At 44.8% G+C, this 72,089-nt stretch overlaps 1 protein-coding gene across 4 annotated transcripts; it reads right to left on the minus strand.

Annotated features, from left to right (window-relative positions):
• Positions 1 to 1,211: 1,211 nt before the first annotated feature.
• a1cf (apobec1 complementation factor) lies at positions 1,212 to 52,350 on the minus strand. Of its 4 annotated transcripts, XM_078223604.1 has the most exons (13): positions 52,222 to 52,350; positions 45,944 to 46,080; positions 43,734 to 43,879; positions 41,266 to 41,400; positions 36,488 to 36,618; positions 29,436 to 29,674; positions 24,477 to 24,641; positions 19,919 to 20,016; positions 19,556 to 19,826; positions 15,300 to 15,517; positions 15,056 to 15,192; positions 6,156 to 6,280; positions 1,212 to 2,750 (listed from the first exon to the last, which is right to left on the minus strand). In XM_078223604.1, exons 3-13 carry the CDS (start codon positions 43,830 to 43,832, stop codon positions 2,599 to 2,601), a joined length of 1,770 nt encoding a protein of 589 aa, XP_078079730.1. In that variant the 5' UTR covers positions 43,833 to 43,879; positions 45,944 to 46,080; positions 52,222 to 52,350; the 3' UTR covers positions 1,212 to 2,598. The 4 variants fall into 4 exon arrangements, with proteins under 4 accessions (XP_078079730.1, XP_078079733.1, XP_078079731.1 ...); XM_078223607.1 differs by lacking the exon at positions 45,944 to 46,080 and having other exon boundaries at positions 15,300 to 15,421; XM_078223605.1 differs by lacking the exon at positions 45,944 to 46,080 and having other exon boundaries at positions 15,300 to 15,493.
• Positions 52,351 to 72,089: the final 19,739 nt, after the last annotated feature.

Genomic DNA, 72,089 nt, shown 5'->3' on the forward strand with positions numbered 1-72,089 from the left:
AAGCCCAAAAGCACCTTGCAGCCAATGAAGTATTGTTTGAAGTGCACTCACTGTTGCTCTGTGGAAAATGAGGCAGCCAATTTGCGTACAGTATGGTCCAATGATTGACAATGCGATAATGAGCAGATAATCTGGTTTTAGTTAAGGGATAAATATTGGTGAATACATTTGGGACTGCCCCCTTCGCCCCTCTTGTTCAAAATAGTGCCATGGAGTTATTTATGTCCACTTGGTAGGGCAGATGAGATATCTGATCAGAAAGACGACCTTCAAAAGATTGCAAAGCTCTCTTAGCACTGTATTCTCATGTTAGGATACCTTATGCACTCAAGTCTCTGGATTAATACTTGAAGTGGAGAAGCCGGCGTTGGACTGAGGTAAGCACAGTAAGAAGTCGCACAACACCAGGTTAAAGTCCAACAGGTTTATTTGGTAGCAAATGCCATAAGCTTTCGGAGCACTGCTCCTTCGTCAGATGGAGTGGATATCTGCTCTCAAACAGTGCACAGACACAGAAATCACAACGGATGAATGAACACCGCTCGACAATCACCAGGCAAGACTGTTCTCTTCCTGTGGGGGAGCACTTCAGCAGTCACGGGCATTCAGCCTTGGATCTTCAGGTAAGCGTTCTCCAAGGCGGCCTTCACGACACACGACAGCGCAGAGTCGCTGAGCAGAAACTGATAGCCAAGTTCCGCACACATGAGGACGGCCTAAACCGGGATGTTGGATTTATGTCACATTATCAGTAACCCGCACAGCTTGCCTCCTGGGCTTGTAGAATCTCACTAGCTGTTCTGTCTGGAGACAATACACATCTCTTTAACCTGTGTTGAATGCTCCCTCCACCCACATTGTCTGTACCTTTAAGACCTGGCTGGCTTTAGAGATTCGCATTCTAATTAGTATATTGTAACTTGATTTCTGTGTCTGTGCACTGTTTGAGAGCAGATATCCACTCCATCTGACGAAGGAGCAGCGCTCCGAAAGCTTATGGCATTTGCGACCAAATAAACCTGTTGGACTTTAACCTGGTGTTGCGAGACTTCTTACTGTGCTAATACTTGAACCCATGCAATTCTGACTCTGAGATGAGTGTGCTATTAACCGAACTGTAGCTGATACTGTAGGAGCTGTTTGCGTGATTGAAATCACCCTTGTACCTAATACGCAAATGTGAAACATTTATCGGAAACATAGTTGATAATGAAGTAAACATCTTTAATTATTCGTGTTACGCTTCGTGAATACATTCCTGAAAAATTACAGTGTCATTATTAATGAGGGAATGGAGATGAATGTCTTGTATCACTGTGGGCAAAGAGAAATTAAAATGCAGTGAAACGCACTATGGCTCACAATATTCCTTGGTTTATAACTTATGGTTACAGACAAAACTTAATCGTATTCCCATGATTCTGTGGTGCCGATTTATTCATATCTTTTATTCGTCAGTCATTTTTCCCCTGATAACAGTTTCTTGAATGAATGATTGATAATTTTCTTTAAAGAACATTTCAATATCTGAGAGAAAATGTTATATTCTGTACAAACATTGATATTTTGAGAATGGTAGAAAAATAGGTTCTAAGCGCTCACAGGCGCATGTTTTAATACTGTTATCACTGTTTACTGCTTTGGCACCTTCGTGAATACCTTACAAAATTCCAATACAACGTCAATGCTTTTTTTTTCACACAATACAATAAAGCATAGTTTTGTTCCAGTTTAAACTAAAAAAAAAAGTCAGCCAAAGCAATAGAGAAAAGGATTCAACTATCAGGAAAATGATGGATGCTAAATACTGAAAAAAAAACTCAACTTTAATTGTTAATCTACTTATAGATAATAGTATATAGCAGCTGTACGTTCGAAGCTATTCAAAATAACTTTTAATTCTTCCTGCTAACATTGCCTGCAAGGTATAACTCGGACGCCTTACACTTGGACGTAGCAATGTTTTCAAGGATATCTACCAGTGTAGTTGCAATTTTAGGCATGGTAGTTAACCTAAACCTTGGTTGAGATTTAGAGTTGGCACGTGGCAGCCCGAGTAATGTGTTTAAATTTAATAAACATGAACTTCTTCAGTAAAAACAGGTGGCACAGATGGGTACTTTCTAACCATGTATACCTAAAGTAAGACGCACGCACCTTACACGAACACTTTAATAGTCTTCTAATAACGAAGTATCCTGTATGGCTAAAGTATGAAGTACAATGTAAACATGAAGGCCAAATTATACCTGAGAAATATAAAAATATTAAAGGGATATATAGCTTTCTTACTTTGTTTTAAAAGTTCTCTTAACTTAAGATACATCCTTAATGTATGTATTTATATATATATATATAGCTATGTATTTATATATATATATATATATAGTTAGATATATTTGTATACAAGCTGATCAGGCTTGCAATTTAATTACATTCTAGCTATTATTTAAATCTTGAATGTGGTTATTGGAATCATGTTAAGAATCATTACATTCTGCTCATCTACGACTACATTTCGCAGTTAATTTGAAATCAGTATTCCCATTGACGCTGGTAAAGTGATTTGGCAGCCTGTTCATCCTTGTCCGTGTCCGCTCAGAATGCTCCATAGGTGTCTCCGCGTGTAGGCACCGCGAATGCTGGGTAACCTTCATATGTGGCATACGTAGCCAAGTCCTGGCCCAGGGCGACGGCTTGTTTCAATTGTGTGGCTGCCACAGTGGTGGCTGCACCTGCCAATGCGTATCCTGCAGCATAACATGGGAATGGGAGATCAGTGGCTGAAGCCAAGTAGGAGACAGGCATAGACAGAGGTCTGCCTGAAAGAAGATGCAAAGCAATCATTACCCTGACTACTGGTTACAAGCTGGAGATAGTAAATGAAAATTTTAGGTGTTGAAGATTATTTTTTAGCTAGTGTTTGTTTTGGCCAAGTGACCTGCTTTCCTCTTAATAGTTGGTCCCACTATGAGTCATTACCAAATAACGCCTGACTTTACAATATTTCTGTTGGGTTTGTTGATTTTCAGTTTTGTGGTGAGGAACGCAAAATAGGAGATCTTACCAAGTCTGTGTTGGCAGTAGGGAAGTTTGCCCTTCTCCACCATGTGCCAGTCAAAAAGGCAACGGGCCCAGGACTTCTTGACATAGAATCCCTACAGCGCAGAATGAGGCCATTCGGCCCATTGAGCCTGTACTGACGACAATCCCACCCAGACCCTATCCCAGTAATCCCGCATATTTATCCTACTCGTACCCTGACACAAAGGGGCAATTTTGCACAGTCAATCAACCTAACCCGCACGTGAATCCAAGACAAACTACCAGCATGACACACCAGGAAATGAACCTCAAACATCATTTGTATTTGGGTGCTCTTATCGAGATGGCTCAGTGCGAAATGCTTTCAGTGAGAGATCCAATGACAAAATCCTGACTGCTTACCAGAAATGTGCTCGAGACAGATTGACATCAGTCACCCAGGGTAAGTGCTTGTCACACCTTTTACAAATCTGCTTTCATAGGGTGGCACAGTGTGTGGAACTACCGCCTCACAGCGCCAGAGACCCGGGTTCGGTTCCTGGTTCAGGTCACTGTGTGGAGTTTGCACATTCTCCCTCTGTCTGCATGGGTTTCCTCCGGGTGCTCCGGTTTCCTCCCACAGTCCAAAGATGTACGGGGTCAGGTGGATTGGCCATGCTAAATTGCCCGTTAGTGTTAGGGGGACTAGCAGGGTAAATATGTGAGGTTACGGGAATAGGGTCTGGGTGGGATTATTGTTGGTGCAGACTCGATGGGCCGAATGGCCTCCTTCTGCGCTGTGAGGATTCTGATTTTGTGATATTTCGCTCATGTCAGCTCCCTTTGTTTCAACATCAAATTCAATTGTTAGGCATGTGTGCTTTTGACTGCAATTGCTGGTCGCATTTCTCAGCCCTGGAGATGATTTCTGATGTGGAGATGCCGGCATTGGACTGGGGTAAACACAGTAAGAAGTTTAACAACACCAGGTTAAAGTCCAACAGGTTTATTTGGTAGCAAAAGCCACACAAGCTTTCGGAGCTGCAAGCCCCTTCTTCAGGTGAGTGGGAATTCTGTTCACAAACAGAGCATATAAAGACACAAACTCAATTTACATGAATAATGGTTGGAATGCGAATACTTACAACTAATCAAGTCTTTAAGAAACAAAACAATGTGAGTGGAGAGAGCATCAAGACAGGCTAAAAAGATGTGTATTGTCTCCAGACAAGACAGCCAGTGAAACTCTGTGGGGGTTACAAATAGTGTGCCATGAACCCAATATCCCGGTTGAGGCCGTCCTCGAGGCCTTTCACACGAGGACGGCCTCAACCGGGATATTGGGTCCATGTCACACTATTTGTAACCCCCACAGAGTTTCAGTGGCTGTCTTGTCTGGAGACAATACACATCTTTTTAGCCTGTCTTGATGCTCTCTCCACTCACATTGTTTTGTTTCTTAAAGACTTGATTAGTTGTAAGTATTCGCATTCCAACCATTATTCATGTAAATTGAGTCTGTGTCTTTATATGCTCTGTTTGTGAACAGAATTCCCACTCACCTGAAGAAGGGGCTTGCAGCTCCGAAAGCTTGTGTGGCTTTTGCTACCAAATAAACCTGTTGGACTTTAACCTGGTGTTGTTAAACTTCTTACGATGATTTCTGAGCCATTCCTTTCAGATTTGTTTGGGGTGCTGTCCATGGGAGTATCTTAAACACAAGCCTAATTCTAACTGTATCACGCCTGACAGCGTGTCATCTTCTCAAAATGGACAGCCAATAAGTATTCCCATTTCAGAGCAAGCTACAAGTCACCTTTACTAGGATGGTCACCAGGCTTATTTTTCCAATTGAGTCAAACTTATAATGAAAAGAGTGAAGACTTTGTAAATATGAATACAAAAACAAAATACAGTGGATGCCTGAAACTTGACATTTGGGCAGAAAATGCTGCAAACAGATCAGGCAGGAGACATGAAGGGATAAATCGAGATAATGATGACCTTGAGAGAGTGATGACCTTTCATTGATAGCGTGGTCAGCACTGCTGCCTCACAGCACCAGGCACCCAGGTTCATTTCCAACCTTGGGTGACTGTCTGTGTGGAGTTTGCACATTCTCCCCGCATCTGTGTGGCTTTCCTCTGGGTGCTCCGGTTTCCTCCCACAGTCCAAGGATGTTGCGGGTTAGGTAGATTGGCCATGCTAAATTGCCCGATAAGTATCAGGGGGATTAGCAGGGTAAATACATGGGTTTACGGGATAGGGTCTGCGTTAGATTGTTGTCGGTGCAGGCTCGGTGGGCCGAATGGCCTCCTTCTGCACTGTAGGGATTCTATGACTCGAAACATTGTCTGGAATTCTCTAGCCATTCACGCCCCGCTGTTGCTGCAAGCGAGACCAGAGAATCTATTTGGGGTGAACGCCCAGAGAATCCCGGTCCTTAACTCTGCTTCTTTCTCCACAGATGCCGCCTGACCAGCTGAGTAATTTCCAGCAGTTTCTGTTTGAAAATATGAATCTTACAATTTAACCTTCTCTTCTTTATGTTATGTTTGAAAGCGGGGGCAGGGAAGGGGGGCGGGGGGCATTAATCAAGGCCCGGAGTTCCCCCGAACACTGAGGGGAGGCCAGAGAATCACACCGCATCAGCTATCATCAGCATGAGGCAGCAGGAGACTATCCTTGTACCAACTGTAGCACGGCTCCTGGGAGAGTTAAACAACCTCAGGAAGAAGCAATATTCACGATTAGATTGGATAGGTGCAAGAAGAAAAAAGGGGTTGAGTGGACCTGGGAAGAGGCCAATTCAATACGTTTGGAACTATTTGCTTCTGGGGAGGGTTAAAACCAGAGACTGGTTAAACCGAATGACTCCTTTCTATTTGTAAGTTTGATGTATCTCTACTTCCACCTTTTGCCACATCCACTCTCTTTGCAATGCACTCGTAAATTCAAGTACCCAACCCAGACTGCCATGCAGAATTGGTTTTCTCCTTCAGAGTTTGATGTAGTCCCAATGTTTAACCTCGAAGCTTAATGTGCACTGTATTAAAGGGGTATCTCAGCCTCTCTGTTATGTGGGGTCCCCCAAGTCATGGTAGATGGTGTCAGTCAACACCTTCACATACCTGTGAAAGCTGCAGGTGGCTCAGTACTCTCTGTCTGAAGACCTAGGATTTGAAGTACATGTTCCGCTGCGTAACTTTTTGCTTCCTCCACGGCTGTGCAGAGTTTGGGTGGTGTGAATGGTTGGCTGCGGGAGAAGAGATGTTCTGTTCATTTCTCAGTATGGCCGTCCATTACAATCCTTTACAGCAGACGAATGCATCATTTAAAACAAAGAATAAAGAACAGTACAGCACAGGAACAGGCCCTTCGGCCCACCAAGCCCGCGCCGCTCACGTCGTCCTATCTAGACCAACCGTCTGTATCCCTCTATTCCCCACCTGTTCATGCGTCTATCCAGATAAGTCTTAAATGTCGCTAATGTGTCTGCCTCAACCACTTCAGTCGGCAGTGCATTCCAGGCCCCCACCACCCTCTATGTAACAAACATCCCCCGCACATCTCTAATGAACCTTTCCCCCCTTATCTTGAACTTGTTCCTCCTTGTGATTGTCATTTCTGCCCTGGGAAAAAGCTTCCAACTGCTCACCTTATCTACACCCCTCATAATTTTATAAACTTCTATCAGGTCGCCCCTCATCCTCCGTCTTTCCAGGGAGAACAATCCCAGTTTATTCAATCTCTCCTCATAGCTAATACCCTCCATACCGGCAACATCCTGGTCAACCTTTTCTATACTCTAGTAGTGTGGTGACCAGAATTGGACACAGTATTCCAAATGTGGCCTAACCAGCGTTTTATATAACTGTAACATAATTTGCCAACTTTTATACTCGATGCCTCGTCCGATGAAGGCAAGCATGCCATATGCTTTCTTCACCACCTTTTCCACCTGTGCTGCCACTTTTAAGGATCTAGAACATAGAACATTACAGCGCAGTACAGGCCCTTCACCCCTCGATGTTGCGCCGACCAGTGAAACCAATCTAAAGCCCATCTAACCTACACTATTCCAATATCATCCATATGTTTATCCAAAAAACTCTATGGACCTGTACTCTCAGATCTCTCTGTGCGTCTATGCTCCTGATTGTTCTGCCATTTATTTTATAGAACTGGATCTACCAAAATGCATCACCACGCATTTGTCCGGTTTACATTCCATTTCTACCATTTCTCCGCCCAATTTTCCAGCCTATCAATATCCTGCTGTATTCGCTGACAATCTTCATCACCATCTGCAACTCCAGCAATCTTAGTATCATCCGCAAACTTGCTAATCAGACCAGCTACGTTTTCCTCCAAGTCATTTATATATATTACAAACAACAGAGGTCCCAGCACTGATCCCTGCGGAACACCACTAGTTACAGACCTCCATTCAGAAAAAACCCTTCCACCGCTACCCTCTGTCTTCTATGGCAAGCCAGTTCTGAATCCATCTAGCGAGTTCACCCTTGAGACCGTGTAATTTAACCTTATGCAGCAGCCTGACAATGAGGGACCTTGTCAAATGTTATACTAAAGTCCATGTAGACAACATCCATGGCCCTTCCCTCATCAATCATTTTTGTCATCTCCTCAAAAAACTCAATCAAATTTGTGGGACATGGCTTCCCTCATACAAAACCATGCTGTCTGTCGCTAATAAGACCATTCCGTTCCAAATGTGTATAGATCCTATTCCTAGGAATCTTCTCCAATAATTTCGCTATCACTAATGTCAAGCTCACTGGACTATAATTACCTGCGTTATCTTGCTACCCTTAAATAACAGGACAACATTGGCTATCCTCCAATCCTCTGGAACCTCACCTGTGGCCAATGAGGAAACAAAGATTTCTGTTAGAGGCCCAGCAATTTCCTCTCTTGTCTCCCTCAGTAATCTGGGATGGATGCCATCTGGCCCTGGGGATTTGTCTACTTTAATGCTTTTTAATACACCTAACGCTTCCTCCCTTGAAATGATGACTTGCTCTTGAGGGTTTACATACCCATCCAAGACACCATTAATCAACGTGTCCCTCACCTTTGTGAATACCGATGCAAAGTACTCATTAAGGATCTCACCCACTTCCTTTGGTTCTACACATAATTTCCCTCCTTTCTCCTTATAATTGGATAAGTACACGGGGTTACGTTTTACTAATCTACAGTAATTGAATACATAGGTAGAATGTACAGCACGGAAATTGGGACATTAATCTCTGCCCTCAATGTGATGCTCCCTGGAGAAGACCATCCCCTGTTCTTGCCTCTGTCTTTCCTACCTATTTGCTCAACTGCTGGGTGGAGCAGTGGAAAATAGGAAACTATAACGAGGTCTTGTCGTTAAGTTTGGCAGGACCTCCACACTACTGGGTCTCACTAGGTCTTTGTGGCAAACCCTCTACCACCTGACAATGGCTTTTCCAAAAACATCAAGGCCTTTATTTCTCTAATTCTCTCACAGGGCCAGCAGCAGAATGAAGCTTGGACTATGAAAACCCCCACTGGGATTTCTCTCCTTCCATACTCCTTGCATGGCTCCCGCGTGGCCACCAGGATTACTAGATTTGTTTCATAAAGCTCAGGTGACTGAAATATATCTCATAACAGTTAAACACCTTTCTCAATTTTTATTGATCAAGTTCCTTTATAAATGCATCAGTTGAAATAGAGCTAATTACCTTTTTCAAACATATTCACCACCACCTTGGGAAAAGTACACGCATTCTATTTTCTAAACAACTGAGTAATTTAAAAACAAGCATTGAAAAGAGTCCTCTCTCTCCAAGGTAGAATATCCACTGTAAAAGAGGCAATAGGCATAAATGTGATGGATTAGGGATGCGTTCCCAATGTTTTAATGCTTTAATGTCACACTCCCACCTCTGACCTCCTCCTGCCTGTCAAGGCCTGGATAGAGTGGACGTGGAAAAGATGTTTCCGTTAGTAGAAGAGACTAGGATCTGAGGGCACAGCCTCAGAGTAAAGGGAATATCCTTTAGAACCCAGATGAGGCGGAATTTCTTCAGCCAGAGGGTGGTGAATCTATGGAATTCATTGCCACAGAAGGCTGTGGAGGCCGGGTCATTGGGTGTCGTTAAGGGAGAGAAAGATAGGTTCTTGATTGGTAAGGGGATCAAAGGTGGGAGAATGGTGTTGAGAAACATATCAGCCATGATTGAATGGCGGAACAGACTTGATGGGCTGAATGATCTAATTCTGCTCCTATATTTTATGGTCTTATGGTCGAATATTGAGGCCTTAATCTTTATAGCTATCTTTATAAATCGAGGGAAATGCGTCAGATGCAGTTCAGAGAAGTTTCAACTCTGACTGATTCCTGGGACGAGGGCGTTATCTTACAAGGGAAGGTTGGGCAGGCTGGGCCTGTGTCCATTAGAGTTTAAAAGATTGAGAGGTGATCTCATTTAAATATATGAAATCGTGAGGGGACTTGACAGGGCCGATGCTCAAAGGATATTTCCCCCTTGTGAGAGAGACTAGAACTAGGGGAAATAGTTTTAAAAAAGGGGGCTCCCATTTAAAACGGAGATGAGAAGAATTTATCTCTCTCAGAGAGTTGCGAATCTTTGGAACTCTCTTCCCCGGAGAGTGGTGGAAGCAGGGTCGATGAATATTTTTAAAGCAGACATACATCAATCCTTGATTAAAAAGGGGGTCAAAGCTTATCGGGGTTCGGTAAAATGTGGAATTCAGACCACAATCAGATCAACCACTATCCTATTGAACAATAGAACAGGCTCGAAGGGTCTCCTCCTACTCCGAGTCCATATGTTCGTCCATTGAAGTTTAGAAAATAGTAAATAACATGGATCAGGTGAACGTAGATTATTGCTTTGGGGTCCATTAAAAATGCAGGAGCAAGGGATAATTAAAAAAAACAATATGTAAATTCTGAATATTAAAACAAAAATTTCAGAAAGTGTTATCATCTGCCAAAGTGCTAGAGGCAAAAACAATAGAATAAAACAAACTTGGCACAGGATGGTGTTAAAGGACTAGCCATATAAATACTGTGGCTACCAGAGTAGGTCAAAGGCTAGGAATTCTCAAGCAAGTAACTTACCTCCTGCCTTCCCAAAGCCTGTCCACTATCTACAAAGCACAAGTCAGGAGTGCAATGGAATACTCGCCACTTGCCTGACGAGTACAGTCTCAACAATACTCAAGAAGCTCGACACCATCCAGGAGAAAGCAACCTGCTTGATTGCTATCTCTTCCACAACATTCATTCCCTTCACCATCTGTGAACAATGCGTAGCCATGTGTACCCTGCAGGGACTCAACAAGGTTCCTTAGGCAGCATTTCCAAACCCACAACCTTTACCATCTAGAAATCCAAGAGCAGCAGATAGCTAGTAACACCACCACCAAGAGGTTTCCCTCCAAATCACTCACCATCCTGACTCGGAAATATATCTCCATTTCGTCACTGTCACTGGGTCAAAATCATGGAATTCTCTCCCTAACAGCATCGCTTGTAGCTGTTCAAGAAGGCAGCTCACCACCAACTTCTGAAGGACAATGAGCAATGGGCAATAAATGCTGGCCTAGCCCACATCCCATAAATGATTTTTTAAAAAATTATATGGTTCATACTGGAACATACTGGATGATTGGAGATGTGGGAGTGGACATGGAGGTGACATTGGGGGTCATGAAGTGACATGGAGACCATAGAAGGGTCTATGTGGCATGGGGACCATGAAGGTTATTTGGAGAGTGGGTGGGGGGGTGGTCCATGTAACCAGCCTACCTCTGCACTTGGCTGTCTCTAAAGCTATATCCGAATTGTTTCAAGGCCGGTGGGACCAACTCAATCCCACCCCTACCTCCCCCAGAGGAAAAGAAGCGCGCGCCCAGTCTACATATATAGAGACAGATATGTTGAGCCAGGACCTTTCTTGACTGGAGCTTCCCAAATAGTGAAAATCGGTCGCTTGTCTTTGTTTTTTGAAAGATGTGGCTTACAACCAAAATCTATTTATAAACCATTGTCTCTGCTACTGGGCTGTTGTTCTAACTCTGAGCTTGATCTTGGAATGAGTAATGGAGGATAGACGTTTACCTGGTTGCCTGACTGAATATTGCAGTGAATAATTTCCAAATATTCAAAAGCCATTGGCTTTCAGAATCACTACTTGGTCATCAACATGTTGACAGTAAAAGGTTTTTTTTGTTTGTCCGTATCTTCTCAAAATGCTCTTCTGCTTGACATGGGAGGGCATTAATTGCCAAGGCTTTCAATGTGTTCTTTGGGTTTTATAATCCAGGTTCCACTGGGTTCACTATCAATCTATTCCTGAATTAATACTTGGGCTCCTTAATACCCCCTGCTTTTCCTGTTCTGTAGCGCTTCTTCTCAAGTGTATGATAGATTTGTTAGGGACTTGCCTTCCCCTCCCTTAACATAGTTCAGGACAGGAGTCTGACTTTCCTGCCATATCCATTCTGAGGTAGCAGGAAGAGCTAGACTATTTCCACGGGAACCTGTTTAACACTGTACTCAGGACACCCTTTCAGTAGGTTGAATAGTAGGTGATCATCTTTCATCTGCCTCTTTCTGAAGGTCTCTAATGCACGTCCATCCTTCTCCCTCATCTGTCTTGCAGGGATGACTCAAGTTTGTCTACCTTGTCAAGTTGCACTTGGCACAAGTTCTGTGGCATTCACAATGCTATTGGAATTTACTAAGTTTACCTCGAGAGAGAATGTTCTCTGCTAAAGTGGGTGTTGGAAAGAGAACACTCATATGCTGATCACCTGCATTGTCATTACACGGCACAAAAAATAAATCATTAGCTAGGTTTTTTTAACATCAGTTCAAATTTCAAACAGGGTCTGGGAATCTTTCAGTTATCAGAATTATATCTCTTCTCCTACCGTGTTCTTTACCTGCTGTTTTGTCTCATTTATGAATATTTGTAAAATCTCAACGCTAAGAACTGAGAACAAGTGATTGTTGTTTATTGAAGACTTCCATTTGAGACCATTTCCTTCCCGTAATTCATTCTTTCATCTCTTATAGTTGTCACAATCTATGTGGAGTTCAAGCTTTAGCCTTAACCTATATCTGCTCTCTCTTGGCCTTGTATCATTTCCACCTTTACTGAATCAAGGTGTGGTAGGAAGGACCATCAATAAGTAATCCCCTGTTTGTGGCAATAATCAATATGCTCTTCCGTATGGCATTATCCACAACCTTATAGAAACATAGAAACTGGAAGCAGGATTGGACCGTTCAGCCCTTTGAGCCTGCATTTTGATCGTGGTTGATCATCAAATTCAATATCCTGATACCCCCTTTTCCTCCATATCCCTTGATTCCTTTTGCCCCAAGAGCTATATCTAATTCCTTGTTGAAATCAGACAGCTTTTTGGCCTCAGCTACTTTCTGTGGTAGTGAATTCCACCCATTCCCCACCCTCTGGGTGAAGACATTTCTCCTCACCTCAGTTCTAAAGGTTTACCCCTTATCCTCAAACTATGAGCCCTAGTTCTGGACTCGCCCACCATCAGAAACATTCTTTTTGAATCTACCCTGTCTAACACTGTTAGAATTTTATAAGTTTCTATGAGATACCCCCCTCATTCTTCTAAACTCCAATGAATGTAATCCTAACTGACTTAGTCTCTCCTCATATGACAGACCTGCCACCCCAGGAATCAGCCTGGTAAACCTTCGCTGTACTCCCTCTATAGCAAGGACCTTCTTCCTCACATAAGGACACCAAAACTACACACAATACTCCAGGAGTGCCCTCACCAACACCCTGTACAACTGCAGTAAAACATCTTTATTCCTATACTCAAATCTTCTTACTATGAAGGCCAACAAACCATTTGCCTTCTTTACTGCCTGTTGTACCTGTGCGCTTACTTTCAGTGACTGATGCACGAGGACACCAAGGTCTCGTTGAGTATCCACCTCTCTCAATTTACACCCATTCAAGTAATAATCTGTCTTCCTATTATTGCTACCAAATAACCATAATTGCCCCATTACGTACAAGGGTGCAATTGTACTAACATATGAACATAAGAACATAAGAAATGGGAGCAGGAGTAGGCCATCTAGCCCCTCGAGCCTGCCCCGCCATTCAATAAGATCATGGCTGATCTGAAGTGGATCAGTTCCACTTACCCGCCTGATCCCCATAACCCCTAATTCCCTTACCGATCAGGAATCCATCTATCCGTGATTTAAACATATTCAACGAGGTAGCCTCCACCACTTCAGTGGGCAGAGAATTCCAGAGATTCACCACCCTCTGAGAGAAGAAGTTCCTCCTCAACTCTGTCCTAAACGGACCCCCCTTTATTTTGAGGTTGTGCCCTCTAGTTCTAGTTTCCTTTCTAAGTGGAAAGAATCTCTCCACCTCTACCCTATCCAGCCCCTTCATTATCTTATAGGTCTCTATAAGATCCCCCCTCAGCCTTCTAAATTCCAACGAGTACAAACCCAATCTGCTCAGTCTCTCCTCATAATCAACACCCCTCATCTCTGGTATCAACCTGGTGAACCTTCTCTGCACTGGTTCGAAGCTTTCTATTGAGAGTAAAACTCAAGTAACACATTCAAGTTATACTGCTGATTGTACCTTGCACTGAACTTTCTGTGCACGCGCATCCAAATGTCTATTCGCCTTGGGCAATGACAACAAAAAAAGGAGCATCTGCTAATCTGTTAATTTGAGATCAGTTCATTAAATCAAGTACTCTCTTAAAAGTGCCTGTTGAATGTGAACTGAATAGAAATGATGCAGGAAAGTTGAAAAAAGCTCATTAAGCAATGCTTGAAGATTGCTTCAAAAAGAATGAAAATACTGAGTTGTCTTTCTTCTGCATCATCTTCCATCTGAACTGTCTCTTTGAAGGTGGCTAAGATTTACTTTGCACTCAGCTTTTATATTAAGATAACACTAGTGAGACTAATAAGAACATTGAGAGTTGAGACACCAGAAGGATTTAATTGTGTTTGCTTTGCTAAGTGTTTTGTACAAGGCTTAATTAGCTTTTGAATTTTTGAAACTGATCTTTCTTGAATACCAGGGCAAAAGAATTCTTGTTATCATTCCATCAAACACAGTTGTTCTGTCATGTCCAGGTGTATAAAAAGGAGAAATAAATTATTCATTGTGCAGATAGACCTCAAATCCAATGATATCAAAAAGAGTATTTCAGCTCAGATTGAAGTCACAAAAATGAGACATGCTGTCAAAGATTTTCACCTTGCACTCATCAGGACAGATTTGCAAGAATCCCAAAGAACGCATAAATTTGAAAGGTCCTCAGAAGGTGCAGTGGACCTTCCTGACAACTTTGTAAATGTGGAGTAGCACCACACTGGAGTTCAACTGCGTCTAGTGAGGAGCTCTGTGAAACTTTGTTCTTGAGCGCTACCAGCAGTGGTGTCAGCCATAGCTCAATCTTAGCTTTCTCGCACCCTTGAGTCAGAAGGGTATGAATTTAAGGCCTGCTCCAGGGAATTGAGCACATGATCGAGGCTGATATCCCAGTGCAGGCACTGATGGATGCTGTATCATCGGAGGTGCTGAGGATGAACAGGGGAATTTTCCTGGTGTCGTGACCAATATTTCTCATCTCCCATCACTAAAAGCAGGTTATCTAGTTATTATCACCTTGTTTTTTGTACTGCCTTACTGTGCACAAATTGGCTGTTTCGTTTCACGCATCACGATAAAGACTATGGGCGGGATTTTCTGGCCGCACTCAGCCCAAAACCCGAAAAGCCCGCTCGAGCTCAACGGACCTTTGCATGGTCCTCCCCTTGCCCGCTACAATACCCGTGGCGCGCGGGACGGGAAAATTCCCCCGTACATTTCAGTTTACCTCTATACTTTTGCTGTTGATGTCAGTAGTCTCAACACATGATCTTTTACAGAAACATGAGCTATATAAATACAATGCAAAATTACATTTTATAACCTACATGTTTGTATACTGATTGGCAAGAGCAGGAATGGTGATCTTGTATACGAAGAGTTGTCTTTGATCAGGTCCGATCGCAGAGTGCAGCTGGTAAACTGGCTGTCCCCAGCTATTTTTTTGGCATATATCCTCTAAGATCTGGATTAAAACATAATCACATTTTGTGTCCCTGTGAGCATCATTGAACAGCTTTTAACTTCCACAAAGCCTGGAAATCTTTTGGAGGGTCACATGAAAGCTCCTACCTGAGACGAGTGCTTCATTCCTTGTGGTTTTAGGGTCACTGGGTTGGTTGGGGTGAGCTCCATCCCAGGCAAGAGGTCGTAAAGTTTCTCCTCTTGCCTCTTGTCTGCTTTCACGTGGTAACCTGCATAACCACGCCCAATACCCGTGTAAGCCAAATAACCTCGTCCTCCTAGCCCTCTAACTCCTGCAGCCCCTACAGGTACATTCATGTAAATTTCTAGGAATGCAAGAAGGCATCAAACTGAATCACCAGAAATCACCTTGATTCTCGTTTGTAAATGAAAAGGCTGAACCTCAGTCACCAAGCTGGTTGAAAGATGGCATCCGTGCACTGAATAATCATCAAATTCCTACAGTGCAGAAGGGGTCCATTCGGCTCATCGAGTCTGCACCGACTCTCTGACAGAGCATCTCTCCCAGGCCAGCTCCCCCGCCCTATCCCCATAACCCAACACATTTAATGCCCCTAACCTACATATCTTGGGACACTAAGGGGCAATTTAGCATGGCCAATCCACCCAACCCGCACATTGGGAGGAAACTGGAGCACCCGGAGGAAACCCACGCAGAATTGGGGAGAATGTGCAAACTCCACACAGACAGTAGCTTAAGCTGGGAATTGAACCCGGGGTTCCTAGTGCTGTGAGACAGCAGTGCACCGTGGCACAGGCAACTTCGGCACTTCACATGATGATATGCACACATTGGTGAAATATTTCCCTAAATTGCAGTCCAGGGAGAGAGCTACCATGACCCATTATGATTTTTTTGCATCAGTTTCTTTAAATGTTGCAAATTAGAAACAGGGGGTGTGTGTGAGGGTCAAAGATCCTGGGGCAAGTTTTCATACCCCAGAAGGAGCTTTTAATCAGCCTATCAACTCCATGTGAAAATGATGCCAATTCATTTCCAATGAGCTCATCTTTCAAGTTGCTACTTATGTCTGAGGTTAAGCTTTATTTAAAACATGCACAGATTAAAACTGATTCTGATTTGTCATTTCCATATCGAATGCAAGATACCTGATAGCAAAACACTGCGATTCAAAATACGAGGCACTTTGATTGGATTTGCGATTCTTCTATGGAAATTTAGATTTTAATTTTGAATTCGTGAATAAAGAAATCAAAGTAATTATGATTATTGATTGGAAACCATCCCCATTCCAAGTATGGCATGCTTTGAATGTATAACCACAAGACTATTCCTTTATGACGACAGTCATTCGTCAAAATTAAGCTGGTCCCTTAATAAGACACCACACATATTCCAACAGGATTTACTAAGATGCTAAGCAAGCAAAAAGTTCTTTAGCTCAAGGTACTCCCAATGTTGATTATCCATTTGGCAAATATCCCACTCTCTGGGCGGGATTTTCCAGCCACGCTCGCCCCAAAGCCGGAAAATCCCCCCCCCGAGGTCAATGGACCTTTGCATGTTCCGTGTCTGCCTGCTACAATTCCCGTGGTGGGTCGGACAGCAAAATTCTGCCCTCTGAATTTTAGGTGACACATAGATATTTCAAACCATTTCATTAGTCAGGATCATGTTCAAATGCTTTCAATTTTAAAATAAAATATATAAATTCACACGCCAAAGGTTAAAAACCTGCAAAAATTTAAAATCTTGCAGTTTTACTGCAACAACTGAACTGTTTCCAGACACTGTTTTTTCCATCATTGATTTTGTGCAGACTCAAATCTGTAACACATTTGGTTTGTCTTGAATAGAAATGGGACTAGAAAAATAGATGACTGCCCCTAGCAGTAATAGTTTAGGAACTGCAGCCACTTGAGCATAAAATTGGGAAACGATTGTATTTCAAATGTTTCTTTTCTCTCAGTGGTATGGCTGAACACTGCACTGATACACCAATGACCTGTGTTACTGGGAGAACATGGTTTTATGGTCGCCCACACACCAGACAGGATTTTGCTTTCTGAGTCCCGATTATGCTGTTGGAATGAATCGCAGGTCAAGAACCATCAAATGCCGGAGGTGGGACCCCAAGGGAGATTTTGGAGGAGCTAGACAATTAAGTGGCCTCCTTTGTGAGGTCTGTCCAATAAAAAGGGCGGCATGGTGGCACAGTGATTAGCACTGCTGCCTCACAGCGCCAGGGACCCGGGTTCAATTCCGGCCTTGCCTGACTGTCTGTGTGGAGTCTGCACTTTCTCCCCGTGTCAGCATGGGTTTCCTCCAGGTGCTCCAGTTTCCTCCCACACTCCAAAGATGTCTTGGATTCATGTGCAGGTTAGATTGATTGGCAATGTTAAATTGCCCCTAGTGTCGGGGGATTAGGAGGGTAAATATGTGGGGTTGTGGGGATAGGGCCTGGGTGGGATTGTTGTCGGTGCAGGCTTGATGGGCTGAATGGCTTCCTTCTGCACTACAGATTCTAAAGGACGGCAACTAGAACCCCGAGGCGGGAAGGCCAATCGGAGATCCTCCAACACTGGAGGTTTGGCAGCTCCACAGTCAGAGATGGGCAGTGCCGATGTAGATTGGGGAATGAGATGTCTGGGACGGGGAGATGGTAGAATCATAGAATTCCTACAGTGCAGAAGGAGGCCACTGACAACAATCCCACCCAGGCCCTATTCCTGTATCCCCACACATTTACCCTGCTATCCCCCGACACTGAGGGGTAATTTAGCATGGCCAATCCACTTAACCCACACATCTTTGGAGTATGGGAGGAAACGGAGCACCTGGAGGAAACCCATGCAGATACAGGACAGAAGGTACAAACTCCACACAGACAGTCACCCAAGGCCAGAATCGAACCCGTGTCTTTAGTGCTGTGAGGCAGCAGTGCTAACCACTGTGCCACCTTGCTGCTCTTTGGTGAATGAGATGGTGGGGGAGAGGGAGGCAGGGGTTAGATTGAAGAATGAGATGGTGGGAGATCTCAAGATGAAGAAATTCCAAAGTTTACAGATGAAAAGTGACCTCAGCTGCCAGACTGTCACTGTGGAGAGGGAACCTGGCCAGTCTACAGTCACAGTGTGGCCCTCCAGGCCTGAGGGGTGGTTGTGAAACATAGAAGATAGGAGCAGGAGGAGGCCATTTGGCCCTTCGAGCCTGCTCCGCCATTCATTACAATCATGGCTGATCATCCAACTCAATAGCCTAATCCTGCTTTCTCCCCATAACCTTTGATCCCATTCGCCCCAAGTGCTATATTCAGCTGCCTCTTGAATACATTCAATGTTTCGGCATCAACTACTTCCTGTGGTAATGAATTCCACAGTTTCGCCACTCTTTGGGTGAAGAAATGTCTCTTCATCTCCGTCCTAAATGGTCTACCCTGAATCCTCAGACTGTGACCCCTGGTTTTGGACTCCCCCCACCATCGGGAATATCCTCCCTGCATCTACCCTGTCTCGTCCTATTAGAATTTTATAAGTCTCTCTGAGATCCCCCCTCATTCATCTGAACGCCAGCAAAAACAATCCTAACCTAGTCAATGAAGTTAAATTTAATGAGAGATCTCATGGTTCTCTTGATGGGGAGCTCAGCTTGCACTGGCTATGGTCTCAAGGCACCTTACTTTCATCAAAAATACCAGCAGATTTGTATTCTTCATATTCCATCATTTTCCAGTCCCATTTCCACATCATATATACACACTGACCATTTTGATGTCAATGCTTTCCTGGGGCGTGATCTTACCGGTCCTTCACCCATGCTCCCGCTGCAGCAAGGTCAGAGACCCTTCACCCACACTCCCGCTGCAGCAAGGTCAGAGAATTTGGCAGCCAGCCAAATCTCCATTCACGGTGGCAGGATGGGAAAACTCACCGGCGTGAATGGTGGTGTGAGTCTGGCCCCGGTCTTTCAACTGCCAAAATAATTTAACATTGTCGGGGAGCGGTTTTAAGATCTTAATCTAATTCAGTGATGTTACCATTCGACGTACTAAATTAGATTGAACATCTACTGCAATCTGATTGATCCACTGTTTTTTTTGAGCCAGAGATCTCCAAACAACAGATCTGTAAATGTTTGTATGACCTTTATGCTTTATTTTTAATCAATAGGAGGCAGCAACAGTATTTCGGAATTATAAGACTAATGCTACATCCTAATCATAATTCTTGAATTCTGTCACCAATCCCATTTTCTTTTCCGATTTGAAGAAAGGAATTCCTAAGCTGTTAGTGACTTATTGAGGCACCAGCTTTGAATATTTACAATCGACACTTGTGATTTCTGCTGTTATTGTGGGATAGATGCAGAAAGATGGAATTACCTCTCACGGAAGGAGCCCGTATCATCCCCCTGGCACTCAGATGCCCCTTATTTGGGAAACGCAGATTTGGAATAGCAGTGTAGGCTTGGGGCGCATAGAAAACCGGGGCCCCAAGGTAGGCAGCTGCAGGATCATATACCTGTCCTAAGGTGTAGGTATATTCTCCTTGCAGCAACGCCCCTCGGCCGCCTGTGCCTCGGGTGTAACGCACGTAGCTGTCCTTATCCACAGGCTTGGCCAATGTGACCTCAATTGGAGAACCATCCAACACCTTCAGGATTGCACAGAAAGTATGTGTTATCATCATTATCTTCCAATGCATAACTCACAGTTTGCCTTGGGTATTAGAAATTCCAATAATACCTTTCCATTCATCCTGTTCATGGCATTAATCGCATCCTCGCGGGTAACAAAGTGAACAAATGCATAATCTCGGATTTTCTTGACTCTTTCAACTGTGCCTGAAAGTAACACATTTGAGCCAAGTTCATGTACATGGAAACAGCCATCTTATCCAACAATGTCTGAAGTCCTAGTAGAGATAGAACTCCCCAATCGTTTGTACTATTTCAGTCAATTCTGCCAGACTGCACTGATATCTAGGTGGAATCTCCATACAGGATAGGAATCACAAACCCATGACACTGTGCAACATCTAGTAGCTCCCTACCATGCAATGTTCGAATGTACAATCACGCCAATTCAAAACATCACATTTTTTAAATGTCATAATGATGGAAATATAAACTTCTTTCATGGAATGAATTTGCCCTGTCCACTATGAGTATGAACTCCTGTAAAGGATGTAACAAAATAAACTGTTGCTCCCATGTGTCCTTCTCAGTCTTGCTGTAACCCTCCCTCACCATCCCCCCCACCCCCTCCCACTCCCTGCAGCACCCCCCACCCTCCTCCCCCAGCACCAGCTGACATGTGGCCTCTTGGGAGGGAAACAAGGTCAGGTTAAAAATCTAGATTATTGAAACACTGGTTGAATTCAGGGGACACGAATTCTCAAGCATGACAAATCTAAAAATGTTCATGGAATATTGGGATTTATCTCAGGTAGGCTGGAATACAAAGGGGTAGAAGTTATGTGATAGCTGTTTGTTACAGCACTAATTAAATCTGATCTGAAGTACCACATTCAATTCTGAACACAACACTTCAGCAGGAATGTATTTGTAGGACCGAGCCCCTTTCAGGGGTGAGGTTTCAGATGTGTTTGTCTAAAATTTTGGAAGTGGAGAGAGTTGGGTCCCAGGTCCCAGCCCCCAAATGGGGCTGGTATCCTATGAGGTGGAGGTATTGGATAAAATCTGAAAAAACGTATGTGGATCATTTGAGAAGATGGGAGTAACTTTAAGAACCAGAGGGGCAGTTCACTCTGATAATACCTGCCAGTAATGTGACTGTTAGTCAAGGTGCTGAAGAGGTGAATCAGCCTGAAGAATTTGATTTGATTTGATTTATTATTGTCACATGTATTAGCATACAGTGAAAAGTATTGTTTCTTGCGTGCTATACAGACAAAGCATGCCGGTCATAGAGAAGGAAAGGAGAGAGTGCAGAATGTAGTGTTACAGTCATAGCTAGGGTGTAGAGGAAGATCAACTTAATGCGAGGTAGGTCCATTCAAAAGTCTGACAGCAGCAGGGAAGAAACTATTCTTGAGTCGGTTGATACGTGACCTCAGACTTTTGTATCTTTTTCCCAAAGAAAGAATGTGGAAGAGAGAATGTCTGGGGTGCGTGGAGTTCTTAATTATGCTGGCTGCTTTTCCGAGGCAGCGGGAAGGTGTAGACAGAGTCAATGGATGCGAGGCTGGTTTGCATCATGGATTGGGCTACATTCACAATCTTTTGTAGTTTCTTGCGTTCTTGGGCAGAGCAGGAGTCATACCAAGCTGTGATACAACCAGAAAGAATGCTTTCTATGGTGCATCTGTAAAAGTTGGTGAGAGTCGTAGCTGACATGCCAAATTTCCTTCGTCTTCTGAGAAAGTAGAGGCGTTGGTGGGCTTTCTTAACTATAGTGTTGGCATGGGGGGACCAGGACAGGTTGTTGGTGATTTAGACACCTAAAACTTGAAGCTCTCGACCATTTTTCTTCATCCCCATTGATGTAGACAGGGGCATGTTCTCCATTATGCTTCCTGAAGTTGATGACAATCTCTTTCATTTTGCTGACATTGAGGGAGAGATTATTGTTGCCGCACCAGTTCACTAGATTCTCTATCTCATTCCTGTACTCTGTCTCGTCATTGTTTTGAGATCTGACCCACTACGGTAGTGTCATCAGCAAACTTGAAAATCAAGTTGGAGGGGAATTTGGCCGCACAGTCATCGAAGGGCCAAGTCCTGTTCCAGAGGGAACTGATGAAGTAATGAGCACTGATGCACCTTTGCAAGAAGAAAGTCAGGTTTCTGAGAATCCACATGGGACTCCCTCCATTGTTGAGAGACAACCTATTGAGCTACATTACTCCCAACAGAAGAGAAAGTCACCTGATAGACTGAGTTCATAATAAAGTGTTAACATTTTTATTATTGTTGTTACTTTGTAAACACATTAACTTTTTATAGCATGTTATAGTAAGGGACTTAAGGGGGGAGGGACGTAGTAGCGAGCCCCTTTGAGGGGTGAGGTTTCAGAAGGTCATGTGACCCAATCAGTCGAAGGGCAGGAATCCCAGAGCTGAGTGTGGGCTTTCCTGGGCAGATTTGATCTTGGAACTGGAGAAGTCGGGAGCACACACGAACACTCTATAAATAGGAGTAATTGACCTAATAAATAGTTTGTTGTTCTTCAAACCTGCTGGTTGCCAATCACTGAGATACTACAATATTGTTCTCACTGGGTTGCAGTGCAGATGCCCCAGAATGATACTGAGGCTAAAAGTGTTAAACCATGTGGATGGGTTACATAGACTGGGGTGCATCCCCTTGAATCCCCTTCTTTATTCTTGGGTTGTGAGGGGCTGTCCTTCAGAATGCGAGGATGAGATGCCTTCTTGAGCTGCTGCAGTTCATCTGGTGTAGGTGAACCCATGGTGCTGTTCGGGAGGAAGTTACATAGGAACATAGGAATTAGGAGCAGAAGTAGCCCCTTGAGCCTGCTCTGCCATTCAATCAGATCATGGCTGATCTCTCCTTGGTTTCAAATCTATCTCTCCTGGATTTTGACCCAGTTACAGCGAAGGAAAGGCAATACAATTCCAAGCCAGGATATAGAACCATAGAAAATTACAGCTCAGAAACAGGCCTTTTGGCCCTTCTTGTCTGTGCCGAACCATTTTTTGCCTAGTCCCACTGTCCTGCACTTGGACCATATCCTCCACATCCCTCTCATCCATGAACCCGTCCAAGTTTTTCTTAAATGTTAAAAGTGACCCCGCATTTACCACTTTATCCGGCAGCTCATTCCACACTCCCACTACTCTCTGCGTGAAGAAGCCCCCCCTAATATTCTCTTTAAACTTTTTTCCTTTCACCCTTAACCCATGCCCTCTGGATTTTTTCTCCCCTAGCCTCAGTGGAAAAAGCCTGCTTGCATTCACTCTATCTACACCAATCAAAATCTTATACACCTCTATCAAATCTCCCCTCATTCTTCTACGCTCCAGGGAATAAAGTCCCAACCTATTCAATCTCTCTCTGTAACTCAGCTTCTCAAGTCCCGGCAACATCCTTGTGAACCTTCTCTGCACTCTTTCAACCTTATTTACATCCTTCCTGTAACTAGGTGACCAAAACTGTACACAATACTCTAAATTCGGCCTCACCAATGCCTTATATAACCTTACCATAACACTCCAACTTTTATACTCGATACTCCGATTTATAAAGGCCAATGTACCAAAGGCACTCTTTACGACCCTATCCACCTGAGACGTCACTTTTAGGGAATTCTGTACCTGTATTCCCAGATCCCTCTGTTCAACTGCACTCTTCAGAGTCCTACCATTTACCCTGTACGTTCTACTTTGGTTTGTTCTTCCAAAGTGCAATATCTCACACTTGCCTGTGTTAAATTCCATTTGCCATTTTTCAGCCCATTTTTCTAGTTGGTCCAAATCCCTCTGCAAGCTTTGCAAACCTTCCTCACTGACCACTACACCTCCAATCTTTGTATCACCAGCAAATTTGCTGATCCAATTTACCACATTATCATCCAGATCATTGATATAGATGACAAACAACAATGGACCCAACACCGATCCCTGCGGCACACCACTAGTCACAGGCCTCCACTCAGAGAAGCAATCCTCCAAAACCACTCTCTGGCTTCATCCATTGAGCCAGTGTCTAATCCAATTTACTACCTCCCCATGTATACCCAGCGACTGAACCTTCCTAACTAACTAACAGTGCTAATGATATTGTGTGACTTGGAGGAGAATTTGCAAATGGTGATGGTATCATGCGTTTGCTGCCCTTGTCCTTCTAGGTGGTAGAGGTCAAAGGCATAGAAGGTGTCGTGAAAGAAGCCTTAGCAAGCCTGCAGTGCATTGTAGATCGTACACATGAAATATAAGAGATTAAGGTATGATCAATTAGGGTATTAAAGTTGATCACGGCAATTGATAGAGTAGATGGAAACTATTCTTTCCAGTAGGTGAGTCCATAACAGGGGAGCATATTCTTAAAAAAGAGCTAGATTGTTCAGGGGCATTGCCAGAAAGCACATCATCTTAAAGAGTGTAGTGGCAGTCTGGAATTCTCCCCCAGAAAAACTGCTGAAGATACGCCAATTAAAAATATTAAGATTGAGATATTTTAAGATTTGTGCTACATTGTACGCAGTGCTCCCCTCATCATACAAAGTTCAGCTATTCTTAAAATCGGAATGAAAAATGTTGTAATCTGATTAAATCCTTCCAATTGACACATTGCTAATGTTTAGACTGTGCTGTTCTTACCTGGTTTGATGCTATTAAATTCTTTTTCAATCGCTTCTTCGCTGGTTGGTAGCATAAGATTACGTACATATAAAATTTTGACAGATGACATTGTTTCCTCATCAACTTCGACCTCTGGCTCAGCCCAGTCCACTGCTATTGGATGTCCCCATAACTGAATCCTTCCTGTATCGGAAAGGCAGAATGCGTCACTTGCTAATTTCTCCATTAAATGGTAAAACAGGCACCAGGACTGAGAGGTCTAAAAGTGGTATGAGCCAGTTACTGGTTTGTGTTGTGTGATTCAGTACTTGAAAATAGATAGGTTATTATTTATAATAACCAAATAAGCTTTGGTTATTATAGATCTACCCAATTCGCCCTCTACTTTTTAACAATTTTTTACTCCTTTTTAAAGTTACAAAGCCAATGCTCAGTGTGGACCAGGCAATCCAGAATCCATCTCTTTGCTTGCTCTAGAAACCAAATTCAAATTCAAATTGAACCCGACCAACATCATCTTGGCTTCACTCCTGCCAGGTAAGCAACCTGGAATTCAAATTACATTGGATTACTTAAAATGTACAGCACAGAAACAGGCTATTCACCCCAAACAGTCCATGTTGGTGTTTATGCTCCATTCAAGCCTCCTCTCATCTTTCCTGATTTTTACCTATCAGCATAACCCTCTATCCCATCTCACTTATATCCTGACCTTGTTTCCCTTTAAACGTGATGATGCTATATGCTTCAGCCACTCCCTGAGGTAGCGAGTCCCGCTGTCTCACCATTCGCTGGATAAAGAAGCTTTCATCTGAATTCCCTATTGGATTTCTTGGTGACTATCTTATACTGGAGACCTCGATGCTAGTTTTCCTCTGCCCCACAAGAGGGAACATTCTCACAGTGTCCACTCTACCAAAAACTCTAATGATTGTAAATATGTGTTCTCCAAAGGATTATGGGTGGGATTTTACTGCCTTGCTCATCCTGAAACCGTAAAATCCTGCCCGAGGTCAACGGACCTTTCCATTGTCCGCTCCCCACCCACCTCCGATTCCCGTGGCAGGCGGGGTGGTAAAATTTCAGCCAAAGAATCTGAATTCTGAATCCAGTTACCCATATTACACAATATTTATGATGCAGAAACAGGCTATTCTGCCCAGCTGAGCCAATGCCAGTGTTGGGAGTTCCATATCAGCCTTCTCCCACACTGCTTCATCTAACTCGGTCAGAATATCCTTCTATTTCTTTTTACATTATGCAATTTTCTAACTTTTCCTCAAAATGCTATTCACCTCATCCACTCCCCATGGTAGTGAACTCCGAATTCTCACCTCTTTGTAGAGACAGGGCCTCTGAATTGCCTCTAGAAATTATGAGTGACTATCTTATATTTATGACCCCTATGGATTCCTCCATGAATGGGAACACACCTTTTCTCTGCCCAACCTGTTGATTTCCGTTTTTTGGCTGGAATTTGGCACCAGGTAAAGAGAATCTTCAGTCAGCCAGCAAGTGATGTTGCCAAGCATAGGCTGAGAACAAGTCGGCTCCTTTAAGTGCAAGATAATTTAAAGGGCCCACACATTTACATGAAAAGGCTGCAGACAACAAAGAAAATTAAGGGGATCGTTAGTATCATGAATGGCAGCTCACTTTGGAGGCCTGTTGTGGAAATATGTACACTCTCGTTCATGATTTACACCAATTTGCAGGGCTAAAGTAAAGTTTATTTATTAGTCACAAGTCAGGCTTACATTAATACTGCAATGAAGTTACTGTGAAATTCCCCTAGTCGCCACACTCCGGCGCCTGTTCGGGTCAATGGACCTACCCAGCACTTCTTTCAGACTGTGGGAGGAAACTGGAACACCCGGAGAAAACCCACGCAGACACGGAGAGAATGTGCAAACTCCACACAGACAGTGACCCAAGCCAGGAATCAAACCCGGGTCCCTGGTGCTGTGAGGCAGCAGTGATAACCACTGTGCCACCGTGCTGCCTGAGCTATCAAACATGAGTGACGTTTTGCAAAGAGTCAGCACAGATGTGATGGGTCAAATGGCCTTCTCGACTGCACGTTTTTCCAAAGTTTTCAAGAACGAGTGACTGGGTCACCACAGGATAACCGTACCAGGCTCCTTTCCAAAAAATATGAGCCCCCTCTGTCGGGATGATCTTATTCCAGTAATTCCTGTCTCTTATAAAGAAAAGGGACCGCTCCCTGGATCTAGAAGGCATTTAACTAACTTGACACAGTAGCATTAGCCTTGCCACGATGCAGTTTCTGATTTGTACCCAAGCTCTCCAGTGAATCTGGAATCAGTGTAATTCCTCTACAGAGTCAAATGTTACCTCCTGGAGGTTTCTGAGTTTAAATATTTAGCTATGGGGTTGTTGCCGAATGTTGCCTCTAAGCATTTACATTTTGCCTTCTGGGAGAAACTATCTGCATGTGCTTGTTACCAAGTATTCACCAAATTCACTTCAGGCACGTTGGCAGAGTGGTTAGTGCTGCTGCCGAGTGGTTGTGGTAAGCATCTTCTTGAACCGCTGCAGGCCGTGTGGTATCATTCCGAATAATTTGACCCAACCCTAAATGTGGGCTGAAGCTGATCTTGAATTGAAAACATTAAATTGCAATAATGACCTCATTAAGATCTCACTGGATGGCTCAGACGTTATTCAAAGTGGCATTGCGGCACGGTGGCACAGTGGTTAGCACTGCTGCCTCATCAGCGCCAGGGACCCGAGTTCAATTCCGGCCTTGGGTTACTGTATGGAGTTTGCATGTTCTCCCCGTGTTTGCGTGGGTTTCCTCCGGGTGTTCCTGTTTCCTCCCACACCCCAAAGATGTGCAGGTTAGGTGGATTGGCCATGGAGTTATGGGGTTAGAGGCAAGAGCCTGGGTGGGACACTCTTTTGGAAAGTGGATGCAGACTTGATGGGCCAAATGGCCTCCTTCTGCAGTGTAGGTTTCTATGGGATTCAATGATTCTGAGATATCAGTTTATCCAGGCAGTATAAACAGAGACTGTCTTGTAGGAAGCCAACTTTGGGGCTGTGATAGCATAAAGTTTTATATAAATAACCTAGCCTTGTTTAGGTCAGCGGTGAGCTACATATGCAATATTCTGTATCGTTGTACTGCTTTCTAAAGGATGTTTGTGCGTAGGTCAGACAAGAGTGACATTGGTAATTGCAGGACTTGGTTTTGAGGAGAGGTTGGCAGAATTAACTTGTATTCATTCAAGAAAAGATTGAATGAACTTTATGGTCAGGCTTTTCACATACTGAGAGGCAGGCTTGAATCAGATGTGAACAGACAATTTCCTTTATAAACACACCACTAGGGTTTAAAATTAATTAACTTAAAAGGAGAGAAATTCATAACCTTAGGTTTTTCATTTTACAGTGTAAGGCCTCTCAGTTTTGCATTGTGATCTTCTGTGCCCCAGACTGCACTGAACTAGCCCTCCCTGCCCAGTACGCTACAGTGCAGACCCATTTGGCATCTCCCATTCTCAGTGAAATTAAGCCAAAAGCTGGCACTGGCACAGGTCGTCTTAGATTGACATCATCATTGCTTGGCTGGTTGTACCTCTACTCAGCAACTGGGTGAGAATCGAACTGAGCGAGACACTGCTCTAATGAAAGCATCTCCCACCTACTCGTGGCAGCCGGATGACATTTTTATTTTATTCATTTGTGGGACATGGGCGTTGCTGGCTAGCCAGCATTTATTGCCCATCCCTAATTATTCAAGGGCAGTTGAGAGTCCAGACCAGGTAAGGGTGGAAAATTTCTTTTCCTAAAGCACATTAATGAACCAGATGGGTTTTTCCGACAAACGACAATAGTTTCATGGTCATCAGTAGATTCTTAATTCCAGATATTTTATTTATTGAATTCAAATTCCACCATTTGCCGTGGCGGGATTCGAACCCGGGACCCCAGAACATTAGCTGAGTTTCTGGATTAATAGTCTAGTGATAATACCACTGGACCATCGATTCCCCATTTGCCGAATTTAACCCCTCCCCTCATTTTACCCCTCCCCTCATTTTACTGCCACCGCTCCACTTTGCACCTGGAACAGTCAGGAAAAGCACACAGAGTTGCTGCTGACTAGGGAAGATTGGTGGCTTTTGACCACTCACTAGATTCATGTAAATTGCAGCGAAGGGCTTTGAAAAGATTTTGCAAATGGGGAAGGCCGTGACTTTCCTTCTGCTGCCAGAGAAGCATTGTGTGGCAATCAGGAGTGAGAGACTTGGTTGGAAAACTTCCTCCTCCCTATCCAGAGACTGAAGCAGTCCCATTGCTGTTCCATTGCTAATCTGGCTATAATCGGCTGGCTGTTAAGTGTTCTGATGTTCATATATTACCACTAAAACCTTTAAACTGTGCATATCGGTAAATCCCATAATATGATATATGTACACAAAAATTTTGACTTTTAACAATATATTCAATTTTCAAAATGACTCCACAATAATAGAATCCCTACGTTGCAGGAGGAGCCCATTCGGCCCATCGAGTCTGCAGCGACCACAATCCCACCCACCCCCCCATCCCCGTAACCCTGCCAGCTCCTCCAACTCCAAGTGGCAATTTAGCATGGCCATTCAATATAACCCGCACATCGTTGGACTGTGGGAGGAAACCGGAGCACCCAAAGAAAACCCATGCAGACACGGGGAGAACGTGCAGACCCCACACAGACTATGACCCAACCCGGGTCCCTGGCGCTGTTAGGCAGCAGTGCTAACCACTGTGCCACCGTGCCGCCCCTGTAACTATATCAGTGAGTAGTGAGCCAGACAAAATGACAATCTATATACTTGGCAGTTACTTTAGCTCAGAGAGATTATTGCATTGTATATGTACATTAACATTAATGTGAGATCATTAGATAGAGCTCAGTTTGTCTGTCAATTGCTCTTTGCAAAAACATGCCACAAGAAAGCTTCAAACCTGGTAACAATTTGCGCCTTGCCATAGCCGCAGCCCGATGGCTGTCATATTCCACAAAGGCGAACCCTCGATTTTTGGTTTTGTCTGCTGCGCTGGGGTAGACAATCACATCAACGACCCCTTCCGTAACCTTCTTCATCTCAGCCAAAATTTCATCCCTTCGCTTTGTCTTAGGAATCCCGCCAACAAACAGCCGGCAATTGTCTACGCTGGCGCACACACCCAAGAGCCGACCGTTCCTGCAGGGAAATCAGAGACCTGGGTTACGGATCACCGAATAAATATCCTTCCTGGGATCTCACATCACCGAAGGGTGACATTCAGCCCACGGTGCTGCTGTTGGCTCCATCAAAGAGTTATCCAATTAACTCCACTCCCTTGCTCTTTAACCACAGTCCTGAACCTTTTCCTCTTCAAATATAAATCCAATTCCCTTCCAGAAGTTTCTATTGAACATGCGTCCTGTCAGGCAGTGGATTCCAAATCACGACAGGGAAGAAAATTCTCCTCAGTTCCCGTCTGATTCTTTCATCGATTATCTTAAATCAATGTCCTCTGGTAACCCACCCAGCCGCCAGTGGAACAGTTTCGATTCTTAGCCTGGTATCTATATTTTGACTTTTCCCTCCAGCTTTTTCACAGCGTGTCCGTATTTACAATTTTTAAAAAATGTTCTTCTACATGGAGAGAAACCCATTGAAATTTTACACAGTGAGAACCCAGTGCTCCAGACACTTGCAATCAACTCTGATAAAAGTTTACAAGATTATGAGGGACATGGACAGGGTGGATAAGGAGCAGCTGTTCCCCTTAGTTGGAGGGTCAGTCACGAGGGGACATAGGTTCGAGGTGAGGGGCAGGAGCTTTAAGGGGGATGTGAGGAAAAACCTTTTTACTCAGAGGGTGGTGATGAGCTGGAATGCGCTGCCTGGGAGGGTGGTCGAAGCGGGTTGTCTCACATCATTTAAAAAGTACCTGGATGATCATTTGGCGCATTGTAACATTCAAGGCTATGGGCCAAGTGCTGGCACATGGGATTAAAGTGTTTTTATTTATTAGTCACAAGTAGGCTTACATTAACACTGCAATGAAGTTACTGTGAAAATCCCCTAGTTGTCACATTCCGGTGCCTGTTCGGGTACACTGAGGGAGAATTTAGCATGGCCAATGTACCTAACCAGCACGTCTTTTGGACTGTGGGAGGAAACCGGAGCACCCGGTGGAAACCCACGCAGACACGGGGAGAACATGCAGACTCCACACAGACAGTGACCCGAGGTCGGAATTGAACCTGGGGCCCTGGCGCTGTGCGGCAGCAGCGCTAACCACTGTGCCACTGTGCCACCGATTAGGTGGGAGTTCCAGTGTTTCTCGCGTGTCGATGCAGATGGGCCGAAGGGCCTCTTCTGCACCATATGATTCTATGAAAAGTGACACAGAATAATTGGAAGAATTTCAACAGACTAATTTGCTCACCCAATGCAGTCCTGATACTGCTGGGTGAGGTTCTCAACAGGAGTTGGATAATTAACCCTTTAGTTTCCCCTCTCGTCTGTTAGTTGGCATTCTTCAGACCACGGTGTCAGTCAAGAATGCCAGCAGGAAAGTATTACTTATATTAAACTAAATTTAAGTCCAAGCATGCATTAAAACGAATATCAAATTCAGTTTCTGGTTTACAAAATGCTCTTGCTAGTAAACATGACACTGGCTTCACAACTGTGAGAGCAGCCCGTGAGACCAGCCGGGATGAGTGTCTATTAATGCTTTTGGGCTTGTCAGAATACTTGTACAAGGATCTAGTATTTAAAACATTCCGGGAGGGGAATTGAGTGTAATCAGGTGTGGGTCAGGGGATTAAATGAATAAAATGTTCCCAGTGTGGAGGGAAGTTGGCTCCAACCCAGTGGCTTTTGCTTTCACTGAAGCAGGATAACCCACACCCAGGCAGTGGATTAAATATGTTAATGTGGAGGAAAGCCTTGCATTTAAGCTGCTTTGCTCATTTAACGATGACCGGTCCTGGGCATGGTCAACAAACCCAGCAGCACCGCGGAGGTAACCGCTCAGCCTTGCAGGTGGGAAAAGTTAAGTGCTTCCTCCCAAGCCATGCAAGCTCTCCACCGTCAGAATCCCATCATCCAACCCAGGTTAGATCCCCAGAGTTCAGGATTGGAACCCCTTTGTGATTGGGCACCCCCCTATCACCCCCGGCCCATCCCAGCCAGGGTTGGGGTTTGGAGCATCCCCCTTGCTCCTGCAGTTTCCTGTGGAATGCTCCACTTTCGACTGGAAGCTAAATCTGTCAATCATGTTGACTTCCTGTTGAAGTATTGTCAGGGCCAAACGTCCTAGGTTATGGAGTTAAAATTCCATGTGCGGGAAGACCCATACTTCCAGCTTTTCCACATGCTACCGCAGCAACCCCCAATACCACTTCCAGTGTGTTTGGAAGTAAAAACTCCCCCATGAATAGGTAACTGGGACTGTGTCACCTAAACTTAAAATTTATACCAGTGAGGCAATAAAAGAAACATGCCTATGATTTAAAATTCCAGTTTGCTCTTTTAGCTGATTTTCTGTTGTATTTATTGGGTGCCATTTGCCACTATATTTTATTTATTCATTTTACAGGATGTGGGCATTGCTGGCTGTGCCCAATATTTATTGCCCATCCCTAATTGCCCTCCATTTCAGAGGACATTTGAAAGTCCACCACATTGGTGTGTGTCTGGAGTCACATGTAGGCCAGACTAGGTAAGGACGGCAGATTTCCTTCTTAAAAGGGTATGAGTGAACCAGATAGGTTTTTACAACAATTGACAATGGTTTCATGGTCATCATTAGACTTTTAATTAATTTAAATTTCACCATCTGCCATGGTGGGATTCGAACCAGGGTCCCCAAAGGATTACTCTGGGTCTGCAGCTCCTGAAAGACCGAGTTAGGGAACTGGAGCTGCGGCTCGATGACCTTAGTCTAGTCAGGGAAAATGAGAAGTTAATAGATAGAAGTTACAGTCAGGTCGTCACACCAGGGCCAAGGGAGGAAGGCACCTGGGTTACGGTTAGGAAGGGTAAAGGTCACGTACCAGAGAGTACCCCGGTGGTTGTCCCCCTTAACAGTAAGCGATGGGTGTCAGACGGGAGAGAGGAGGGGAGAGAGCAGTCAGTGATGGGATCCCCTGTGGTTGTTCCCCTCCAAAATAAGTATACCATTTTGGATACTGTGGGGGGGGGGGGAGGGGGGGGGGGGGGGGGGGGGATGACCCTCCAGAGGTAAGCCACGGTGACCAGGTCTCTGGCACGGAATCGGGCTCTGTGGCTCAGAAGGGAAAGAGGGGAACCAGGAGAGCAATGGTAGTGGGGGATGAAATGGTTCGAGGCACAGACAGGCGGTTCTGTGGGCGTGAATGTGACTCCAGGATGGTAGTCTGCCTCCCTGGTGCCGGGGTCTGGATGTCTCTGAGCGGGTAGGAAGCATCCTAAAAAAGACAGGTAACCAGACAGACGTCATTGTCCACATTGGTGCAAATGATGTAGGCAGAAAGAGCAGGGAGGTCCTGCGAGAGCAATTCAGGGAGTTGGGTAGGAGGCTAAAAAGTAGGGTAGCGATCTCTGGACTACTCCCAGTGCCACAAGCTAGTGAGGCTAGGAACAGGGATACTGCACAGCTGAACGCGTGGCTAAAAGACTGGCGCAGGAGGGAGGGTTTCGAATTCATAGATCACTGGGAAATTTTCAAGACAGGATAGCACCAGTACAAGAAAGACGGGTTGCACCTAAACTGGAGGGGCACGAATATCCTAGCCGGGAGATTTGCTAGTGTGGTTCGGGTGGGTTTAAACTAATGTGGCGGGGGTTGGGGATCAGAACAATAGGTCAATAAGCATAGAGGCTGGGGACGAGGTTGGGGCCAAGACAAGGCTATCTAAGAGGAAGAGCATTCTGGGAGAGGATGACCTCAGTGGGCCTGGAGGTCTGGAGTGCATCTGCTTCAATGCAAGGAGCGTTACAGGCAAGACAGACGAGCTTAGAGCCTTAATGCTTGCGCGGAACTTGGATGTGGTTGCAGTGACAGAGACTTGGTTAAAAGAAGGACAGGACTGGCAACTGAATATTCCGGGGTACAAGTGTTTTAGGCGAGACAGAGGAGGGGCGAGGAGAGGTGGGGGAGTAGCAATGCTGGTTAGGGAGCATATTACAGCGGTACAGAGGGTGGACAATATGGAAGGGTCAGGTGGGTGGAGCTCAGAAACAGGAAGGGCGCAGTCACTATGCTGGGGATATACTACAGGCCTCCCAAGAGCCCACGGGAAGTTGAGGAACTGATATGTAAGGAGATTCTGGACAGGTGCAGAAAAAATAGGGTTGTTGTAGTGGGAGACTTTAATTTCCCTCACACAGACTGGAAATCACTTAGGGCTGGGGGCCTGGACGGGGAAGAATTTATAAAATGCGTACAGGAAGGCTCTATGGAACAATATGTTGACAGTCCAACTAGAGAGGGGGCTATACTGGACCTAGTACTGGGGAATGAGCCCAGTCAGGTCATCAAAGTTGCAGTAGGGGAACATGTGACAAATAGTGACCACAATTCTGTAAACTTTAGGATAGTAATGGAAAAAGATGAGTGTTGTCCTATGGGTAAGGTGCTGAATTGGGGGAAGGCTAACTACAGCCGGGTTAGGCAGGATTTGATGGCTGTTGATTGGGAGAGGCTGTTCGAGGGTAAATCCACCTCTGGCATGTGGGAGTCTTTTAAGGAGTAGTTGATAGGACTGCAGGACAGGCATGTGCCTGTAAAGAGGAAGGATAGGAAAGGTAGGATTCGGAAGCCGTGGATAACCAGTGAAATTGTGGGTCTAATCAAAAAGAAAAAAGAGGCATACATGAGGTCCAGGCAGCTAAAAACAGATGGAGCACTGGAGGAATACAGAGAAAGTAGAAAAGAACTCAAACAGGGACTTAGAAGGGCAAAAAGGGGTCACAAAATGTCCTTGGCAGACAGGATTAAGGAGAATCCTAAGGCATTTTATACATGCGTTAGGAACAAGAGGGTTGTTAGGGAAAGAATCGGACCTCTCAGGGACAAAGGAAGGGAATTATGCTTAGAACCAAAGGAAGTAGGTGAGATCCTAAACAAATACTTTGCATCAATATTCACAAAGGAGAGGGACATGTTGACTGGTAGTGTCTCAGAGAGATGTGTTGACCCGTTAGAAAAAATCTCAATTACAAGGGAGGATGTGTTAGTTTATTTAGGAAACATTAAGACAGACAAATCCCCAGGGCCGGATGGCATATAACCTAGACTCCTCAGGGAGGCGAGAGATGCAATTGCTGGGCCTCTAACAGAAATCTTTGTCTCTTAGCTGGACACAGGTGAGGTCCCAGAGGATTGGAGGATAGCAAATGTGGTCCCGTTATTTAAGAAGGGATAACCGGATAATTATAGGTTGGTGAGCTTGACGTCTGTGGTAGGGAAGTTGTTGGAGAAGATTCTTAGAGATAGGATATATGTGCATTTAGAACTGAATAATCTCATTAGCGATAGACAGCATGGTTTTGTACGAGGGAGGTCATGCCTCACAAATTTGGTTGAGTTTTTTGAGGAGGTGACAAAAACGATTGACAAAGGAAGGGCCGTGGATGTAGTCTATATGGATTTTAATAAAGCGTTTGACAAGGTCCCTCATGGCAGGCTGGTGCAAAAGGTTAAATCTCACAGGATAAAAGGTGAGCTAGCTAGATGGGTGGAGAACTGGCTTAGCCATAGAAGACAGAGGGTAGCAGTGGAGGGGTCTTTTTCTAGTTGGAGATCTGTGACTAGTAGTATTCCGCAGGGCTCTGTACTGGGACCTCTGCTGTTTGTGATATATATAAATGATTTGGAGGAAGATGTAGCTGGTGTGATCAGTATGTTTGCGGACGACACGAAGATTGCTGGAGTTGCGGATAGTGATGAACATTGTCAGAGAATACAGCAGGATATAGATAGGCTGGAACATTGGGCGGAGAAATGGCAGATGGAATTTAATCCAGATAAATGCAAAGTGATGCATTTCGTTAGATCTAATGTAAGGGGGAGCTATACAATAAATGGCAGAACCATCAGGAGTATAGACACACAGAGGGACCTGGGTGTACAAGTCCACAGATCCTTAAAGGTGGCAGCACAGGTGGAGAGGGTGGTGAAGAAGGCATATGGCATGCTTGCCTTTATTGGACGGGGCGTAGAATATAAAAGTTGGCATATGATGTTGCAGCTGTATTGAACAATGGTTAGGCCACATTTGGAATACTGCGTCCAGTTCTGGTCGCCACACTACTTTGGCTTTGGAGAGAGTACAGAGGTTTGCCAGGATGTTGCCTGGTATGGAGGGTCTTAGCTATGAGGAGAGATTAGGTAAACTGGGGTTGTTCTCCCTGGAAAGACGGAGGATGAGAGGTGACCTAATAGAGGTGTATAAAATTATGAAGGGCATAGATAGAGTGAACAGTGGGCAGCTTTTTCCCAGGTTGGAGGTGACGAACACAAGGGGTCACGGGTTCAAGGTGAGGGGGGCAAAGTTCAACACAGATGTCGGGGGACGTATTATACACAGAGGGTGGTGGGGGCCTGGAATGCACTGCCAAGCAAGGTGATTGAGGCAGACACGCTGGGATCGTTTAAGACTTATCTAGGTAACCACATGAACAGACTGGGAATAGAGGGATACAAAAGAATGGTCTAGTGGGCACATGAGCGGCGCAGTCTTGGAGGGCCGAACGGCCTGTTCCTGTGCTGTATTGTTCTTTGTTTGTCCTTTGTCTCTGGATTCTAGTCTAATGACAATGCCACTATGTCACTGCCTCCTCTGTAAGGTGTAGCAAGCCCTATCGCAATATGAGAATCTGCAATGTTCCTTCATCCAAATCTTGTTTACTTTATGACATACTTTCCAAAGCTCCAGTCAACATAAGGGACGGCTGGTATGAGTTATGTAACTCTTACATTCAAGGCACTGCCCAACCCCACACTTGTATATCTCGGCTGTGTCACGAACTTACCTAATTTCATAATTATTAAGCTGTTTAATTGCATTCTTGGCATCTTGTCTACTGGTAAACAATACAAAGGCATATCCTCTATTATTGCCATTAAAATCCATCATCATCCGTAATTCGTATATTTTCCCGATCTGAGGGAGGAAGCAAGAACATTGTGAAATATTTGCATTGAGGCTAATCATTCCTGAAGCAGGCAGTGTAAGCTACTTAAGCAGAATAAATTAGAAGTTTCAACTTTTTGCACTTGTGTGCTGGCCAATATTTATTCTTCAATTAACATCAGTAAGTGATCTGGCTATTGATCTGTTTATGGGAGTTCCTTGGCTACAAATTGGCTGCCATGTTTCTTACATTGCTACAGTGACTACGGGTGGGTTTTTCCTCCTCCCGACACGACGTAATTTCTAGAGGCGGTGGCGCCTTATCATTGGCTGGCAGCGGAATCTTCCAGTCCCACCGATATCTATGGGGCATTGCATGCCACCTCTGCCACCAGGGTACATGCCACAGTGGTTCGCCATCGACGGGACTGATTCATCCCACTGGCGGGAAGGGCCAGAAAATATCAGCCTACATATCAGAAAGTATTAGTTAGGGTAAAGAGCTCTGGGATATCCTGAGGTCATGAAGAATGCTATATATGCACCTATATATTATACTTATGCAAGTTTTTTTTTCTTGAATAATGTCAATATTTTATGTTACGCACTACAGTCACAATTGGTTTCGAAGCAAAAGCAGCAACCGTTTTGTGCACAGCAATGTCCAAAACAGAAAATGATCGTTTAATTTGTTGTGCAGATGTCAAACTAGTCGCACTCTGGTTCCTATTGCTCGTACACGATAAGGGATATTCTTTACTTCCTGTGGGAGTCAAGCCAGTCAGGCTATCGCTGTCAAACAGGTGCTGAGCAATGGATCCACTTACTGTTTTCACTCAGCTCTCTACCAATAATTTAATAGAACATAGAACATAGAACATTACAGCGCAGTACAGGCCCTTCGGCCCTCAATGTTGCGCCGACCTATGAAACCAATATAAAGCCCATCTAACCTACACTATTCCAATATCATCCATATGTTTATCCAATGACCATTCAAATGCCCTTAATGTTGGCGAGTTCACTACTGCTGCAGGCAGGGCATTGCACGCCCTTACTACTCTCTGAGTAAAGAACCTACCTCTGACATCCGTCCTATATCTATCATCCCTCAATTTAAAGCTATGTCCCCTCGTGCTAGCCAATTTAACAATTTGTGTGTCAAAAACCCTTGTGACAGGCTAGATATCTCAGTCTATAGATTCCATGTGCAATCATTGTAACTGGCCATGAGCAGCCTTCACTGAATGTGCTAGGATGTTAGAATAATGCAGAGAATTGCAGTTTGCCTTGCTAGGAGAGAACGTGCCATCAGCTACTGGCATCATGTGTAGAATACCCCACAGCAAATCCACAGCCACCAATAGTACAAACGATTGAGATTTCGATTGGTATTGATGACCAATGGATTTTTAGTCAATGGAAACTTTCCTGAAAATACCTGACAAAAATTAAAAACAGAAAACGCTGGAAAAGCTCAGCGAGTCTGTGGATAGAGAAACAGAGTTGACGTTTTGAGTCCATATGGGACCCTTCTACAGAACTGAAGAGAGGTAGAAATGTAATGAATTATATGGTTGGAGAAAGGATGGGGCAGAACGAAAGGTCAGGGATAGATTGGAGCTACACAGAGACTGACAGATGCCATGGACATAAGACAAAAGGGGGTGTTAATGGTGCCATTAAGGACTGACGAGTGTTAATAATGGCATAAAGGTAAGATCGCAGAATGTGTTAATAGGAAAACACAAGTCAGGGCTCGTGGGAGCAAAACTGAACAACAAGTGACATGTGACCATGTGGGGGAGGGGTGGGGTTGGGTTGGGGCAAACGATGGGAACCAATAAATAAAAACCCAAAAAGGTCACGAGGGGAGGGGGGGGGAGGCAGCCATAACATGCCTAATCGGACGATGAGGTGCTGTACTTTCAGTTCACGCTGGGCTTCATTGGAGCAGCGCAGATGGTCAAGGACGGACTTGTGAGCATAAAATGGCATGCAACAGGAAGGTTGGGGTCACGCTTAGGGGACAGAGGGATGGTCAACCAGTCACCCAATCTGCGTTTAGTCTCCCCCAGTGTAGAGGAGACTGCATTGGGAACAGTGAATACAGTAGATCAAGCTGAAGGAGGTGCAAGTGAAAGGCTGTAGATACCTGCTGTCTTCACAAAACAAAAAATAGTGGATAATTTTAGCCATTGGATGTTGTGATTCCGCCTATTAGTATCAATGCTCATGGACAGTTCAAGCAGAAAACATGACTAAGAATGACTAAATCACTTTAAAAAGGGAAATTAGATTTTTTTAATGCACAATATTAATACTTGCAAACAATACTTTATACTATTGTATTTCTAGTTTGAAGGAATGGAATATATTAACTTAACTCTAACAGTACTGAGTTAGCAAGTTGAAGGATTAAACCTCACTGTAATATTTTATGATGTGGAGATGCCGGCGTTGTTCTGGGTTAGGCACAGTAAGTCTCACAACACCAGGTTAAAGTCCAACAGGTTTATTTGGCGTCACGAGCTTTCGGAGCGCTGCTCCTTCATCAGGTGAGTCCCAGTCACATGATGAAGGATCAGCGCTCCGAAAGCTCATGATACCAAATAAACTTGTTGGACTTTAACCTGGTGCTGTGAGACTTCTTACTGTAATATTTTAGTACAGAAATCTAGTCTGACACTTCAGTGTTGCATGGATTCCTGCTAAAGAACTGTCTTAATGCCAAAAGTCAAATGAAAATGGTTCATAATACCTCTTTCTTTTGTGAATGTTAAGCATAATAATATTATTTTAGATAAAATACGATGGGTCTGAAGAATGACTTTAGAATGGCGTTGAGTCAATTTTCTCCATTGAAGCTGACCAGTCGACTGTGTTTCCAACACTTGCTGCTTTTATATCCCAGTTTTGTGCATTTTTGTTTATCTTGAGTAACACTGTTTAATCATCACCCACCTCCACGATACTTAAGATCATTAATGTTTGTCACATAGACTCTTACACCGCAGCTTCATTAACTTAGAACTCCAGACAGAATTAAGGTGCTGAAGTTAATTAATCAACAAGGATATCCTTACAGTCCAGGGTTCAGAGAGTCCAGAATGGAGATTGTTGAGACTGTGATTACCACTTTGAGTGAGCCAATAAATACAGGGGAGTGTCCGACAGATTAATTTGGTTTTGCCAAATTTTGCCAGCAGGCAAATTCGGTTCCCATATTCAAGAAGAGTAACACAAAGCAACTCAAGACTCATTAAGCTGATCTCTATAATTGGAAAAGTAATGGAGTCAATAGCCAAAAGGAAGTATACCTGTGTAAAAATAATCTAATTAAAGACACCCATTTAGCTTTAGAAGGGTAACTGACCAACCTGAATAGACTTTGTAGAAGGAGCAACTATGTGGTATTCTAGAGTTTCAAAATGCCTTTGATATTTTGTGTGATAGATTCTATTAGGAACTAAGGTCACAGGGGTTCAAGTTGATGGTTAACTAAAGGAAAGGGAACAGAGGTTATTAATGAGGGGAGTTTGGTCACAAAGGGCGGGGCACAGAATGGAGTTTCCGTGAGTCTGTCCTGGGACATTTCTAGTTTTGGTACACATTAGCTACTTAATGTTTCAATCGCAAAGTTGGCTTAGAGGGGGCAAGCTAGGAATGTGGAAGGAGATCCCAAGCAGGGATTTCCCCCACAGCATGAACTTGTGATTTTATCTGGACTTTTCCAGGAAACATTAAAAATGGAATTCACCTTGAATTTGCTATTAATGATTATATCAAGGACCGTTGGTGGAGATCTGGGAGACTTCAAGCAGGGGGCAATGGACATTGAGAAAGGTACAAAAAGATTTATATGTATTGGCAACTCAACAGTAATTTGAAGGAAGATAATGCCTGACCGAATTTTAATTTGATCTGATTTATTATTGTCACATGTATTGGGTAGAGTGAAAAGTATTGTTTTTTGTGCTCTATACAGGTGAAACATACCATATATAGAGTCCATAAGGGAGAAGGAAAGGTGAGGTTGCAGAATGTAGTGTTACAGTTATAGCTCGGCACAGTAAGTAGTCTCACAACACCAGGTTAAAGTCCAACAGGTTTATTTGGTAGCACGAGCTTTCGGAGCGCTGATCCTTTATCAGGTGAGTGAGTGAGTAGCCTGTTGGACTTTAACCTGGTGTTGTGAGACTACTTACGGTGCCTACCCCAATCCAATGCTGGCAACTCCACATCAATCATAGCTAGGATGTAGAGAAAGGTCAGTTTATTATATTGTAGGTCCATTAACATTATCAGAGAGTTTGAAAGAGTTAGAGTAGTTTTAAAAATATAGAACGAGAGTCAAAGATAGAATTAGAGGGTATGATGTGGAAAGCTCGCAAGAAGTTGCCACACTCCGGTGCCATTTTAGCCATTTTAGTGACAAATATTAAAATTTAATCTTGATAAACCTATCAGTTGATGAAAAATATTTGAAACCCAGATGTCCATCTGCCAGTCACGCGCAGTGGACGCCCGATTTTTAAATTCCGTTCCAGCGAATGGATTTCGAGCAAGTTAAAATCTCTGACTTTGTCAAGTTTTGTCTGGTTAATTGCAACAAAATCCTTGCCGAGTGAAATTAAGTACACACCGACTAGTTTAAAAAGATCTATAAAGCATTACTTTTTCCAAAACTGGTACGAGTTCATCTTCGTAAAGATCCCGTGGCAATTTGCCAATAAAAATCTCACAGCCCCTCTCAGGAGGTGGGCCTTCCCATCCTGGGGGGGGACCCCCATATTTTCTTTGTCCATTTTCCTGCAATGAGAGAGAGAGAGAGAGAGACATCAGGTAGTCGCTGTTCATATTTTTGAGTTAAAAAGAAGCTTTCTACAAATATTAAGCTGAACATGGCTTCAATATGGCGAACTGATGGATATTTACACCCAGAAGACCAAAGAGAGGATTCTGTTCTCTAACATGTAAGGAAGCCACAGCATTGGAATAAGATAATAGGGTGAAAGGAAACTTCGTTTGATAGCAGGCTTTTCTTTCTTAATTCCAAGTGTCAGTTCTGTCCGTCTGTGCGATTCACCTCAGTGTGATCTCTTATCCAGTTTTGTCTAAGATCTCAGAGAGTTGGCGCAAAAAAGCCTATTTACGCCAATTGTTTAAATTTGTTACCCATAAAATCAAATCTGTTCCCCATTCACATTTAACCTATAATTGAGCAAACAATGTTATTTGAGGGTCCAATACTTTCCCTCAGATTTTATCTTGCTTTTTGGCCCTGAATGATGCTACAAAAAATCAATTTGGGATTTAAAACTGGTAATAAAAATGGAGCTGTCTTTAACATATCTGAATAAACACCAATTGCTGGTGCTTGTACACTTGGTGCCATTTCATGCCAGCAATACAGAATGGAAGGAAATTTTCAATCTAATTATCCTCCTTCAAGTTCAATCCCCTCTGTTTGCAACATTAATTACTCACAAACAACTTGTTTTGCTTAAGCAGATCAAATGTGCCACAGTGGTTAGCATTGCGCCCTCACAGCGCCAGGGACCCAGGTTCAATTCTGGCCTCAGGAAACTGTCTGTGTGGAGTTTGCACATTCTCCCTGTGTCTGCGTGGGTTTCCTCTGGGTGCTCCGGTTTCCTCCCACAGTAGGTAGATTGGCCATGCTAAAATGCCCCTTATTGTTCCAAGATATGTACATCAGGTGGATTAGCCACAGTAAATGCACAGGGTTACGGGGATAGGGTGGAGGGGATGGCCTGGGTGGGGTGCACTTTTGGAGGGTCGGTGCAGACTCAATGGGCTGAATGGCCTCTTTCTGCATTGTAAGGATTCTATAATGGAAAATATCAGGGTAAATCAAAACAGATCCCTACTGCATTCTTGATTCTGGATTGCTGTAATATGAATTTTACTTCTCCCAAGTCCTGCTCAGCACATCAATGCCAGTTATTGTCGGGGTAAATCCAGAAATTTGTCTAAGCAAAATAAATGGGATCAGATTGATCAATTAGTTTTGGACTATACTTATTGTCCAATCTGAGGGTGGATCACACTTGCCTGTGTACAATTCTTCCATCAATAACATTTACAAATGATAGGCTGGTCGTATTTAATGTTGCAGGTTATTGCATCAATTGTGGATCTAATCTTTACATTTGAACTTGATCATTCAGAGTAAAATCAGGAAGAGCTTTTTCACACACATACTGGGAGATTTCAGCCTCTCCCCCGTGGCGTGTTTTCCGCTGGGGGAGAAGGCTGACTAGTGGCTGCTGGCAGGATCTTCCAGTCCCACCAATGTCTACGGCGTTTTGGGTGGCTCATTCCTCCGGCCATCTGGAAACCTGCTGCAGGTGGGGGGGTCGTCTTTGGCAGGGCCGGAAGAGCCCGCTGGCGGGAAGGACTGGAAAATCCTGCCCACAGAGTCATACAGGTACAGTGTCTCAAAACTGGTACCCTTAGATCCGGATCTGTGCCAGATTTTGGATGGTGCCAGTTTTCAGTCTGGCAGTTGTGGTTGGCTCAGCTGGGACCAGTGGGAGCAGAGGAGAAGGCAGAAAGGTAAAGCTGATCACTAGTTAACGTGCCACCGTGCCAATAAAGCAACTAGCCCATCAAGCCAGTAGGTTATTTTAATCATCTAATAAAAAGAAGACTTCTTGCATGGCAGCTTAAAAAGAATCCGGTTTTCAGACATTGCCAGTTTTCGGAAAGTTGGCTTTGAGACAGTGGGCGGGATTTTCCGGCCGCTCTCACCCCAAAACCAGAAAATCCTGCCCAAAGTCAACAGACCTTTGCATGGTCCGCCCCCCCCCACGATTCCCGTGGCGGGTGGGACGGGAAAATTCCCCCAGTGTGTCTATAGGAATCTGGAACCGTCTCCCCCAGGACAATTGGAGCTGTCAGTATTGAGGCAGATAGGTTCTTGGCAGGCAGGGACATCATTGGATATGAGGATAAGGCAGGGTAATGGAGTTGATGTCCTGGTTAGCCACAATCTAAATGAATAGCAAAATATGCTCAATGGCCTGTTTTTTGTTCCTGAGTTCTTGTGCAGCAATGTGAAGCGGTCTGGTTAAAAAAAAAATCAACGTCATTCTTTTGACCTGGTGTTTTTGTACTCCTACCTGTACCAAGCTATATCCTGTGCGCTGAATCAATGCACGTAAAGTTGCCTCTTTTTGAGTTCCGGTCAATCCATCCCCGTTTTTTTGATTTGATTCCATTGTGTGTGATTATCAGCAAAATAAATCAGGATAATTAGAGGTGCTCACTGAAATCAAATCCAAATTCAACACGTATTTAAGTCAAATTACATTAAAATGCTTGGTGCGTTTCTTTTTTAAGCTCTGTAAAAAAAGTTGCCATTAATCTGAAATTTTACCCGTGAGTGATAGACAAAACCTACATTATAGAATTACATTAAATTACATGGAATTACATAGAATTTACTGCACAGAATGGGCCATTCGGCCCAATTGGTCCAGGCTGGAGTTTATGCTCCATTCGAATCTCCTACAGCCCTAATTCAGCCCACTTTATCTGCATATGCTGCTATTCTACTCTCTCTGGTGTGTTTATCTACCATCCTCTTCAAGGCATTAATGTTATTCATCTCAATCTGTGTGGCAGCAAGTTCCACATACTGACTACTCTCTGGGTAAAGAGGTTCCGCATGAATTTTCTGTTGGATTTATGAGTAACTCTCTGATATTTATGGCACCAAGGCAGAAGTTTTCTGATGGAGGAGTTTGCCACCCTGTCACTAGAGAACTTGGTGAGGTTGCTGGCTGCCACACAGCCAGTTCACGCTCCAAGAGATGTTCAGCCCCTCATGCGGACAGAAGTCTTGACTCAGAAGATCCGAATAACCGGCAGCACAGCAAACTCAGCAGCTGTCGCCGGGAGCGGTAGCCCCGCTGGGATGACAGAAAATCTCCCCAGGTCAAACCGCTGGAGCCTACAGGATACAAGGGGGCCCACAGGGAGACCTTGGGAGGGGGTTAAGGAGATGGTTTGAAAAACTACTGGGGAGAGAAGGGTTGTGCCCGATCTCGAAATGCAATCAGTAATAGAGACCCATCACCTCTTGCACCCGAGGCCTGCACAGGATGACCTGCTGGGCATGACCTCTGCCCGCCCCCTGCCCCCCCCCCCCCCCCCCCCCCCATCTCTCGCTCCACCCCATCCACAAACCTCCCCTGCAGGCCTCAAAATTGAGCAGGAAACAGCCCCAAAGTGGCATTAATTGGCCGCTCTAGGCAATGCCCATTCCCCGGCATGTTTCAGACAGCTCAGAGTGGGTGCAAGGTTGGCACAAAGACTACCCAGGGAGTTTTATGCCCCCCCCCCCTGTCAATGCCTGCAAACCCACCACTGCAGTCCTGTAAAATTCTGCTCTCAGCTTTGGGAGGAGGCTGACATGAATGAAATGGGATAACATTTCAGCTTGACAAACCAACAAAAGGAGGTTTCCATTTCAGAAAGTTTTAATTATGGTGACAGGGCAGCTCTCATACAATTGGACACGAGCAATTGGACAGAGAGAGTAGATGGTCGATGACTTCAGCAGCACGACACACTATAAATCTCATCAGCGTCCAATTGTGGAGAGATCACAAGCCAGTGTGCTTGCCTTTGAGTTTGGTTTATTAAGCGTTCCCATCAGATGCCAATTTTCCTTGTATTGTCTCCCATTTTAATCCTTTGCCTTTCACAAGCACTGTCACAACGGGGAGATGTGGGCCATTAAATTGATATTGGACAGCAGGAAATTTTAGGGCCGGACAGTAGACACTTTATGCCTAGCACCGTGACATAAATTATTTGAGGAAGGGATTGTTTCTATGTTGGAATGACCACTTATGGCTTTAGGCAGGCATTGTGCTTTGCAGCGAGACAAAATTGATCAATGTCTCAGCTGTCAGTCACTGATCTGATACCTGGCTACAAAGCTTCATTGAGCAAGGAATTCCCTGAACAAAGACAATGGAAGTACCATACTGTAATGATGTGCGTTCACACAAATGCATTTATTAATTAGGGAAACAGTACAGAGGCCAACAGCCCCCCCTCCCAGGCTGCCCTGGAACAGTCCCCTGGCTACCCTAGAATAGCCCACCAGCTGCCCAGGCCCTCTCCCTGCCACCAGTCCCTACCTGTATACAACATGGTTTCAGGCTGCCTTCTGCCTAACAGAGGATTCTCCCCTTGGGGTGATAATCCACTCCCACTCTCCATCCCAATTGGTTCCCTAAGCCAGGTGACCCCCCCTTCTGCTGTGTTTACCACAATCACCACACATTCTGTCCTTTACTCTATGAGGAATGCCACTGACCTGCTCAGGAATGTTCTGTTTACTGTGTACCTACAGGAACTCCATGTAAATAACAAATGCCCGTGTGTACACATGGTTGTTTCTGCGCAAGTTTATCTATTTCTATCATTTGTGGGAAGTCTCAAATGGCCTACCGACTAGGGGAAAAAAATGGATTGTGAACTGGGCCAGAAGTTTCATCTTGATGACTGATGTCCATCACGGTACGTACTGATCTCAGACTGGTGTGTATGGTATAACTTGTAGCCGAAGCTATGACTGGGATTTGAATATGTGACCGTTTCCACCTTTAATGGGTGGCACAGTGGTTAGCACTGCCACCTCACAGCGCCAGGGGCCCGGGTTCAATTCCAGCCTCCGATCACTGTCTGTGTGGAGTTTGCACATTCTCCCCGTGTCTGCGTGGGTTTCCTCCGGGTGCTCCGGTTTCTTCCCACAGTCTAAAGATGTGCGGGTTAGGTTGATTGGCCATGCTAAATTGACTCTAGTGTCAGGAGGATTAGCAGGATAAATAGGTGGAGTTACAGGAATAGGGCCTGGGTGGGATTGTGGTCGGTGCAGACGCGATGGGTTGAATGGCCTCCTTCTGCACTGTCGGGATTCTATGATTCTACCACAATGTTTGGGGCACTGTGGAAGAGAAATTGGGATCACTTGTGCCCATTTTATGGATACTATGAGTGTCCTTAGAGCTCCAAATTGTGTCTGCAGCATACCACAAATATTTGGGGCAAATCCTGCCAGATGTCATATAGGTGAGGTATGAGCATACGTGCAGTAAAAGACCATTGGATGTATTCTCCTTGGAATACAGCATGTCTTGGAGAAGGAACAGAGGCCATGCAGAGGAGGTCAAGTTGCTGGAAGAGGAAGAAGGTGGTGGAGGCCATATTTGTCTAGGATTTCCAGGAGCAATTCTCCTACTTGGAACATCAGTGAGGAACAAAGTGTTTGATGTCTGTGCTTCATTAAGGATGTTGCAAGTGGAATCCATCACCTGCTGCAGCCACAGCTGCATATCTGGGGTTAGAAGGCACGGCAGGGGGACCGCACCATCTGTGTGTGCCATTGAATTGGTTGGACAAGCAACAGCAAGGGTGCTGGAGATGGGAGGACCAAGGTTGTTTCCTTGAGAGAGAGCAGCAGGTTCATGCTTCATGGAGCCACTGCCATTTCCCTAGGCATAGACACAACAGTCCTCGTGATCTGTTGGAGGACAAATTGTTGACTGCTGTGATATACTGCAAGCCCTTTGTGCACAATGTAATCAGCAGTCACAATGACAGAGTCTGAGCTTCCACAGCAGCACTCAAATATTGGGTTATGCTGCACCTGGAAGCTGTGATATCAAACACTGCAGCACAATTAGATCTACAAATGTATGAACCCATTTTTGTGCTCAAAAGGCTGGGCTCCAAATTCTGCACAAAGACCTGTGTCAAGTTGGAGTCAGAGTCCTCCTTGATCTTTGCCATTGGCCACAGATTTGCTGGCAGGTTTCCCAATGATGCAGCCTTGCGCTGTGCTTTCCCATGTCCGTCTGTCCATTGTCCCACCAAAGTTCTCACCAGAATCCTATACAGCAGAACTTGTGTGCAGTCGCACTCTCCAACTAGTTGACACCTGTGCTGTCCTTTCTCCAAGTCCTGGTTGCTGGCCACTTATACTCAGTGTCTCACAGTGTGCAGATCCCACCTCTATGCTATTCTCTAAATTGTGGGCAGTGTCAGTATCTAAACTGGTAGCTATGAATGTGAAATTCAATGACATTACATCTTTATCCTCACTGTCTTCTTGAAGTCCCTGTACTACTTGGCCAGGCTGCACTTCTTCAGTATATGACGAGAGAAAGGCAGAATATTGTGGTGTGCAGAGCGATGGGACAGACATTGATGCACTAATAAAAGATAGAAAGGAAAGACTTGCATTTTATAGAATCGTAGAATCCCTACAGTGCAGAAGGAGGCCATTCGGGCCATCCAGTCTGCACATACTCTCTGACTGAGCATCTTACCCAGGCCCACTCCCCCCCCTGCCAATTCCCATAACCCCACACATTTATCTTGCTAATTCCCCTAACCTACACATCTTGGGACACTAAGGGGCAATGTAGCATGGCCAATCCACCTAACCCGCATATCTTTAGACATTTTCATGTAGCACCTTTCACGACTACTGGACACCACAAAGCACTTTACAGCCAATGAAGCACTTTTTGAATTACATTGTAATGAAGGAAATGCAGCAGCTAACCTGCACACAGCAAGTTCAAATACACATTAATGTGATAATGACAAGATTGTCTGTTTTTGATTATGTTGGTTAAGGGATGAATGTTGGTCAGGACACTGGGGAGAACTCTGCAGAATAATGCAAAGGGATATCTCACATCCATTTGAAAGGGCAGACAGGGCCACAGTTTATTGTCTCGCCTGAAAGACAGCACCTCTGACAGTACAGCACTGCACTAGTGTGTCAGCATAGACTTTTGTTTTTAAATCCTTGAATGATGCTTGAACTCACATCCTCCTGATTCAGAGGCGTGACCTAATGAACCATGGCTAACATTGCAATATCATACCACAATGCCTATAATTTGTGCTGATTTGTGATTAGTGAAGCTTGATTGCCACATTTTGGATCAAAAGGACAACTGGCTATGCTTGTGACATTTCAGTTGCCTGTGTAGTCCTTGAGTACTGTTGAAAAAAGAGACATACTTTTGAAGCTTTTCATCTTGCACTCATCTGGACGGATGCAAGAATGCCAAATTTCAAAGGGATCAACAATTTATACTGCCTGAGAAAATGGTGCTGATTGTTGGGCAAATTGACACTGTTTGGTTGAGGTGTTCCCTTGGAGATTGCATCTGGTAACTATTGTTCCCTCCCCCATGCTCTTGTTTAATTCAAAAAGGCATAATGCCTGGACATTTTCCTTTTGCCTGCAGAGGACAGGCCCCTGTACATGAATATATTTAGCTTCTAGCAAGTGTAAGTGAGTCACATTGCAGTATCATGCAATCAATCAATCAACACACTTTTCTCATGCAATATAAATTGTTGCTCCCTATGAAATTTGGCATTCTTGCATCTGTCCTGATGAGTGTAAGATGAAAAGCTTCAACAGCATGTCTCTTTTTTTTAGCAAAACTCAAACTTTGTATTCCTGAGCAACTCCATGTAATTCTCATGAAAAGTCAATCAGGGCACAGTTATGTCCAGGCTTCACTGCCTTATTTCTGGAAAATTCAAGGATATGGAGTTCATATGGACGAGATTCACAAAGGTGATATGAGGGCTGAGTAGCTTTTCTTATAAGGAGAGGCTAGAGACACTATGATTGTTCTCATTTAGAGGCAGCACGGTGGCACAGTGGTTAGCGCTGCTGCCTCACAGCGCCAGGGACCCAAGTTCGATTTCCACTTGGATCACTGTCTGTGCTGAGTCTGCACATTCTCCCCATGTCTACGTGGGTTTCCTCCGGGTGCTCCTGTTTCCTCCCACAGTCTGAAAGACGTGCTGGTTAGGGGGAACTTGGCCATGCTAAGTTCCTCCTCAGTGTAACTGAACATGTTCCAGAGTGTGGCAACTAGGGGATTTTCACAGTAGCTTCATTGTGGTGTTAATGTAAGCCTTATGACACTAATAAATAAACTTTAAAACTTTTGACAAGGAGGCTTAAGAAGATAATTGACAAAGGCATTAAATATGATAGCTTTTCATCAAGTAAACTGGGGAAAGCTGTTTCCAGTAGTCAGTAAGATTTGAAACTAGAGAGGATCTGTTGAATACAATGGTGGGAAACCTGCAGCCCAGGAGCCACATGCAGCCCATCAGGGTTCTGAGTGCAACCCATGAGACATGTTGTTGCCTGTTGCCCATGTGCAGAATTGCCACATTTTGTTGCTTTCCATCTATGTAACTTTCTTCCTACCGGTATAACTGAAACACGAAAAGCAAGGGCAAGTGAAGTGAGGTGCGTGTTGATTGCTCACACCATTGACTGTGAGAGCCATCCGCTTATTCTGAGTCCAAAGTGTAAGCATTTCATTTGTTTTTACCACTTGGAGTTGACTGTTCTATTAATATATACAAATGATTAAGCATTTTCTATAATTTCCTATGAAATATTTTGGCGTGAATTTAATCTTACTGAAGGATCATAGTGAACATGCCAGATTTTGGTCTTGCCCACTGAGATGATGGAGGGCCAATCATGTGGCCCACTCACTAACCTAGGTTGCCCATCACTGGTTTACAATGATCATCAAATAGATACTTTTTCCACCAAGGGTGTGTGGGGCAAAGAATGTCTGCTACAATCTTTCATCATAATTAGAAAAGGAATCAATAAATACCTAAATAAAAAATATTTAAAATGTGACTGTGATAACTACTTGGGCAGCATGGTGGCACAGTGGTTAACGCTGCTGCCTCAGAGCGCCAAGGATCTGGGTTCAATTCCAGCTTCAGGTCACTGTCTGTGTGGAGTTTGCACATTCTCCCTGTGTCTGCGTGGGTTTCCTCCCACACTCCAGAGATGTGCGGGTTAAGATGCTAAATTGCCCATCAGTGTCAGGGTAAATATGTGGGGTTACGGGGATAAGGCCCAGGTGGGATTCTGGTCAGTGCAGACTCGATGGGCCTAATGGCCTCTTTCTGCACTGCAGGGATTCTATAATTTTATACTTCAGCCATAATGGCACAAATAAGCTCTATATGCTGCAAAATTATATGCTTATCCAAATCAGAAAAATTCAATGCTTTAAAGACGGTAAATCTCGTATACTTGGACATATTAAGTGATCAATGCTTATTAGGTTTACAATGTGCCTCCGTCCATTATTTTAAATCAGTAACACTAATGGGTTAATACCTAAGTTCAATCAAGAGGTTGAGGTGTGCAACCTGCAAACATGTCCTGTGCCTCTGCACCTAATATGGATAACAGTCATCGACAGTTTTTTCCTTTTATTACGATGGGAGAATTTCAGCAAAATATTTCCAGGTGGAAGAGGGTAGACTGTCACTGCCCCTCAAACATTTCCCTTTGCTTTATCAACTGAGAGGGATTATTGGTTACTGACTGTACTCTTTGGATCCTCGCTTTATGACCTTAAAGCTGTCGATTTCCTGTATTTTACTAAAAGGGGCACATTATCGTAACTACATTTATCAACTCCATCACCCACATGATGATAAGACAGTCCTGTTACCCAAAGCTAGGCATTCGCTTTCCTCTGCCAGTGCAGCTACTTGAGAAGGTTGGATTACACTGACTGGCTAAACTCCTGCTAGCCTTGCTCGATAAGGGCGGCATAGTGGCACAGTAGTTAGCACTGCTGCCTCATAGCGCCAGGGAACTGGGTTCAATTCCTGGCTTAGGTCACTGTGTGTGTGGAGTCTGCACGTTCTCTGGGCGGGCTTCCTCCGGGTGCTCCGGTTTCCTCCCACCGTCCAAAAGACGTGCTGGTTAGGTGCATTGGGCCGTGCTAAATTCTCCCTCAGTGTAACCCGAACAGGCGCGGAAGTGTGATGACTGGGGGATTTTCACAGTAACTTCATTGCAGTGTTGATGTAAGCCTGCTCGTGACACTAATAAATAAACATTAAACTTTAAAACTGCGTCCCTGGTGCTTGCTGAGCTGCAGAGTGAAAGAACTCTCTGGAGAAGCCTGGTTACTGTTTGCCCACGCCTGATAACACGATTCGGCTGTTTGTCTTGTGCAGATCGATCGTGGCTTGCTGCAGACATGTTGACTTTAGTTAAAAACCCCATATGGTGACGGAGGCCACAGTGCGACCCAGTTAGAAAGGCACCCCAGCCTTGGCACAGGAGATTGCAACAGCCCCTCACATCTGAATATAGATTTAGAAAGGCAGCACAGCAGAATGGGATTTCTAAACATTTATTTTTAAAGGTGCTTTAGCTGATACTTTGTGTGTGTGTGTGTAACAATTACTCTAGATGTTTAGTTGTAAGAAATTATATTCAGGGGCGTTCTCGCTAAACGAATCAATGATTTTTCTGCTCATTCATATTCTTCCCAAACTTCACTCAAATGTTCCAGCTGAGTTTGCAGTGCCCCTGCCACCCAGCCCATTGCTAAACCTCAACCAGCAACACAGACAGATGAAAAACAGAAATGAAAGCAGCGCCCTCCACACAGTTGAGCTACCTCTTTCCCTTTCCCTTCGTTTCGCCCCTCCGGCAACGCCACTAACTTGTGAACTGACCCCCAGGAAAGCAACAACAACACAAAAAAGAGGCAATACCTGAGCAATTTCAGAGATCAGCGCCCGGGAAAAAATCCTCCTTGATTATGATGAGGTTTGCGACGTGTCACCAATGTTATTCTGCAATCATCATATCAAAAAATCCAAAGGTTCAGCCGGGCGGCTGTTTAACAATCGGCTCAGGTTAAACTTTAACTCACTCTATCTCCCTACACGGCAGCCTTTGCTCGGTGTGATTGGCAACTTGGAAGGTTATTGTGCAGAGGCTGAGAGTGAGAGTCAAGCTGGGGAGGGAGCTGGCTGCTCTCTTTAAAACCTTTTTTCCCTTTTAACATTAGTTAACACACATGGAGCTAACAAGTGTGGGACCTCCCGTGACCTGTTAGCCTCTTCCTTTTAATGCTTTGCCTCTTGGTTACATTCTAAATTTCCTTCCCCTGGCCTTCGGTCTATTTCCCTTTGGCCATTATTGGCGTTGAATGGACAGGAGCAAGTCAGATCAGGAGGGTAATGCTTACATTTATTTTCCACATGCCAGCTACGACTATCACTTTAAGAATCATGGAATCTCTACAGTACAGAAGGAGGCCATTTGGCCCATTGAGTCTATACCGACCACAATCCCAACTGGGCCTTATTCCCATTACCCCACACATTTACCCTGCTAATCCTCCTGAAACTAAGGGGCAATTTAGCATGGCCAATCAACCTATCGTACACACCTTTGGACTGTGGGAGGAAACCAAAACACTCGGAGGAAACCCATGCAGACATGGGGTAAACGTGCAAACTCCACGCACAATGACCCAAGGCCGGAATTGAACCTGGGACCCTGGTGCTGTGAGGCAGCAGTGCTAATCACTGTGCCACCATGCCACCCAAGAAGTACTGCAACGGTTGAAAAGCTCCTGGGCATCTCGAAGGCGCCACATAAATGCAAATCTTTGCACAGCTTTGACAAAGAGTCATCTGAACTCAAAACATCAGCTCTTTTCTCTTCTTATAGATGCTGCCAGACCTGCTGGGATTTTCCAGCATTTTCTCTTTTGGTTTCAGATTCCAGCATCCGGAGTAATTTGCTTTTATTAAATGCAAATCTTTCTTCCTTCATAAAGGAAGGGGTTGCTGGATGCAAAACTTTTCCAATAGTATCAATGGATCTTCCATAGCATTACACGTGGCATCAGGCACACTGCCCAGTAACAGGTGGGATGACTGGGGGCAGCAGTTTGGGGGAGAGGGAAGATATGATAGAATCCCAGAAGAGGGCATCTTGGTCCATCAAATCTGCACCGACTCTCTGACAGAGTTTTTTATCCAGGCCCTCTCCTCACCCGATCCCCGTAACCCCACACATTTACCATGGCTAGTCCATCTAACCTACACATCTTGGGACACTAAAGGCAATTTACCATGGCCAATCCGCCTAGCCTGCACATCTCTGGACAGTGGGACAAAACCGCAGCACCCGGAGGAAACCTACACAGACACGGGGAGAACGTGCAAACTCCACACAGACAGTGACCCAAGGCCAGAATCGAACCTGGGTCTCTGGAACTGTGAGGCAGCAGTGCTAACCACTGTGCCATCATGCTGCCCGAGGTTTGCAGTGGGTGAATAGGTTTCATAATCATGTAATAATCTGGGATTTCTCACTTTTGCATTGCATTACTACTTATTCTGTGTCAGTTGTAAATGAATGGTTATTATCAGGTCCAACCTATGCATTTCCTTTTTATTCCTTAACATGCTAAAGCGGAGAATACAACACAAGTTGCATCCAGCAGTACTAGGAAAGGGGGTGCATTTGAGCAATGCTGAGGTGGGGAGGGTATCCTGGATTTTGGTAGCAGTCAGAGATGGTCCTTGCTTTGGGGAAAGTTTGGGATTGCTGTTGGGGCTTTTACAGCATGTGAAGGTGCCCTTTGCTCTTGTATCCAGGAAGGGGACTGGGGATTAGATATACATGTCTGGGGACCTCCTGTCAACACTCTGCACTCTAACTCTTAGTGAGATATAGCACCAGAAACAGGATATTCCTCGTGGCCCCAGCTCGTTCCATAAGGATCTCATTGGCTCTGTCTAAGAACACAGACACCCACCATCTTTGACTATGAAAGACGTGGCAGTGAAACTGCTGGAGATGCTTCCCCCTGTTTAACTAAGAGAGGCACTCTGTTTCTTTAAGCTGCTGTAGGCCTCTGAGACTTAGTGGCATCTGATATCCAACCTCCCAAATGGGCAAGTTGCCATCCCAAACAATATTGTTTGTAGTTTGTCCCAAAAGTTCAAATTATGGTGAAACCAGAAACTTAGCTGGATGTCTGACGAGTTCAGGTAGTTGACCTCCACTCCTGTTCCACCCAGCGGCTTTACACCCACGTACAAAACAAAAATCTCATTATTCTGAATGGCAAAAGCACTAAGCACGTTTTCTTCTTGCTAAGATTTCAGTATGGACTGTTTCAGACCTTGGCATATATATGAGCGATCGATACACATTGAGTTACTTACTAATCTTTATTTATTAGTCACAAGTAGGGTTTCATTAACACTGCAATGAAGTTACTGTGAAAATCCCCTAGTCGCCACATTCCAGCGTCTGTTCGGGCACACTGAGGGAGAATTTAGCATGGCCAATGAACCTAACCAGCACGTCTTTCGGACTGTGGGAGGAAACCGGAGCACGCGGAGGAAACCCACGCAGACACGGGGGGAATGTGCAAACTCTGCACTGACAGTAACCTGAGGCCAGATTTGAACCCAGGTCCCTGGCACTGTGAGGCAGCAGTGTTAACTACTGTACCAATGTGCCACACCAGTACTGGAGCATCCACGACTCTTTGGGGTAGAGAATGCCAAAGATTCACTCATCCTTTGAATGGTCACATTTCTCCTCATTTCAGTCCTAAATAAACGATCCCTAAACTCTTGGTGTTCTAGATTCCCTAGTCAGGGGAAGCCCTCTCTCAGTGGCTTCTCTGTGAAACCCTTTTGGAACCTTTTGTATTTTAATGAGATAACCTCTCATTCTTCTAAATTCTAAATTCACTCCACCTCGCACTATATACAGCCCTCTCATCACAGGGACAAATCTAGCGAACCTTCACTGTACTGCCTCCAATGCATGCATATCCTTCCTGAGAAATAGACACCAGAACTGTGCACAATACTTCAGGTGTGGTCCCAAGAAATCTCTATACAATTCCAGCAAGAATTCCTTGTTCTAGTAATCTACTTTTCTTGCAATGAAGGCCAACATGTCAAATGCCTCCACAATATCTTGCTGTACCTGCATGCTTATAGTTTATGTTCCTTGAGCGAGTACAGCTAAGTTTCTACAAAAATCAACATTTGAAAGTTACACACATTTAAAAAAATATTCTGGCTTTCTGTTGTTCCTGCCAAAATGAGTAACCTTGCACTTCTTCACCTTATACCTCATCTGCCTGCCACCTGTTTCTCTGTCGCTTAACCTGTCTATATCTCTTTGCATCCTCTTTGTGTCCTCCTCACAGCTTGCATTCCCACCTAGCTTTGTATCATCAGCAAACATAGATGCATTACTTTCATTCCCTTTGTAACTCAGTCAATAATACACCTTGTAAATAGTTGGAGACCAGCACTAATCCCCGTGGCACTCACTAGCCTGGCAACTTGAGAATGCCAAACTTATCCTTATTGTCTGCTTTCTGCCTGTAACCAATCCTCTTTCCATGCTAATATATTGCTCCCAGCTCCACGAGTTTTTATTTTTCCATTTAATCTTTTATATGGCACGTTATTGGATGCCTTTTGGCAATCCAAGTATACTACAATTGCTGGCTCCCCTCATCTACCTTACTGGTTACATCAATTAATTACATCAATTAATTCAGACATCAGAGGGACGTTTTTTACATAGAGGGTGGTGGGGGCCTGGAATGCGCTGCCAAGTAGGGTGGTGGAGGCAGGCACGCTGACATCGTTTAAGACTTACCTGGATAGTCACATGAGCAGCCTGGGAATGGAGGGATACAAACGATTGGTCTAGTTGGACCAAGGAGCGGCACAGGCTTGGAGGGCCGAAGGGCCTGTTTCCTGTGCTGTACTGTTCTTTATTCTTTGTTCTAATCCTCAAAAAACTCTTTTGGCAATTTTCCCTTTTGTAAAATCATGTTGACTCTATTTGACCGTACAATGATTTTCTAAATGCATTGGGCTTCCTTAATAATAGATTCCAGAATCTTCCTGATGCCTGATATCTGTTTTCTCTCTCCCTGCGTTCTTGTTCATACTTTTGAATGGTGTATTTATCTAAAGCCTACCTTTGAAATCCTGGGGAGATTTAGATGAAATGGGATTTTCTTAACTGAGGATTTTAGTTGCCTGTTTCGCACTGTCGATTCCACGTAAAATTCATTGAATTTCAGCAGATTCTGTTGATTGAATAAACGCTACAAGGATTTAGAATCTTTCATTTTTATTGAAATATTTGTGTGTTCTGCAAGCCTTGTGCTCTCCTTTTAGCCAACTTCTGTATATCTTCTGCTTCTGTGTAATTATCCCACATGTGAATAAATTTGTCAATGAGTTTTCAACCGACAAGTATGAGAATTGTTGCATTAAAAACATGATGTGGAGATGCCGGCGTTGGACTGGGGTAAGCACAGTAAGAAGTCTCACAACACCAGATTAAAATCCAACAGGTTTATTTGGTAGCAAATACCATAAGCTTTAGGGGCAGTGCTCCGAAAGCTTATGGTATTTGCTACCAAATAAACCTGTTGGACTTTAACCTGCTGTTGTGAGACTTCTTACTGTGCATTAAAAACAGACAGAGGCATGTGATTAGATTTATTATTGTCACATGCGTTTGTATGCAGTGAAAAGTATTGTTTCCTGCACGCTATACAGACAAAACATACGCGTTCATGGAGTACATATGGGGGAAGGAAAGGAGAGGGTGCAGAATATAGTGTTACAGTCATAGCTAGGGTGTAGAGAAAGATCAGCTTAATATACATTTGGTCCATTCAAAAGTCTGATGGCAGCAGGAAGAAGCTGTTCTTGAGTCGGTTGGTACGTGATCTCAGACTTTTGTATCTTTTCCCCAACGGAAAAAGGTGGAAGAGAGAATGTCCGGAATGTGGTGGGGTCCTTGATTTTGCTGACTGCTTTTCCGAGGCAGCAGAAAGTGTAGACAGAGTCAATGGACGGGAGGCTGGTTTGCGTGATGGATTGGGCTTTGTTCACGACCCTTTGTAGTTTCTTGTGGTCTTGGTCAGAGCAGGAGCCTTACCAACCTGTGAAAGCATCTGTGATTGACACCACATGTAGTCTCTGTTGCAAAATTAAAAGGTAAGGGAGTAATGGAAAGTCCTGGGCTATGGTATCGTATTCACATCTTGCAAAGGGAGCAAGTTTCAATTCCCAGCAAGTGCACATTTGTTTATTGTTATGTTGAGTGATCTTAAATTGTAACATTATAAACCTGGCTCCATCGATATCATTCCTTCTGAGTCGAAGATTGTGAGTTCATGATCCATAATCTAAACTCCGGTACTGCAGACTAATATAGTGCTCCGCATTTGACAAGCGGTGTCTCAGTGTATCCCTGAGATCCTATCTGTCTAGTTCCATAGCACTATTGGACTGGGTATTTACCAATTATCACTGCTCTTTGAAGCTAATTACTGTATGTGAAAGTTGCAGCTGTTTGAGAGATGAGAAAAGGTACTATATAAATGATCAGTCTCTCTATAAATTGATGTGTGTTTTTTTTAATGTTCCTGTTTGGCAGTCTTGTCAAAAATCTGAAGGTCAAAATTATTTATTTTTGCAGAAGGCTATTCAAAGGTTCAAGCTTCTGTTTACTGAGCTTAATTTTTTGTTTTTCCATGCGAGATAAGTCCTCCTGCCATCGAATATTATCTCAAAATTTATTTTAAAATGCTGACCTCTGCCACGTGAGTGGCTTCTGCACCCTAGGACCTTACCTAATGTGCCAGTTTTTATATGTAGACCAAGAATTTGAGTATCGGTAAATAACTACATGATACACTGCATCTGGGCTTAACCCTGTACTCTCAGACCTGGTTGAGCAGAGGTCATTAGAGAGCAGAAATAAATCTTTCTCTTCCCTTCCTATCTCTCCTTCCCAACTCTTCCAACCATCATCCTCAAGTCCATGTATACAACATCCACTGCCTTTCCCTCATCTATCATCTTCATCACTTCCTCGAAAAATTCGATCAAGTTAGTGAGGCACGACCTCCCCTTCACAAAACCATGCTGTCATCACTAATAAGTCCATTTGTTTCCAAATGCGAGTAAATACATTGGGAGAGATGTCTTTCTGTCGATAGTTGTTGGAGTACGGAATGCTTCACTGCAGGAAGAAGTTGAATCAGAGACCATATTATGTTTTAGGGAAACTAATTGAAGAAGGCAGACAGTGCAGAGCTTTTGATGAGGTCACAAGATATTGGTGATTAGTTTCTCTTTGCTCGAGCAAAAAGCTGACACAGACATGATTACAAGCGATTATATAGGATATACAGAACAGTAACAGGCCATTCAGCCCAACTAATCCCGGCCAGTGATCACGTTCCACTCAAGCCTCCTCCCATCTTTCCTCATTGATATCTATCAGCATAACATACTATCTCTTTGTCCTTCTGATGCTTGGCTTATATTCTCTAAAATGCCTCTCGTATTCACTTCAATCATTCTCTTTGGTAGTGAGTTCCACATACTCAACACCTTATGTGCAAAGAGGTTCTTCTGAATTTGCCATTTGATGTTTTTGCTGACCTTCTTATATTAATGTCCTCTATATCCCCACAAGAGAAAACATTCTCTCTGTATCAACTCCATCAAAACCTTTTATAAGTTTAAAGGGGTCACCTCTCAGTCTTCTTTTTTCAGGAGATAAGTGACCCAACCTGCCAATCCTCTGATGTGGAGATGCCAGTGTTGGACTGGGGTGGGCACAGTAAGAAGTCTCACAACACCAGGTTAAAGTTCAACAGGTTTATTTGGTAGCACGAACTTCATCAGGTGAGTCTACTCACCAATAAACCTGTTGGACTTTAACCTGGTGTTGTGAGAATCCTTCACTGATAGGCATACCCATTCAGTTTTGGTTGCATCCTTATAAATCTTCTCTGCACCATCTCCAGTGCCCCTATATCCTTTTCATTATATGGCGATCAGAACTGCACACAAGAGGGAGATTTTCCAGCCCTGCTCACTGTGGGACTGGATATCCCCAGCCTGAAGACAATGGACCCATTTGCTGGTTCGGCAGATTTTCCATCCCAACCGTCACAATTCCCTCAGTGGACATGACTGGAAAATCCTGCACTGGATATCCAGGGTTGAAACCAGCTTTAGCATAGCTTCCCTATGTCTCAATTCTGAGAAGAGTTTGCTGGCTTCCTTGCGCTGTCCACTCCCATTGCATCTGCATGTTGAAGGTATTTCTTTGGTATGTTCAAAAAGTTTTGGCGGAGACCAATTTTCAAATTCTCAAGACCTTAGGCCTTGATGATCAATATTTCCATTGATGCAACACTGGCGGAGAGGAAGAGATCACTGCCAAAACAAAATTGCAAATGAAAAGATGGATCTTAATCCAGACACCAGCTTCAGTGGCAATGGTACACTCGTTTCAAACTAAATGTGTACAGGGTTCCGCAAGCCAGCTTCCTTTTTCAAACCTTGAAAATCTGGATAGTTCTAATGCACAATGCTTTTGCTAGCTTACTAGCTTTCTTCCAGAAGGTTTTCAAGAGTTAACATCTTCAGGAATCGGGGACCCATGCATTCATTTAAGTCATTTGCCGATTTATGATGCAATGCCCAAGCTGATATAAGGCTCTGCCATCAGTTAAGGTGTCAAAGGGAGTACTGGCTGTTTGATTATCTTAGCTGTTATCCAACTTGTGCTGAAGGGGCTGACTAACTCAGCAGATGTGCTGTTTCGGAAAGCACCACTGATTCCAATTTTACCAACCTTTCCCGCTTTGATGCTAGAAGTGCAGCAACATACCTTTTATTAGATTTTGCTTTCATTTATAGAATCATAGAATCCCTACAGTGCAGAAGGAGGCCATTCGGCCCATCGGGTCTGCACTGACAACAATCCCACCCAGGCCCTATCCCCATAACCCCATGTATTTAACCTGCCAACCCCCCTTATACCAGGGGTGGGATTTTACAGCCTCGTCCCAAAACAGTAAAACCCTGCCGGAGGTCAACAGACCTTGCCAGGGTTCGCCCCCTGGCCCACTCCGATTTCCTAGCGGGACGGTAAAATTCCGGCCTAAGAGTCAATTTTAGCATGGCCAATCAACCTAACCCGCACATCTTTGGACTGTGGCAGGAAACCGGAGCACCCGGAGGAAACCCACGCAGACACGGGGAGAATGTGCAAACTCCACACAGACAATGACCCAAGGCCGGAATTGAACCCAAGCCCCTTGGCGTGGTGAGGCAGCAGTGCTAACCACTGTGCCACCCCAGAATATTTGATTAGATTTTACCCTGAACAGAACGGGTCTTCCAATGTCTACCTTTGGCCACCAGGCTCCTCTCACTCAAGCCCCCTAGCTCGCTCTCAGAACTTCAGGCACAGCTTACAATATTTGTAGGAGCTGATCACTCATTTGGAAGAGTGACGGTAAATGCTGGTTTTACACGGCAGACTTCCATCAATTATTTGCAGAGCCACGTGCTTTATGAATGTCAGTCACTGTGTTTAGCAACGTCCAAAAACATTGCCAGCTTATCCCCGAGTTCAAAATGAATGACTTAGATTGTTCCACAGCTCATTGTTTTAAATATTCCAAGGGCAGGAATCAGAAATGTCAGATAACCTTGAATAAGACTCCAGTGGCCCTGTGAAAGCTGGCAGAAGCATTGTGTTTTTTTAATTCAGGCTAACCTGTTTGTGTCTGTTTTCACATAGTAACCGGCAAGGATCCTGTATCCCATCTCACTTACTCTCACCTAATTAGTTGGAATATTTGCTAAAGAAAGCAGATATATATCCAGGCATGCTCTAAAGTTTGAAAGAAAAAAATTGACAGTCACATTCCCAAGTAACAATTTCCGAGATTCTAAAGACGATGTTTGCTATTGGAAACTTTTTATATATTTCAGAATTGTGCTCAGCAGCCTTACATCTCCAGAGATGATGGTTTTTGCCGTGATCAATCCTGTGTTACAGTAACAAGTCTCACAATACCAGGTTAAAGTCCAACAGGTTTATTTGGAATCACGAGCTTTCAGAGCGCTGCTCCTTCATCAGGTGAGTAGGGGGAGCTGTGCTCCAAAAGCTCGTGATGCCAAATAAACCTGTTGGACTTTAGTCTAGTGTTGTGAGACTGCTTACCTTGCCCACCCCAGTCCAACGCCGGCATCTCCACATCAGCCCTGTGTTAAACGTAGCCTGGTGTGGGGTCCTGCCCCTGGCATAGTAATCTTTGCTACATTTGACACCGAGGAAGACAGGAACAGAAGGTGTGCGTTTCACTGGCCTCTGCCTTCTCTGGGGTCTCTTGGCCAGCTGAGCCTTCAGTTTCCGATTGCCTCTTCCAATGCCCTTCCAAACAGTCAGATGGCACAGCCATCAGCCGCTGTCTCCCAGTTGTCAATGTGAATGTTGGCCATCTTCACATCTCACTTTCAGAACAGAGGTAGAGACATCCTGGAGATCAAGACATAGTGGCCAGCTCACCATTTGGAACCAATCATCCAATATAGCTGAATCAGTACATACGTTGTTGCCTTAGTTTATGTTGATGGAATTAACATGCTCCAGGAGCTCTGAGTTGGTAATTTTGTCCTGACAAAAGCTTCTGAGGATGTTCAGCCTTTTCTTCTGCCTAACATACATTGTCCAGGTCTCACCACTGCAGAGGAGTGCACTGAGGGTGCAGCCTTTCTTGACTGGTGTCCTCGGTCAGGTTGCTGTTGTTCCCTGCTCTCTCAATCAGCTTGGACATAACAGCTGCAGCTTTTATGATGCATGAATTGATTTCACATTAAGTGATAGATTGCTGGTGATTGTGGAGTCTCGATATGTGAAGCTAACAACAACTTTCAGCTTCACATTATCAATGCTAAGAGGTGGTGGTATGGCATCATTCTGGACCTTGACATTTCTCTTCCTGTTGCTGATGGTTAAACCAAATAATTTACAGGAGTGAGAGAGTCTGTCCACTTGCTGCTGAAGGTGTTCCTTGAGAATCACCGAATCACAGAATTGTTATGGTGCAGAAGGAGGCCATTTGGCCCATCATGAGTACACTGGTCCTTCAAATGAGCATCATGACTTAGTGTCATTCTCCTGCCTTTTCCCTATAATTCTGCACATTGAAGTGGCAAAACAGGGCTACTTGCATGACAAACAACATAAGCAGCAAGTGATAGATTGACTTAAGTGCTCCCATCTGCACCACTGCATGCTGCCCTTGAAGTGACTGCGGTGGGGAAGAGACAGTCGCACATCTTCTTGAGGAATGTGCCTTTGCAAAGAAGATCTGGAGAGAGGTGCAATGGTATTTGTCGAGGTTCATCCCGAGCAGCTCCGTGACGCAGGCCTCTGTACGTCCCTGGGAATAGCCCATAGTGCATGTCGAGACAAACATCAACTGCTGCTGGAGGGTCATCAACTTGATGAAAGACGCTCTTTGGTCTGCCTGGAACTCGTTGATCTTCCAGTACAAAGAGTTGTCCTCGACCGTGTGTGGCAGACTGGCACATTCCAGGGTCCAGGACTGTGTGCTGAGGGACGCACTCATGTTTAGGGCAGCCACTGCCAAGGCACAATGGGGAAAGGCCACTAAGGCCTTTCAGCTAATGTACACCAAGGCAGTAACCGGGTTGTGAGTTCAATCCTAACCCTATGCAAATGTATTGAAGCACCTCAGAGTGCGACATGACCGATGTATTTAGTTTGAACAGAATTGTACTCTCTGTCGCTAAAATATTAAAATAGATGTAATGTTCTCATTACTGAACTGAACTGAACTGAAATGCATCTGAATCTCTGGAGAAAATGCAAAATCGTTGCACTTTACTGTTGTAACACATTAAAATAAATCTGTCTTTCAGATTTTAAATGAATAAAATATATTTTTGCAAAAAATAGTGGTCCCACAACCAACAGACAGATCTACGCTCTGTAGCTCTGCCACATGTAGGCGTGAATGGTGATGGGCAACTTAAAACTCACCGGAGGAGGAGGTTCTACAAATATCCCCATCCTCAATGATGGAGGAGCCCAGCCCCACATCAGTGTAAAAGATAAAGCTGAAACATTCGCAACCATCTTCAGCCAGAAATGCTGATTGGATGATACATCTCGGCCTCTTCCAGAGGTCCCCAGCATCATAGATGCCAGTCTTCAGCCAATTTGATACATTACACTTGATATCAAGAAATGGTTGGAGGCACTGGATACTGCAAAGATTATAGGTCCTGACAATATTCCGACAATAGTGCTGAAGATTAGTGCTCCAGAACTTGCCACGCCCCTCGCCAGGAGTCGGCCATTCAGCCCTTTGAGCCTGCTCCGCCGTTTATTTTTTTCATGGCTGATCATCGAATTCAATATCCTAATTCCCCCTTCCTGTCATATCCCTTGATCCCTTTAGCCCCCAGATCTATATCTAATTTCGTCTTGAAATCAGACAATGTTTTGGCCTCAACTACATTCTGTGGTAGTGAATTCCACACATTCACCACCCTCTGGATGAAGAAATTTCTCCTCACCTCAGTCCTAAAAGATTTACCCCTTATCCTCAAACTATGACCCCTAGTTCTGGACTCCCCACCATTGGGAACATTCTTTCTGAATCTACCTGTCTAACCCTGTTAGAATTTTATAATTTTTATATGAATTATGAACCATGAAACCATTGTTGATTGTCATAAAAACCCATCTAGTTCACTAATGTCCTTTAGGGAAGGAAATCTGCCGTCTTTACCTGGTCTGCCAAACATGTGACTCCAGACCCACAGCAATGTGGTTGACTCTTAAATGCTCTCTGAAAATAGCCTAACAAACCATTCAGTTCAAAGGCAATTAGGGATGGGCAATAAATGCTGGCCCAGCCAGCGACGTCCACATTCGCTGAACGAATAATAAAATACATTATGCTTTCTGAACATATCTATCTCGAATCCCTGCGTGGTTTCAGAACTGAAAGATCCACAATCGACATCAGCTTTTCAGTCTGAAATACTGGAAACCAAAGAATACCACAAATATCAAATGGGCAGCACGGTAGCACAGTGGTTAGCACTGCTGCCTCACAGCTCCAGGGACCTGGGTTCAATTCCCAGCTTGGGTCACTGTCTGTGTGGAGTTGGTACATTCTCCCCGTGTCTGTGTGGGTTTCCTCCGGGTGCTCCAGTTTATCCCACAATCCAAAGATGGTGCGGGTTAGGGGCATTGGCCATGCTAAATTGTTCCTTAGTGTCCCAGGATGCATAGGTTAGAAGGATTAGCGGGGCAAATATGTGGGGTTATGGGGATAGGGTCTGGGTGGGATTGTGGTCAGTACAGACTCAGTGGGCCGAATGGCCTCCTTCTGCATTGTAGGGTTTGTATGATTCTATTGCTTTCATTGATCTCACCAGGGCATGAGCTGAGGTGGTCTTGTTGTACTGTTGGAGAAAAGTGCCTAGCTGCTCAATGTGATCTCCGCTTTTTGAAAAGGTCAATGTTTCCAAATACTTAAGAATCTTTCCCCATTATCGGGACAGCTATGTTCCTGCACCGTAAGATTTCTGACTACAACAATGGCTGTCAGTTTCAGGATCTCATATCTCCATTTCCTTCATGTGATCACTACAGCTCAAACTCCTTCCTTGGTGGTTGTAGCAAAATTATTTGTTTGACAAAAGGTGTCAATAGATCATTGTGTTCACGTTCGTTTGGGTTTTGATTTAGGTTAAAAAAATAAATGCAGGATTTCAAAAAGATAGTGTGCGATTATCTTAGAAATGTAGAAGCAGAGAAAATAGGTTCAGGAGTAGGTCATTCAGCCCTTCGAGCCTGCACCACCATTCAGTATGATCATGGCTGGTCATGCACTTTCAGTATCCAACTCTTGCTTTCTCTCCGTACCCTTTGATCCCTTTTGTCGCAACGGCCACATCCAGCTTCCTCTTCAACATATCTAATGAACTGGCCCCAACAGCTTTCTGTGGTAGAGAATTCCACAGGTTCACAATTCTCTGAGTGAAGAAGTTCTTCCTCATCCCAGTCCTGAATGGCTTACCCTTTATTCTTAGACTGTGACCCCTAGTTCTGGACTTCCCCAGCATCTGGAACATTCTTCCCACATCTAACCTGTCCAGTCCCATCAGGATTTTATATGTTTCTATGAGATCCAAGCTCAGTGAGTACAAGCCCAGCCAAGCCGATCTTTCTTCAGATGTCAGTCCTGCCATTCCGGGAATCAGTCTGATGAACATTCGCTGGACTCCCTCAGTAGCATGAATGTCTTTTGTCAGACTAGGAAACCAAAACTGCACACAATACTCAAGGTGTGGCCTCACCAAGGCCCTGTATAACTGCAGCAAGTTTATTTGGTAGCAAATAAACCAGTTGGACTTTAACCTGGTGTTGTGAGACTTCTTACTGTGTTCACCCCAGTCCAACGCCGGCATCTCCACATCATAACTGCAGCAAGACATCCCTACTCCTATACTCAAATCCTCTTGCTTTGAAGGCCAGCATGCCATTAGCTTTCCTGACTACCTGCTGTACCTGCAAGCTAACCTTCAGTGATTTCTTGGGATTGATTTCACATATTGGGGCTTAAACCAAGAATTTCTCACTGTTTGAGATCCTCAAAATTGCATAATTTTACACATTAGACCTATAAATTTGTCTATGATAATTTCTTTGATATATGATAAACTTCTGTTAGATGCCTATTATAATTGAAGATAGTATGTAGTTTGCATGTGGAGTGACATTAGTTTTATATAATGCCATTGCTTTCTGTAACAACACATCTCTTGGTGTAGATAGAACTTGTTTTTCATGGAGTTAAGTTTTAGAAGCACAGCCTGTGACTTAAAGGGATGGAGATACTGTGGGCCCTATTTTACCATTGTGTTGCGCCCGTTTTCTGGCGTGAAAACATGGTAAAGTTGGGTATGAGGCCATTCACGCGATCCACGCCCGCGTCCTCACAGATGGCCACTTTACCGAAACCCGGGAATGGCGGCAATTCGATTCACGCCCAAAATGGGCGCAACGGCGATTTAAATGCATTTGCATGCATTTAAATTGAATTAATGAACTGCCCGCTCAACTTTATCAGCATTTCCCCCTTTACCACTGCGTTTGCCAATCTGGAATCGCACCGTAATGGACCTGCCAAATAAAAGTCTGAATCGGGCGCTCCAACTGCTGAAGAGTGCGTTCAGAGCTTCCAACGGCTCTCTGACTCAGATCGGTGGTGGGGGGGAGGAGGGAGACGGTTCAGATCATTCTCTGGTTGGGGGGGGGAGGAGGGGAGTGAGGCCAGATCGTTGTCTGGTTGGGTGGGGGGAAGAGGAGGAGGCGGGTCCGATGTATCTCTGGTGGGGGACGGGAGGAGGGGGCCGATCGTTGTCTGGTGGGGAGGGAGGAGGAAGCGGGTCGGATGTTCCTCTGGGGGATGGGCGGGGGGGTGCGGGGGGGTGAGTGAGGCCAGACCATTCTCTGGGGGCGGGGGGATGTGTGAGGCCAGACCGTTATCTTGGGTGGGGGGGGTGGAGAGAGGCCTGATCGCTCACTGGGGGGTGGGGCAGACGGATCTCCGGTGGGGGGGGGTGTGGTCAGATGGATCTCTGGTGGGGAGGCAGGGGAGTCCACTGCCACTCTGCGGGCGATCAGTGGGGGGGAGGGGGGGAGGGGTGGCGATCGGTCTGGATAGTGGGGGGGTGGATAAGGGGGACAGTGATGTGTGTGGATATTGGGGGGTGCATAAGGGGGACAGTGATGTGTGTGGGTAGTGGGGGGGTGGATAAGGGGGACAGTGATGTGTATGGGTAGTGGGGAGGGGTGGATAAGGGGGACAGTGATGTGTGGGGGTAGTGGGGAGGGGTGGATAAGGGGGACAGTGATGTGTGGGGGTAGTGGGGGGGGTGGATAAGGGGGACAGTGATGTGTGTGGGTAGTGGGGGGGTGGATAAGGGGGACAGTGATGTGTGTGGGTAGTGGGGAGGGGTGGATAAGGGGGACAGTGATGTGTGTGGGTAGTGGGGGGGTGGATAAGGGGGACAGTGATGTGTGTGGGTAGTGGGGGGGTGGATAAGGGGGACAGTGATGTGTGTGGGTAGTGGGGAACGGTGGATAAGGGGGACAGCGATGTGTGTGGATATTGGGGGGTGCATAAGGGGGACAGTGATGTGTGTGGGTAGTGGGGGGGTGGATAAGGGGGTCAGTGATGTGTGTGGATATTGGGGAGTGCATCAGGGGGACAGTGATGTGTGTGGGTAGTGGGGGGTGGATAAGGGGGACAGTGATGTGTGGGGGTAGTGGGGGGTGGATAAGGGGGACAGCGATGTGTGTGGGTAGTGGGGGGGTAGATAAGGGGGACAGCGATGTGTGTGGGTAGTGGGGGGGTGGATAAGGGGGACGGTGATGTGTGTGGGTAGTGGGGGGTTAGATAAGGGGGACAGCGATGTGTGTGGGTAGTGGGGGTGTGGATAAGGGGGACGGTGATGTGTGTGGGTAGTGGGGGGGTAGATAAGGGGGACAGCGATGTGTGGGTAGTGGGGGGGTGGATAAGGGGGACAGCGATGTGTGTGGGTAGTGGGGGGGTGAATAAGGGGGACAGCGATGTGTGTGGATATTGGGGAGGGGTGGATAAGGGGGACAGTGTTGTCTGTGGGGGCCATCGCTCCCGCGTTTCACTCCCGGGCCGCTTTCTCTGCTTTCTGCGGCCCGGGAACGATCTGACACGGGCGCGCTTTTTCAAATTTTTTTCCAATTGCGCATGCGCAGTTCAGAACTCCGATCGTTTCGGCCGCATTAAGCCCCGCCCACAGCGCGAATGGGACCCGGGATTTTTTTCTCAGGCTGAGTGTGTATGGGGGCGCCTGAAAGCAGATTTCCAAGTCGGAGCTGCATTATGCCCAGATTCAGCACTTAGAATGAAAATGGTAAAATTGGGCCCTGTGAGTCTTCCTCATGTCAATGGTGACTTGTGATAGATTGCATTATGTGTGGACGATAATGTCAACTGAAGAGTATGATTACTGTGTGTGTGTGTGTGTGTGTGCGTGTGCTTGTATCTGTGTGTGTGTGAGAATGTGAGTGTGTGTGTGTTTGTGTGTGTGTGAGAGTATGTGTGTATGTGTGCGTGTGTGTGTGTGTGAGTGCGAGTGTGTATGTGTGAGTGTGCATGTGTGTGAGTGTGTGTGCACGAGTGTATGTGTGTGTGAAAGTGTGTGTGTGTGTGAGTGAGTGTGTGAGAGTGTGTATGTGTGAGAGTATGTGTGAGAGTGGGTGTGCATGTGTGTGTGCGTGTGTGTGAGAGAGTGTGTGTGTGTGTGAGAGTGTGTGTGTGAGAGTGTGTGTGTGAGAGTGTGTGTGTGCAAGCGTGTGTGTGAGAGACTGTGTGTGTGTGAGTGAGTGTGTGTGAGTATGTGTAAAAGAGTAAGTGAATGTGTGTGTGTGAATGTGTGCATGTGTGTGTGAGAGTGAGTGTGTGTGTGTGAGTGTGTGTGAGTGTGTGTGTGCGTGTGTGTGTGTGTGTGTGTGTGTGTGTGAGAGAGAGATTGTGTGTGTGTGTGTGTGAGAGAATGAGAGAGAGTGTATGTGCAAGAGTGAGAGAGTTTGTGCGAGTGTGAGTGAGTGTACATGTGTGTGAGTGAGCATGTGCATGTGTGTGTGAATGAGATGAGTGTGTGCGCATGTGAGAATGTGTGTGAATGTGCATCTGTGTGTGCGTGAGTGTCAGTGAGTGTGTGCATGTGATAATGTGTGTGTGTGTATGTGCGTGACTATCAGTGAGTGTGAGTGTGTGTGTGAGAGTGAGTGTGTGTGAGAGAGAGTGAGTGTGTGTGAGAGTGTGTGCATGCATGAGAGTGTGAATGTGTGTGTAAGAGCGAGTGTGTGTGTGTGAGTGAGTGAGTGAGTGTGTACATGAGAGTGAGTGTGTGTGTGTGCGTGACTATCAGTGAGTGAGTGTGTGTGAGAGTGTGTGTGTGAGAGTGTGTGTGTGTGAGAGTGAGTGTGTGAGAGTAAGCGAATGTGTGTGTGCGAGAGTGAGTGTGTGTGAGTGAGTGTGTGTGTGTGTGTGTGTGAGAGTGCGTGTGTGTATGAGAGTGAGTGAGTGTGTGAGAGTGTGTGTGTGTGTGAGAGAGTGCGTGTGTGTGTGTAAGAGAGTGTGTGCGTGCGTGAGAGTGTGAAAGTGTGAGTGAGTGTGTGCGTGAGAATGTGAGTGAGTGAGTGTGTGTCCGTGAGAGTGTGTGTGTGCATGAGAATGTGAGCGTGTGAGTGAGCGTGTGTCTGAGTGAATGTGTGTGTGAGCGAGTGAGTACGTGTGTGAGCGAGTGAGTACGTGTGTGAGAGAGTGAGTGCATGTATGTATGTGTGTGTATCAATTGCTGTTCCCCAGTTTAATTGCATTTTGCTGTGCTTTAACAGAACTTATCCTGGTTTTATTGTGCTATTTGTATCCTCTTTCTGTTCCAAACTACAGGTGACAAATTAGATAGCTTCCTGCTTTACAAACTCTAACATTTTTATACGCTGGATTCAGTCTGTACAGGGGCAGCTCCCAATGCTTTTTTCACGGTTGAATCTCAGCCTGATGCCAATCTATTTGCCCACCATATTTTTTTTAATATACATGCTCTTTTCAGCTTGTATGACATTAATCTGAAGGGTTAATTAGTTCATCTTCTCAAGAGGAAATATTATTTAGAGTCTCAAACCTCCACATTGTGAAGAATAGGGCAAGTCCTTGATTGGCTGAATGACTCCGTGTCTGACAGTCTGGTGGGCAGAAATGTCACCTCACAAATCTACCAGGGACGGTTCACTGGGAAACAGTCAGTCAAATTGTATGTAAATTTCTTAACCAACAGCCAAGGGTTTGTCTGTGCCTTAAAGCTTGAACCAGTTTAGTGGTGAGGGATGAGGCTCCTGCAAGTGATCTCAAGAGCCCAAATTTCAACAGAAAGCAAGTCATGTCTTTATCGTTTTATATGCTGAGGAGTTTATATGAAAATGTATATTCTCATATTGTACAATTCAGTCATACAGCTTGTGTAAATAAACCACTCTACTGATCTGAAACCTGAGACTACAATTGAGAGGGATGTGTTGACTGGGAGTGTCTCGGAGGGGAGTGTTGAACCGTTGGAGAAAATCTCCATTACAAAGGAGGTAGTGTTAGGTTTGTTAGAGAATACAAAGACTGACAAATCCCCAGGGCCTGATGGAATCTATCCAAGGCTGCTCAGGGAGACGAGAGATGAAATCGCTGGGCCTCTGACGCAAATCTTTGTCTCGTCACTGGACGCAGGTGAGGTCCCAGAGGATTGGAGGATAGCTAATGTGGTCCCGTTATTTAAGAAGGGTAGGAAGGATAACCCGGGTAATTATAGGCCGGTGAGCTTGACGTCCGTGGTGGGGAAGTTATTGGAGAAGATTCTTAGAGATAGGATGTATGCGCATTTAGAAAGGAATAAACTCTTTAACGATAGTCAGCATGGTTTTGTGAGAGGGAGGTCATGCCTCACTAACCTGGTGGAGTTTTTTGAAGAAGTGACCAAAATGGTTGACGAGGGAAGGGCCGTGGATGTCGTCTACATGGACTTTAGTAAAGCGTTTGACAAAGTCCCTCATGGTAGGCTGGTGAAAAAGGTTGGATCTCATGGGATAAAGGGGGAGGTGGCTAGATGGGTGGAGAACTGGCTTGGTCACAGAAGACAGAGGGTGGTAGTGGAAGGGTCTTTTTCCGGCTGGAGGCCTGTGACTAGTGGTGTTCCGCAGGGCTCTGTATTGGGACCTCTGCTGTTTGTGATTTATATAAACGATCTGGAAGAAGGTGTAACTGGGGTGATCAGTAAGTTTGCGGACAACACAATTGGCAGGACTTGCAGATAGTGAGGAGCATTGTCAGAAGCTACAGAAGGATATAGATAGGCTGGAAATTTGGGCAAAGAAATGGCAGATGGAGTTCAATCCTGATAAATGCGAAGTGATGCATTTTGGTAGAAATAATGTAGGGAGGAGCTATACGATAAATGGCAGAACCATAAAGGGTGTAGATACGCAGAGGGACCTGGGTGCGCAAGTCCACAGATCCTTGAAAGTGACGTCACAGGTGGAGAAGGTGGTGAAGAAGGCATATGGCATGCTTGCCTTTATAGGACGGGGCATAGAGTATAAAAGTTGGGGTCTGATGTTGCAGATGTATAGAACGTTGGTTCGGCCACATTTGGAATACTGCGTCCAGTTCTGGTCTCCACACTACCAGAAGGATGTGGAGGCTTTGGAGAGAGTACAGAGGAGGTTTACCAGGATGTTGCCTGGTATGGAGGGGCTTAGTTATGAGGAGAGATTGGGGAAACTGGGGTTGTTCTCCCTGGAAAGACGGAGGATGAGGGGAGACTTGATAGAGGTGTATAAAATTATGAAAGGCATAGATAGGGTGAACGGTGGGAAGCTTTTCCCCAGGTCGGTGGTGACGTGCACGAGGGGTCATAGGTTCAAGGTGAGGGGGGGAGGTTTAACACGGATATCAGAAGGACGTATTTTACACAGAGGGTGCTGGGGGCCTGGAATGCGCTGCCAGGCAAGGTGGTGGAGGCGGACACACTGGGAACGTTTAAGACTTACCTAGACAGCCATATGAACGGAGTGGGAATGGAGGGATACAAAAGAATGGTCTAGTTTG

Source organism: Mustelus asterias, chromosome 11, assembly GCF_964213995.1.
Source record: "Mustelus asterias chromosome 11, sMusAst1.hap1.1, whole genome shotgun sequence".
NCBI classification, from domain to species: domain Eukaryota; kingdom Metazoa; phylum Chordata; class Chondrichthyes; order Carcharhiniformes; family Triakidae; genus Mustelus; species Mustelus asterias.

Coding starts and splice junctions, on each gene's coding strand:
- a1cf (XM_078223603.1), bottom strand. CDS start 43,832: ATGGAATCAAATCAAAAAAACGGGGATGGATTGACCGGAACTCAAAAA. Junction 24,642..29,435: donor AAGGCGCAAATTGTTACCAG/GTTTGAAGCTTT, acceptor TTTCCGATACAG/GAAGGATTCAGTTATGGGGA. Junction 19,827..19,918: donor TGAACAGGATGAATGGAAAG/GTATTATTGGAA, acceptor GCAATCCTGAAG/GTGTTGGATGGTTCTCCAAT.